Source organism: Piliocolobus tephrosceles, chromosome 5 (genome assembly GCF_002776525.5).
Source record: "Piliocolobus tephrosceles isolate RC106 chromosome 5, ASM277652v3, whole genome shotgun sequence".
Classification (NCBI taxonomy): Eukaryota; Metazoa; Chordata; class Mammalia; order Primates; family Cercopithecidae; genus Piliocolobus; species Piliocolobus tephrosceles.
The window spans coordinates 964,785-1,024,021 of record NC_045438.1 but is presented as its reverse complement, the minus strand read 5'-3'; the positions used below and the strand labels follow the sequence as shown (position 1 = coordinate 1,024,021).

The 59,237-nt window shown below is 39.3% G+C and overlaps 1 non-coding gene and 1 pseudogene across 2 annotated transcripts; both read right to left on the bottom strand.

Moving 5' to 3' along the window:
• Positions 1–37,448: 37,448 nt before the first annotated feature.
• LOC111530099 lies at positions 37,449–37,587 on the bottom strand. Its single transcript, XR_002727711.2, has one exon. It is a non-coding gene; the product is annotated as a U4 spliceosomal RNA (small nuclear RNA).
• Positions 37,588–48,091: 10,504 nt separating this feature from the next.
• LOC111530094 lies at positions 48,092–49,792 on the bottom strand (annotated as a pseudogene). The gene has a single exon (XR_002727708.3). The product of XR_002727708.3 is annotated as a monocarboxylate transporter 1 pseudogene (transcript).
• Between the last annotated feature and the right edge of the window lie 9,445 nt (positions 49,793–59,237).

Here is a 59,237-nt window from a genome sequence, read left to right as displayed (position 1 = left end):
TCTTTCTTTCTTTCTTTCTTTCTTTCTTTCTTTCTTTCTTTCTTTCTCTCTCTCTTTCTTTCTTTCTCTCTTTCTTTTCCTCTTTCTTTCTCTCTCTCTTTCTTTTCCTCTTTCTTTCTCTCTCTCTATCTTTCTCTCTCTGTCTTTCTTTGATGGAGTCTTCCTCTGTCACCCAGGCTGGAGTGCAGTGGCGCAATCTCGGCTCACTGCAACCTCTGCCTCTCGGATTCAGGCGATTCTCCTGCTTCAGCCTCCTGAGTAGCTGGGATTACAGGCAACCACGCCGGCTAATTTTGTATTTTTAGTAGAGACAGGGTTTCACCATGTTGGTCAGGCTGGTCTCAAACTCCTATCCACCTATCTTGGCCTCCCAAAGTGCTGGGATTATAGGCATGAGCCATCGCGCCTGCCCTTGTGTGGAATTTCTTATAGAAGCTGTGCTTACACTAGATAATGAGGAAATGAGCAAAGGATATTTTATCTCCTGGTGAATCTTTTCTAATCAGATTTGTTCTATTCTGCTAAGTCTGAATAGCAGATATACAAAAGTCTTCACAGAGCTGAGTGGCACTGAAACAAAGAATGTCATCTGTAGCTGGCAATCAGTGGGAACCATAAGTACAGTTGAGTTGCTCTAGAAAGCGATGCAGCAAGGAATTGAATCCCAAGACCAACTGTCTCTACATAGTGCGTTCTCTACATACTGTGCTATCCCAGGACTCCAGGAGGTCGAGAAGTTTGAGATTTCCTGTGCTCCATTTCTTGTTTATTCCTACAGCAAACACTCATAGCCTATGTCAATTTGTGAGAGTATCTCTTCTTCCTTAACAACCTGAAAAGACCCAACACACTATTAAATGTCTAACTGCTTAAAGTGCTGAATGCAGATATGCTCAGACTTTCCCCTGAGCTATGGCAGGACAAGGTATTTTTTAACTTCACATGACAAGGGCTAATGATAGTGTTCTTTCTTGACTCATCTTTTGAACATTGCCAGAGCTGTAACCCAAGATTACAACCGTATTTTACCACAAGTTCAAGCACTGTGAATAAGAATTGCAGAGGCAAGGACAGAAAAAGCCACAGATATGGTTCTGACTTGTGATGTCCTAGATTTCCCTTAAGTATATTAACTATTGCAAGGTAAAGGTCAGCAGAATTGGAGAGATAAACCACAAAATTATTGGATTTCAACTCTTACCATAGCAAGATTGAAGCCATGGGAACAAATAAGAAGTAGATATCTATTAGCCGTTTTTTGTTGTTGTTGTTGTTGTTGTTGTTGTTTTTTCCTTTGAGTCGGAGTTTTATGCTGTCACCTAGGCTGGAGTGCAGTGGCGCAATCTTGGCTCACTGCAACCGCCACCTCCTGGGTTTAAGCAATTCTCCTGCCTCAGCCTCCTGAGTAGATGGGATTACAGGCACATACCACCATGCCTGGCTAAGTTTTGTGTGTGTGTGTGTACATATATATATATGTGTGTGTGTGTGTGTGTGTTTTAAAGTAGAGATGGGATTTCACCATGTTGGCCAGGCTGGTTTCAAACTCCTGACCTCAGGTGAGCCGCCCACCTTGGCTTCCCAAAATGTTGGGATTACAGACGTGATCCACTATGCCCAGCCTCTATTATCATTTTAATAGTAGATTTTATTTTATTTATTTTCTGAACAGCATAAAAGATCTCCTGAGTGCTTTCAGTCTTCACCATATTCAGTCTATATTTCCTTATCACACAACTAATAAAATTTTATTAGTTGCATATAATGCTTTTATTCTCTCTATAAATGATCTGAAGGAGGGAACTATCTCTTTGTTTTTCCCTGCTATATCCTCAATAGCTGGCACTTAATTTGTGGGGTCCAGTGCAAAATTAAAATATGCCCCCAGCTAAAAAAATATTAGAATTTTAAGACAACAACAGCAGAACTTCAAAACAAGTGGAGATCCCTTCTGAACACAGACCCTGTGCAACTGTACAGGCTTTATGCCTATGAAGTTGGTGTTGCTGGCACATAATCGGTGTTCATTATTTATGTGTTGACTGAATGAGTTAGTGACTAAATATTCTGAATGAATACACCTTTTGTTCTGAAGACTAGGAGTGAAATGCCTAAGCTTAGGTCTATAATACCAGATACTTTTTCAATAATCAATCTCAAACTTTCCTACTTTTAATTCTGCTTTTTTCCCCAATGGTCTAGGATACTGAAATATGGTCAGTTTTAAGAAAATTGATTAACTTGACTGCTATCTTTCATTTCATTCTTGTTCATGCACAATCTCAATAATTTTGGTAGCACTATCTTCCAATTACTTTGGATGCGTGAAGTTTAAACTCAGAAAGACCCAAATTAACACACAAAGAAATATAAGTTGATGTATTTTTAAAATTATGATTGTGCATATACTGCCTCAGTATCAATAATTTTCAAATAACAGGATAGAAGAAAGTGCAATTACTTGCAAAACTAGTGTGCTTTGTATCTGGGAAGTCTCATATCACTGATAAAGACCAGACTACTTTTAGAAAGAATAATAGCTTGAAGCTAAAATTTACTGAATACTTCACAAAACAGTGACAAATAAGTTTCTCCATTAACTGCCCTACAAAGTATTTTTCTTCCATTGAAGGTACACACTTGACTTTTTCCAGAAATGATCTTATTCTCGAGCTGTCAGAGGAAGTTTCTTATAAAATCTATATACCCACTTGTAGTAGTATGCTAAATCAGTTCATGCAGGATGATGAGATTTTAAAAATAACCTTCATTTCTGTTCCCTTATAGTTTTTAACAAAATAATCTAACAGTAAATCATGATGGTTTGCCTAAAGTAAGTTGTAGAAGACTTCTTTTTCTCCAGAGTCCAGTTTCTTATTGCATGTTGGTCTCATGAGACTTTGGATCTATTGCAAATGTTGTATCCATGTGACCTTTTTTTATCCTCAAAGTGACTGAGTTTTATTTTTCTTCTTCAGTATTTCTTCAAAATGTATTGCAGGAGCAGAAACTACATGAATCATTCCAAATCTCTGCTTGCCTTCAATAGCATAATGGAAAGAGAATAATCTTTGAAGACAGGCAAACTTGTATTTGAATCTTTGTTTTGTCAGTTTCTTCCTGTGTTGCTTTGGAAAAGTTATAGAATCTCCCTGAACCTCAGTTTTACCTTCTGAAAAATAAAGATGCTTCACTTGCAATGTTTGTGGTAAAGATTCGTGGTGATGCAGGTAAATTGCATGACACATGATAAGCGTTTAATCCTTGGCAGGTGTGATCATGATTATGATGATAAATTCTCTTTGTAGACCGTTTTCCTTTCACAGTGTTTTTCTCCTTCATTTTCTTTTCTTTCTTTTTTTTTTTTTTGAGATGGAGTCTCGCTCTGTCGCCCAGGCTGGAGTGCAGTGGCCGGATCTCAGCTCACTGCAAGCTCCGCCCCCCGGGTTTACGCCATTCTCCTGCCTCAGCCTCCCGAGTAGCTGGGACTACAGGCGCCGCCACCTCGCCCGGCTAGTTTTTTGTATTTTTAGTAGAGACGGGGTTTCACCGTGTTAGCCAGGATGGTCTCCATCTCCTGACCTCGTGATCCGCCCGTCTCGGCCTCCCAAAGTGCTGGGATTACAGGCTTGAGCCACCGCGCCCGGCTTTTTCCTTCATTTTCAAAGGAAGACATGCTCATCATAGGAGGCTGGTTACATATATATATGTATATATAGGCATATATATGTGCATATATGTGGTACATACGTATATATATAAATCTTAAGCAGAAAAAAGATTATTCACCATATTAAGATAACAACTTGACAGATTTGTATCTTATCTTTTTTTGCATGAATCTTTTTTTCTCTACCCAGTTAAGATCATACTTAACATATATATGTATTTTTTAAATTTAGAGACAGGTTCTTGCTGTGTTCCCAGGCTGAAATGCAGTGGTTGCTCACAGGTGTGATCATAGCACACTGTAGCTTTGAACTCCTGGGCTCAAGCAATCTTTCTGCTTCAACCTTCCAACTAGTTGGGACTTCAGGCCCATGCCACTGTGCCTGGCTATCTCTTTTATTTTTTGCTTAATATTATATTATAAACACGTTCCCATATCATTAAAAATTCTGAATAAGTACTAGTTCAACTTCTGCTGAATAGTCCATTGAATGGATGTTTCATTTCAGTGACAAACACACAAGAAAGACCTAAATAATTATGTATATATATGTGTGTGTGTGTATATATATAGATATATATATACACATTTTTTTTTTTTTTGAGACAGAGTCTCACTCTGTCTCCTGGCTATATATATCATATCTTTTGACAAGGAGGATATAGTCTGTTTTCTTTCTTTTTTTCTTTTTCTCTGTCGCCCAGGCCAGAGTGCAGTTGCATGATCTTGGCTCAATGCAACCTCCGCCTCCCGGGTTCAAGCGATTCTCCTACCTCAGCCTCCTAAGTAGCTGGGATTACAGGCACGCGCCACCAGGCCCGGCCAAATTTTATATTTTTAGTAGAGATGGGGTTTCACCATGTTGGTCAGGCTGTTCTTGAACTCCTGACCTCATGATTCACCCGCCTCAGCCTCCCAAAGTGTTGGGATTACAGGCACGAGCCACCGTGACCGGCCTAAATAATTATCTTTTAAATGTTGTGGTAGTTTGAAAGAATACGGAGCTTTTGACCTTAGCCTATCAGATACGTCTTCCTCATTCCAGGGCACCTTTTCTTCAGTGACCTCACCCTGAAGCAGCCACTTAGAACCTGTGAACAGTTGACTCTACTGACTATGCACATTCCCACACTAGAAAAAAACGACAACCGTTTAAACAAGGCCACGAGTGCTTCTGAAATGGCAAGTTTCAGAAATAAAGGTGAAGGAGGCTTATAAAGATATAAGCTCAAACATTCAGCCGTTTGACTTTCTGGGGCACAAGACTTTTAGAATCCAAAATAACGAACAACGGAGAGAGAAAGGGATGTGTGGAGGAGCTTCGTGGCTGCTCTGCGATGGTAGGTGGAGAGGGGCAGCTGCTATTTGTTCAAGTCCATACAGGCGGCTTTTGGTGACAGAAACATAAATAAGACATTGGATTAGGCCAGAATTATAAAATTACTAACCCTTCAGTTGTTTGAAAATTGAGAGCTGAATACAATGAAAAGTGATACACTCATACATGTTGTTTGATATTAGAAGTCAAAGCCCTCATGGTTTAATAAGTGCCAGTGAATAACAAGAATGAGAAGTTTGCTTGCTGGGTCCACTGCCCGTGCTAACTGCCCTTTAAGATAAACCTGTATTGGTAGCAAAATCATAGATATCGTAAGAAAGAATAATTGTCAGATTTATAATATTATTTTTAAATGAATTATTTACAAACAATGTTAAATAGTCTTGCTTTCTCCTTTGTGATGTGAGACTTTTTACAGGTGGGTGACAAAAACAAGGGGAAATTGAGGCATCAGTTGCTAAATGAGAAAGCTGATCTTACTAACAAATCTGAAAAGACAAATAATAGCAATTGATTTTATATGTAAAAGTGATTCTATTTGAATGTATCTCAGTAGTGACTTTGCTTGGTTTTGTTTGAGGCAGGGTTTTGCTCTGTAGCTCAGGCTGGAGTGCAGTGGCACAGTCACAGCTACTGCATGCTCTGTAGCTCAGGCTGGAGTGCAGTGGCACAGTCACAGCTACTGCATCCTCTGCCTCTCAGGCTCAAGTGATCATCCTACCTCAGCCTCCTGAGTAGCTGGGACTACAGGTGCAGACCACCAGGCCCAGCTAATTTTTCATATTGTTTTGTAGAGATAGGATTTCAATCTGTTGCCCCGGCTGGTCTTGAACTCCTGGACTCAAGCGATCGACCTGCCTTGGACTCCCAAAGCGCTGGGATTATAGGCCTAAATCACTGTGCCCAGCAGGTAGTGGTTCTAATTTCACTGTAGCTTCACGTTTTCCAGGAAGGATAGTGTACCTCAGCAGCTAACTCTAGAGAGCGGGTCAATTTTCCTGAAGAGATTTGGAAAGCTTTGAATCACATAAATTAATCAGAGCCTCAGTACTGATGCAAGCATTGATTGATACATTGGTGACCTGCTATGTAGATTTTTATGGAGAGTGACATCAACAAAATAAAAGTTCTTAGTGATCTATTACTAACTTTAACGTGAGGCAGGATTTAAAATATGAAAACTATATCTGGGTTGGAAAGGAATTAATAGATAATTTAGTGATAATCTAATAGCTAACTTATTGATGTAACTGGTAATAAAGCTCTGGCCTAGGAACTATGACTATGTAACCAAAAGAAAAATAGTGCAATCAATAAAAAAAACCAACTTGGATAATTTAAGCTACTGAATAATTTTTTTTTCCAAAGCCAAAATTTGGATCAAAAATATTGTGACTGCTATAACCCTGTGTTTGAATGGAAACAAAATCTGATCTGGCAAAGCAGGAGCTTTTATTCACATACAGCCTTAAATCAAAGAGTGGAATCAAATCACCATTAAATCAAAGAACTATAAAACATAGGACATTGTTGATCATCTACGCAACCCTCTATTTTTATAGTTGACAAAATTGAGAATTAATTTTTAAAAAAAATTTTTATTATCTTTTTTGAGACAGAGCCTTGCTCTGTTGCCCAGGCTGGAGTGCAGCGGTTGATCTCGGCTCACTGCAAGCTCCACCTCCCGGGTTCAAGCAATTCTCCTGCTTTAGCCTCCGGAGTAGCTGGGACTACAGGCGTGTGCCACCACACCCTACTAATTTTTTGTATTTTAGTCGAGACAGGGATTCACCGTGTCAGCCAGACTGGTCTCGAACTCCTGACCTTGTGATCCACCGGCCTTGGCTTCCCAAAGTGCTGGGATGACAGGTGTGGACCACTATGCCTGGCCAAGAACTCTTTTATACTTTGAAAATGACCTCTGATGTGGTTTGGCTGTGTCCCCACCCGAATCTCATCTTGAATTGTAGTTCCCATAATCCACACATGCTGTGGGACAGACTAGGTGGGAGGTTATGAATCGTGGGGGTCATGGTTTTATAAGGGGCTTTTCTCCCTTTGCTCGGCTCTCATTCACTCTCCTGCCACCCTGTGAAGAGGGGACTTCACCATGATTGTTAAGTTTCCTGGGGCCTCCCCAGCCATGCGAAACTGTGAGTCGATTAAACCTGTTTTCTTTATAAATTACCCAGTCTCAGGTATTTCTTCATTAGCAGCGTGAGAACGGACAAATACAACCTCCTAAAACTATTGTGTCACATATTATTTAACTTTAACTTTTAAGGAATTTATTTGACAGTTTTACATTGCTATATACTGTACTATACTTTTCTACACTCTCTTTGGCATTCTTTTATTATATTCTAGAGGATTTTGAAACTTGATAAAGATGATGGGCAACAGTGTAATTAAATGAGCAATGTGGGAAACCTCTAAGGGCTAAACCACGGAAAGGAACTATAGTGATTTAGCACTCCATAGAGTTTGTTCTCATAGATTCACTGAGTGTCTTACCATGAAGTGGCCGAAAATCACTACCAGTAAAAGTCAGGATGTAATCTGTGGTTAACCTTTTATAAAGATAATGATAGATAAAACTGTGTAGTCTTGAATTTCTTGCTAGTTAATAGTTATAATTTGTAAACATAAACCAAGTAAACTTTGACTTTGTTTTTGTAGGCAAAAAAAAGTTTATATATTTTATTTTGAAGCGTTCTTTGTATGTTTTCCCAGTTTGTGTTAAAGAGTGGTTTTCTAGATGGGCGTGGTGGCTCATGCTTGTAATCCCAGCACTTTGGGCGGCTGAGGTGGGTGGATCACCTGAGGTTAGAAGTTCGAGACCAGCCTGACAATATGGTGAATCCCTGTCTGTACTAAAAATACAAAAATTACCCAGGAGTGGTGGCATGTGCCTGTAGTCCCAGCTACTCGGGAGGCTGAGGCAGGAGAATCACTTGAACTGGGGAGGCAGAGGTTGCAGTGAGCCGAGATTGTGCCACTGCACTCCAGCCTAGGGGACAGAGCAAGACTCCGTCACATACACACACACACACACACACACACACACACACACACACACAAAGTGGTTTTCCAAGAGAGAACTGGAGATCATTGTAAATGGATAAAAAAAATTATTTGCTTTTCTGCATGCAAGAAGTGTTTGCTGCCTGTTGAGTAGAAGTGAACTTACTTTCTATAGTTTGCTGTTGAACTTTTCTCTGCTTTATGGAATTGTGAGGAAATGCCCATAGAGGCCGATTGCTGGGCAGGGTATGGGCTTTTCAAATATAATTCAGTTGTAGTTTCTTAAAGATATAAATGGTCTACCTGGAACTAGAATCAGTTGCCAACTGACTTGCCCTAATGACATTTTCAGTTCTAATTTGTTCTTTCATTCCACAGGAAAAACATTGGCAGGGCATTCTTAATCACAGGAAGTGATAAAGGAGATCCATCTTAAAAAATAAAACCAATTTCCATCTCATGTGAAGTCTATGTTTACAAACTTTCAAGCTCATCAGCATTCAAGACTTGCTTCAGTTTTTCCATAATGTATCATAAAAGGGCAGCCATCCCTACCCAGACCTGAAGGGAAATCACCAGTATGGTTCCCCTCCACAGCCATGATCAGAGACAGAGGAGCCTGGCAGGGCAGTGCAGGGGGCGAGGGAAGCAGAGTAAGGGAGTGAGGGCCACTCCAGGCTGCTGCCTGAACTTTGGGGAGTGATACTGGGACTCAGGAGTTTCTCTGTGAAATTCCCTGATTTCCACAGATATTCTTTTTTATTTGTGTTCTATGATTTTGATCCTCTCCCTGTTCTAGATAAGTTAATACTCTTTTTTTTTTTTTGACAGAGTCTCCCTCTGTCACCCGGACTGGAGTACTATCTCGGTTCACTGCAGCCTCCACCTCCTGGGTTCAAGCGATTCTCATGCCTCAGCCTCCTGAGTAGCTTAGACTACAAGCATGCGCCACCATGCCTAGCTAACTTCTGTATTTTTAATACAGATGGGGTTTCACCATGTTGACCAGGCTCGTCTCGAACTCCTGACCTCAAATGATCCACCCATCTTGGCCTCCGAAAGTGCTGAGATTACAGGTGTGAGCCACCATGCCTGGTCAGTCAATAATACTAAATTAATTGAAGCATTAATCTCCTGAGGGAGAGCAGAAAGAGTATGGAGGAGGGATGTAATGAGATCTGAGTTAAAATATGTTCATATCATTCATTGGATAAGGTATTTTGCTTTTCTGATCATCAGCTTCCTTTTCTTAATGTAAGTTTTTTTATTTATTTATTTTTATTTTACTGTTCTCTGTTGGGGCAAAGAGAAAAGATCTGCTTGGTACCTGGCACCTACTACGGGATCAATAAACCATTTATTCAGAGTTAACAATTACTTAAAATTGCTCAATAACAATTGACAGCTGTAAAACTTAAGGAAGAAAAGTGGTGAAATTGTTTTAGAGGTTTGCTTTAAAAGGTCTGACCTTTCTGAGAAGGGAAGTATTAGGGAACAAAAGACATCTCCGTCATTGAGGAGGAGGCTGGGAAATTGGAGGTGTGCATGATTGTGGGAGGAGTTGTGGAAAACCTGGGAAAGGTTTTCCACAAGAGTCTATTCATGAATTACATTATTGCAACCGTATAGTGCAACTCTGTGATAGGCACCTAGTTTCAATATTTTTACAAGTTTTTTTTTTTTAAGTTATCGTGGTACAGAGGAAATAAATATGTAAATTAACAAGAAATGTAGGAAAGTACTTTGTGGGCTCATGCATCTAAGAATATACCATACCCATACTCTAGACTTGGTAGGGATGAAGGCTGTTCCATTGTTCTCTTCTCGGTGATTTCCTTAGCTGTTCAGTTTGGAGAAAATAAAGACATGAGCTACTAAAACTTCCGGTTCATTTCTCACCATGTGATTCAGTTTGTTTTGTCTAGTCAAGATTTTAATGACTTAAGACGTTTTATCACTTTCCTTGGGAAAAAAATTCAACAGGATGGCATGAAAGCTTACAACATAGAGGAATTATATTTATCTTTGGTGGTATCATAGATAAAAGCGCCTATTGTTCTTAACTTTGCATATTTTGATAAAAAAAGATTTTTGTGGCTTAGGCAGCATATGAAATGACTACTAGAGTGACACACTGAGTAGAACTGTAGCAGGATCTCTAGGGAAAGGATTGTAGACAGCAAGTGTGGTTTTAGGCATCTTCTGCTACATATGCATAAATATAGGGTGACTGCTGGAAATGGGCAAGTCTGTAGAATGGAGTCTCTGAACCTCTCACTACATTCTTTGTTTGTTTGTTTTCAGACGGAGTCTCACTGCGTCGTCCAGGCTGGAGTGCAGTGGCGTGACCTTGGCTCACTGCAACCTCCATCTCCTGGGTTCAAGCGATTCTCCTGCCTCAGTCTTCTGAGTAGCTGGGATTACAGGTCTCCACTACCATGCCTAGATAATTTTTGTATTATTATTATTATTATTTTTAAGTAGAGACAGGTTTTTGCTATGTTGGCCAGGCTGGTCTGGAACTCCTGACCTCAGGTGATTCACCCCCCTTGGCCTCCCAAAGTGCTGGAATTGCAGGTGTGAGCCACCGCTCAGCCTATCTCACTACATCTTGATTCATGAGCATGCATGCAGGGTTGGCTGTGTTCTGACTCCTTTAGGTAATAGAAGTCAAGCAATAACTGAAATCCCTAAGAACTCAAACACAAACAAAAACTGATTAATTCAAATACTCAGTTTTCCAAACAGTGATGGGCACTTAGATGTTTTTTGAGGCTTAAGTACTTTGCTGTAATAATGACCCTTGGCTGGGCACTGCGGCTCATGCCTTAATCTCAGCACTTTGCGAGGCCAAGGCGGGAGGATCACTTGAGCTCAGGATTTTGAGACTAGCCTGGGCAACATGGTGAAACCCCCTCTCTACACAAAATAAAAAAATTATCTGGGTGTGGTGGCATGTGCCTGTGGTACCAGCTACTCAAGAGGCTGAGGCAGGAGAATCACTTGAACCCAGGAGGTGGACGTTGCAGTGGGTCAAGATTGTTCCACTGCTCTCCAGCCTGGGCGACGGATTGAGACTGTCTCAAAAAAAAAAAAAAAAAAAAAAAAGGTGATGAGAATTGGATAATTGATTTATTTTTACGATATCCTGAGTAGCTAAAAGCACTTGTATATGTAATCTCATTTCCCTTCAAAATCTATCTGGGTGGGAGAAAGCAGATATGTATTCATATAATTTCTTTCATGTTTACAAATACAAATGAAGAAAATGCTTTTGAATTTTAAGTTGAAAACTGAGTGGCCACAAGCTCAAGGTAAGAATCCAGGACTCTCTCAATCAGCTCCCTCTCTCAATCAGCTTTCACAAGTTCTCTCCTAATTTTAAAATCACAGCAGCCAGAATTAATCACCAAATTTAGGAAAATTTCTTTACACAAGGTTCTTTCCCTTTGGTTTGTATTTTAAAAATATAATGACGCTACCTGCTTCCCGGTAATATCTATCAGAACAGCTCCTAACTAGGCCAAGGCCATTGTACTTCTCTTTAAGAGCATAATAATGGCACTAGTAGAATTTTGAGTTTAATATTTAAGCTCTATCAAGTCCTTTAAAAAACATTTTAAATGTGTGAGCTAGAAATATTTTACTAGATAATAAATACACGATGGGTCACTTGAGAAAGGCACCATTGAACTCAGAGATTGGTTTTGGTTTCTGCGTAGTACCATAATTACTTTATTTTTATTTTTTTGAGACGAGGTTTCCCTCTTTTTGCCCAGGCTGGAGTGAAATGGCACGATCTTGGCTCACTGCAGCCTCCGCTTCCCTGGTTCAAGTGATTCTCCTGCTTCAGCCTTCCGAGTAGCTGGGACTACAGGCATGAGCCACCACATGTGGCTAATTTTTGTATTTTTAGTAGAGACGGGGTTTCAGCATGTTGGCCAGGCTGGTCTTGAACTCCTGACCTCAGGTGATCCGCTCACCTCAGCCTCCCAAAATGTTGGAGTTACAGGCGTTGAGTCATCGTGGCCAGCCCATAACTACTAATTATAAAACTTTGGGCGAATCACTTAGTCTTTCTGAGTTTTAGTCTCCTCATTTGTGAAATGAGGTAATAACGCCAGTGTTATATAGATCACATGATATTTTTATGAGGATATATATGATAATGTACCTGATAATATATGTTCAGGTACCTGAAAATATACATTATCATGTATATCATAAACATTTTTGAGTGATAAAATATATTAAATATATTAGTCTTAGGCTGGAAGCAGTGGCTGACACCTATAATCCCAGCACTTTGGAAGGTTTTACTTAAGCCCAGAAGTTTGAGACCAGCTGGGGCAAACATGGCAAGACCTTACCACTATAAAAAATTTTAAAAAAGAGCTGGAAGTGGTGGCATGTGCCTGTCGTTCCAGCTCTTACAGGCTGAAGTGGGAGGCAGCCCAGAAGTTCAAGCTCTCAGTGAGCAGTGATAGCGTCACTGCACTCCAACCTGGGTGACAGAGAAAAAAAAAAAAGTCTTAAAGTCTATGAGAAAAAAAAATGAATTTTAGTTTACCACATTTAATGAAATCTAAATTGCCATACATTGTAAGTCATACCATTATTTTAGTTACCTCTATAAAGGAAAACAAAACATTGTCAGTTCGATTAGACCACAAAGCTGAGATGGACCCCGACTTCAGAGATGTTAACGTCTGAAAAAAAGGGCTTTATTATAATCGCTGGAATATGGTAAAGTATATTGTCAACCTCATTCGACATGAGTACGTATTATATTCAGACTTCACTGTTATAAAAATAGCATAGTTCTTAAATATGCAATTTGACAGCATATTCAATTTTAAAAGGATGTATTTGAAAGTAGATTACTGGCAGTCAATAGCCCAAGTTCTGGTATGGCAAACCTGAGTTAGAATTTACATTTTTTCTTTTCTTATTTTCTTTTAGACAGGGTCTCACTCTGTCACCCAGGCTGGTGTGCAGTGGCGCTATCACGGTTCACTGTATCCCAACTTCCCGGGCCCAAGCAATCCTCCCATCTCGGCTTCCTGAGGAGCTGAGACTACAGGTGTGTGCCACCGTGCCTGGGTCATCTTTCTGTTGTTTGTAGAGACAGGGTCTTGCTATGCTGCCCAGGTTGCTCTCAAACTCCTGGTCTCAAGCAATCCTCCCACCTAGGCCTAAAAAATGCTAAGAGTATAGGCGTGAGCCACTGTGCCCAGCCAGAAATTATTTTCTACCATTTAACCAGCTGCATGGTCCTTGCTAAGTAGGATTATCATCATCATTATTATTAATATTGTATATGATAGGAGACATAGGCAATCCCTATAGTGACTCTTTAGTCTTGGTTAGAGAAAATTAATCCTATCAGGTATATTTGAAATATTTGATCAAATATTGATCATATATTTTGATCACAATAAGAATGAAGTGAAAGTTTAATTGATTCAAGGTGACCACATCTTTATTTCTGGAGAAACAGCTCAGAGCTCTCATGTTGCTGACAGTGAATTAGAATCTGACAGACAGAATGTTCGTACATACATACGACTAGAGTGTGCTAATAAATCATTTCCTCCAAATGGCACTCCTGTCATCATGTGCACCAGTGAACAGCACGACAGTTCTCAGAAAACATTTGGAACAAATGTGTGCTCTTTAAAAAATATGTTATATTTTATCCAAACCAAAAACTGTCATGTTTATTTAAATTTTATTCACGACATGTGAGAATATATTCTATTTTTGCTGGAAAAAATATTCAGTTGAAGTCAACATCTTTTGCCTATTGTGAGACAGAATGTGATACACAAATGACATATAAATCATTTATCAATAAGTCGAGGATGAAAGAAATAATTACTTCATCTTCTTTTTCTTTTTGGATTTATTAAAGAAAAAAAAAAAAAGGAGCAGCATTTTGACTATGCCAGCCTGCATATTATGTGGAGTAGGCAAATTACTAAAAACTCCTGGGCCTTCAAGTTGGTCACCCATAAAATGTAGATAACACCAATTTAACAAAAAGTTGTAAGAATAAAGAGAGATTATAAACATACCTGGTACATAATAGATGCTCAAAAATAGTAATTACTATCTTTTCCTGTCCTCTTAGAGGGATGAGAAACAGGAAGTGTGAGTTAAACACGCTTTTCCGTGTGTTCACAAATGTTTTCAAAATGAACTTTGAGAATAGTTGGGATAAGTATAATTGACCCTTTCTCTAGCAATCAACTTCAAGCCTAGGTTAAATACTAGACTCCTTTTATGCCAAAGCAGAGCTGGCTTTATCATTAGTTTACACAAATATGTATATGAATACAAAAGTGTTAACTTAGGGAAACTTCACTACTCAATAGAATGGCGTTGGCTGCCCCTTATTTGACCTGCTGTACAAGGTTCAAATCAACTGGGTAATGGAGGGAAATTTTGCAATGGACGGACACAATGCTCATTCAGTACTCTCTGGGCTACTCTGGAGATTTTAAGAACTGCACATTTTTAGGTCTTTGACCCTCAGCTTCCAGTTCAGTTCTGGTCCTCTGTGGCTTTCTGTGAAATTAAGTCTCAGCATCATTGTCCAGAGCAACCATGAAAGAATGTTTATGCAGCAGGTACTGTTTCCCTGGACAGCAGTGAGCTTCTGGCCTCTTGATACTTCTGGGCTTCTTAGTATGACACTTTTTAAATCAATTAGCCAGAGAGAAGAGTTGTCATACAAGAGGAATTGGCCTATGTTAAGCTGATAGAGCTACATTGCCAAGGAGGGAGACTACTGGTATATCAGCCTCCTTGCAGGGAGGGATAAAGTTGATTTGGCATTGGCTGATCAGTAAATAAATGATGTTTGTGATTCAAGATCACATTGTAACTTTGAGAAAGTCTGTGACTAACAACAACAAAACCCAAATGCATTTCAATGAGTTTCAAAACCCATGAGTTTCAATGAGTTTCAAAACCCATGAGTTTCAATGGTTTCTTCTCAGCATTCAACTCAACTTTGTTCTTAATTGCACAGACCTCACCGCCTGAGTATGTCAAATTCACTTTTTCCTTTCCTTTTTGGATGGCAATGCATGGAATGCCCTTGTATAAACATAGCCAGGGCATGAGTACAATTCTATTTCATTTCCTCAACTCTTTGTTTTGCTATTCGCTCTCATTCTCTTGTGTCTGCATTCCTTGACCACTGATGGATTCAGTCAGCGATAGCCAGGAAGGTGTGTAGAGGGATCTATGAAGTAAAGGCCAAGGAAGAAACTCAAGTTAAAATTAAAAGAGAAAAAGGCAGGTGAATTAATGTTCTCCAGAAAAACAAAATTAATAAGATGTATATAGACAGAAAGAGAGGGCTTTCTTTTAAAAAATGGGTTCATGCCACTGTGTGTGCTGGCACGTTCTAAAATCTGCAGGGCAGACTAGCTGACCAAAAACCCACAGAAGAGGTGATGTGACAGCTGTGAGTCTATAGACTGCCTGGAGGCAGAATTCCTTCTTTTCCAGGGGACATCAGTTTTTTCTCTTTGGTCTTTGACTGATTTAAATGTTAATTATATCTAAAAAATACCTTCACAGCAACATCTAGTCTAGTGTTTGACTAAATGTCTGAGTATAATAGCCTAGCCAAGTTGACAGATAAAAATCATAAAATTACCAAGCAATCAAATAGCTCGCTTTGCTATTTGATTCTCAGATTTTCAAATTGAATGAGGTTATTTTTGGTGTTGTTTTTTTGAGACAGGGTGTTGTTCTGTTACCCAGGCTGGAGTGCCATTGCAGTCATGGCTCATTGCAGCCTCTGTCTCCTGGGCTCAAATGATCCTCCCACCTCAGCCTCCTCAGCTAGAGCTACAAGTATGGGCCACCATGCCCAGCTGAATCGATTTCTGATAATTGGATGGAATTATAAGACATGCAATCAGCTTTCCTGGATGATTGAAATAACAATCTGCCTAGAGGCAGATGACTAGAACAAACTTCTCAAAGTCTATCTCGCTTTTTCAATAATAAAATTTTTGAGTTTAAATACCGAAAGTAAAGTCAACTGAAGATAGCTATCAATGAGAAGGGATGAATTTGAATGTGTGAACAGTAAGATAAGCAAAGCAAGAAAAAGTAGCCACCAAACACAGGATGTGTCATATTCATATTTCTGACCCCATTAATTTAAACTGCTAAGCAAAATAAATACAATTGCTCATCTTCAAAACACTTCATAAAAGAAAACGAAATTAACTATTATAATACTGGGGTGATTCTCATTCTGGTCCTGGAGAAACTGGTGAGAAAGTTTAATGGTCTTTGTAAGGCAGCAGTTGAACTTTGACAAAGTTGGGATTTAAAGAAGAGCTCCCTGCTCTGTCTTCACCAGATACTTCTCTCCCTGGATCCTTCCAACGGGTACAGATGAATCACCAAGAGGGCTGGTAATCTGGCTGCCACCTGAAAACAAGTGAGCCTGGGATGTTCTTGGAGTCGGAGGTTGTTGGTTCAGTCTGAGTAATGCACAGTCGAGCTGAAATTCAGCTGCCTTGTATCTGGATAAGGCAGAAGGAAATGAGTAAAACCCTGATGGGAACCAAAAGATGCTGAAAACGTTTGCAGTGCCACCCAGAACAATTCAAAACAAAGTAATAAAAGGAAAGTTTATCTCTTTGGAGCACTGCTCAGGAATTACAAGCTTTCTGTGCTGAACTCTCCTTCCTGAGGAAAGCTTTCACTTCTGAAAAATATACCCAGTTTTACGAAGACTACTTTCTGAGGCAACTTTCTGACTTGAGGTATTTCAGCATTTGGTTTTTCCTTTGTTTTTGCTGCTAATTTGCAACATGGTAATATGGTGGCCTTGGGAGCTCCATACACATTTTAAGTTTAAGAAAAACTTTGTTTTCAAAAGCCATGGATTCTTCTCAAACAGACTAGACACTTTGTAGCTGTTTAGCCCCAGAGACATTTTGTGGCTGTGAAAATTTCTGCCACGGTGGACACATAAAGGCATTGGGCCATGTGGTCTGAGCCAAGTGTAGCCGCTCTGCCTCACAGCCGCTGTCAGCCCCTCAGTCCATAGGTGGATACGAAGTGAATTACATTTCATTCAGAGACAGAGGGAAGATTTTCTCCAGAGTCTGAAAAAGTTGATCATTTAGCTTGGCTTCCTTTTGAATACGGTATTTCCAAAGCAACATAGACCAGATCTCACATAAATGTCATTTACCCTGACTGCAGAGAGTAAAATTATTCATTAAGTAAATCACTGACACTGTTAACATTTCCCGTGCTACAATATCTAACAATGATTTTTTTATAAATTGCTGGTTGCAGAAAGAAAGATGGCTGAGGTTACTGTAGAAGGAGAAAGGAGTGTTCCCTTATAATCTGTAATATTTTTCGAAATGAATAACCAGAAAGATGTCAGAAGCAAGCAGGTCCAAGCCAATATGGTTCTGCCACAAGCTTACGGAATATAATGGACTCGTGGCATCGTGATTTTCCTTCCTGAGGTTCATACCCAGGGTTGGAGCACCTTCTCCCAAAGAGTGGTTAAGCTCCCCTTTCAGTTATTACTCAGCGAAGTAGATAAAAGAAAGAGGGAAAATACATACAAAACAACTGAGAAATATTCCAGCTTATAAGAAGAGTTGTTTCTCTTTTTCTTTGCTAGCCAGCATTTTGCTGTGAGGCTGTGTTCCTGTCTTTCTGTTTAGAGACACTGACTAGAGTCAGAGGAGGGTCTCCCCGAGAGGAAGACCTTGCTGGAGAAGCCTAATTTGCACAAGGGTGCAAACGGTGAATGCACTGGAGACCCTAGAACAAGCTGCTATTGCCTCTGTTGCAGGCCCTGCCCCTCTGTAGGATGCAAAACACACTGCGTTTATATCCTATGTGCTGGTGAATAGTGAAGTTGTAAGAAAGAAAGAGAGGGAAATAGAAACCCATAGGAATGGGAACTCGTGCTTCCACTGATGACCAGTCTCATGAAATATCAACCTGTGCTAACTGAAGGATGTCAGAAAACACGCGCCGACCAATATTTTCCATATGAATTCCAAATCAGAGATTCCAGTGTTTCTTGACAACGTTTTGGCCTGTCATGGTCAGAAACTAAAATACAAATAGCTGTGGGCTTCAAGAGAAAGCGCCTCTTGGGGGAATTTGTATGACAATAAAAAATGGGGCCCTGCAAGAAGGAAACAAAAACACATCCAGAATGACAGAGAGGTGGTAGAAGAACATCTAAGACAAACATTTTCTGGCCTCTTCTCGGGATTAGTTATGTCCAGATGTAGTAGAGGTGGCACGCTTTCAACAGTTCACAAGGGATTGAGCTACCCATTTTCTAGACCAGGTTTTTACTCACTTCAATGAAAGCCTACACAATTTGTATAAGAAACATTGCACCGCCTGGCACGGTGCCTCACGCCTGTAATCCCAGCACTTTGAAAGGCCAAGGCAGGTGGATCACTTGAGGTCAGGAGTTCAAGACCAGCCTGGCCATCATGGTGAAACCCCATCTCTACTAAAAGTGCAAAAATTAGCCAGGAGTGGTGGCAGGTGCCTGTAATCTCAGTTACTCGGGAGGCTGAGGCAGGATCATCACTTGAACACGGGAGGTGGAACTTATAGTGAGCCGAGATTGGGCCATAGCACTTCAGCCTGAGTGACAAGAGCAAAATTTTGCCTCAAAAAATAAAAGTTAAAATAACAACAACAACATTGCATTGAAAGAAAGTATAATTTTTCATGTTTTCATTAAGTTGGAAACATGCAGGCTAATATGTTAAGACATAGTCCAGAAAAAGAAGCATGCTAAACAAAAATTTTAATGTGCATTTCTGTCAAAATGATCCACATGAGAGATCTAAATACCAACCTGAGAGAACCGAGCTTATTAATACCTGTTGGTAGAAGGAAATGTGCTGATCTGCTCTAAAACCAAGTACAAACATACACGTTTAATTCTATATCAGGCACTTGATCTTTTCCTGTTTGGGCCAAATTAAGTGGAAGGAAAGATGGTCCAATAGAACATTCATTAATAGTTTTTATTTTCCTATTTTTTAAAAATTTTGTTTTCTGAAAAGCTTCTATTGGCTTTTACAAAGCCAATTTTGATTTTTACAAAACAGATGGAAAAAGATAATATAAAATGCAACATACTGAGCAAGACTATTACAATAGTATTAAATATTGTTAATGTCAATGCAAAGCAGGTTTTTTTTTTTTTTTTTTTTTTTTTAAAGAAAAACAATAAATAGCTGTAGAAGATTGGAGTGGATATCTCTTGTCTTTGTGGTTCCAGCTCCATTCCCCATTTTTTTCCTGCTATCATATATTACTGTTTTGTTCCATGGATTAGGGCTCCATTGACTTTATTTAATTATTTAACAAACATTTATACAGTGCTTCATGTGAGTGGTACACATTTTTCTAAGCACATCACAAAATTAACTTATTTACTATCTATAACAACCATACAAAATAGTATTATGACCTTGATTTTAGAAAAAAATTAAGGCATAGAGAAAATACATAATTTACCCAAGGTTATCTATCTATTAATAGTAAGAGATGGAGCTGAAAAATGAGATCTCATCAGCTATCATAGTAACTGTGTGTTGTCCTATGAAGACTCATCTCCAAATAAATATGCTTAACAGAAGCCAATGTTTTCTCTAACTCATCATTCCTGGTCAGCATGAATTCTTTTCATTTAAACACCTGGCCTTTTCTCTAGCTCACAAAAGTACGTTTGTCATTAATATTTAACTTCTAGGCCGGATGCGGTGGCTCATGCCTGTAATCCCAGCACTTTGGGAGACTGAGGCGGGTGGATCGCTTGAGCCCAGAGATTCTAGACCAACCTGGACAGCAAGGTGAAACCCAGTCTCTACAAAAAATATAAAAATTAGCTGAGCATGATGGTGTGCACCTGTGGTCCTACTACTCGAGAGGCTGAGGTGAGAGGATTGCCTGAAGCTGGGAGGTGGAGGTTGCAGTGAACCGAGATGGTGTCAGGTTGGGTGACAAAGCCAGGCTCTGTCTACAAACAAACAAGCAAGCAAACAAACAAACAAAACCCTTAACTTTTATTCCAATTGCTTTCTTCTTTGTCCTTTGTTGATGATACTTCAACTGCATCAGATTGACACCTCCCAGGCAAAAGGGCTGTTTTTGTGTAATTTTCACTATGCAGTGTCCATTCTACTCATAGAACAAGGAACTTCTTAAAACATTCATCTGGAGATTAAAAAGTAATTCAATTCAACAAACATTTATCCAGCACCTTTCAGATGTGATGCACTGTGCTACACATGGTAGTGATAAGAGAATCTTTACCCATACTGCTAGCACATGTTAATAGATGATCTATTACCATGAGAAAACAAGATAGGTCGATATCCCCTTGCAGTGAAAGGCTTTGCAGGGCTCCTTCCTCCTTGGTAGCCCAGAGTGAACCTTAACTTTTGCGAGGAGCCAGATCATTCCATGAATGATGGTGCTTCAGTCTTCCTAGGCCTGGAACATGTTTCTTAGTGGGAGGTAGGCTTCTTGTCTTCTTTTACTCCCATTTGGCAAGGACACTTCATTATGTAAGACTGCCACTGTTTATCTGCACCACATTCATGATTTTTACAAGGGATATTCTAAGCTTTGGCAGATAGGAAGGAACATTTTATAAGGCAAGGCTTGTAGTGGGCAAGTCTTCAAATGAAATTTCTGTAGTGTATCTAAATTACCTTTAAATTATTCATTTTAAGGTGATTTAATGCTTTTTTTCCCCCGATAGATCATATTCATTAGGTTTAGATGAGAAGTACACTCTTTGGGCCAGGGTACTATTACTACATTGTAATTCCTAAGTTTAAAAAGAAAATAATGAACATTTAGTTGACTCTGGAAACCTAACCAACCTAAATTATATTTAAGCCTATCCCATCTTTGGCAAGTATTTCTAAAACCTCAGAGTCAAAGCAGAAGCTAATCTTTGGAAAGTCCTCTCTTCACTGGCCAACCTGAAACCTATAATATTGTTTTTAATGGCTTGTAGTTAACACCCTGATGGTTATGAATGGGAAATTTCATAAAGGTATGTTTGGGGAGATGCAGTGAAGTGCCAAGTGTCTACTAAGAATTAGTCATTTATTCAAACATTATGTTATTGTTAGCTTCATTGGACATTTATACCTAACAGTTGCTACATAAATCTGGAAATTAATAAAACAGAACCCCAACACAAAAGAGCAATCACTTTACATGTATTTCATCTAAAAATGATTGAATGTCTCTGGGTATATAAGAACTATTTTATGAGCAGACAATGTGAATGGTCTATTTCCAAGGCCACCTAGTGTGTTTTGCACTTTAATGTACATCTGATTTAAGTTGTCTCCACCTGACTAACATCGTTTAAAAAATGAGTAGTTTTGAATTGCTTCTCAGTTACGATCTGGAAAGTAAATATTTTCACCTAAGGGAATGATAGCATGTGAAAATAAACAAGTTTCAGAAGTGCAATCAATTTTGGTGCTTTCTGCAAGCCTGCCACACAATAAAGGTCAGTCTCTCAGAATTTATTAGAAAAAGCACAAAGCCCTGTCATTTGTGATGAAATACAGAAAAATGTCAACGTCCTACACATATATATGTTCCTGAAAACTCTGCAATAAATCTTCCCTTTTATAAATAAAAATCACAATTTACGTATTTCCAAAGAACTTTGTATTTGAAGGAATAATGTGGTCAATCCTCTTGTAAAGAATCACCTTTCAAGATACCTGTTACATATGACTATTTTAGCAAAGCAGGATAAAGTTTTAGTATAAGATTTTACTAATTTGCAATCACATAAAACAAACCAATAAGCAATAAGTGCTACATTTGTAATACAACTTATCAGGATAAATTAATTGTTTTTCATGATGAAGGGTATAAAAAAAACATATTCGTGAGGATTTGCAATTAACTTTTTCAAGACACAGTTATCAAGAAGCTGGGAAAGCTACAGGAATATGTAAAGTGGTAAAGTATAAGCAAAATCTTGCTTGAACAAGGCTTTAGCCTACTCAAAGTTTTTGTGTGCATAGCCTTCTCTCCATATAAAATTAGAAACATATTTGTCTTTTTGTAGCATCTCATGAAACACTTTCCAACTTTGTAGAATTGTAAACTTCATTATTACCATGATTTCCGTCTTTTCTCATTGCCTCTATCTCAATTTTTCTTCATAATACATTTGTGTTTTTCTTCTTGTAGATCAATAAATATTAATGTAAGGCATACGTAGTATGTAAGGATAAAGACAATTCTCAGAAACTAATGAACTAGACTAATAATGGTAGATTGAATAAAATCTAGTTGTCAGTTAATTATTTTTTGGGCTTATAAAATTTACATTATTTACACTATGTATATAAGTGTATATGCATATAAATACACATACATAACTGTTATTTCAAAAAGTCAGTTTATTGGTGAGTATTTTTAGCAAAAATATTTTTAAACCTGATGTAATTTTTGTTAAATTCTAAAGTCTTAGCCCAAGAAGATGCAGTTTGCCATTTACCCAATTGATAGGCATCTATGTTACATTTTTCTGTTGCCAAGTTTTATACTGGTGATTGGAGATACCAAATCAATGTGATATAAACTTTACAATTGTAGAGATTGATCTAATGGAAGGTGGAAGTAGGGGTGATGACAAAAACTAAAAATATAAATAACTAAATTGCAACTTTGAAGATATATATACACATACATTGATAAAAGTTGTTGGAGACATAAGGCAAATTGACAATCATAAATGCACAACTAGTTGATACATAATAATCAATATTACATTGTCGAGATCGAGGAAGAGGATGCGTATATTATGTGAATTCAAAATCCATAGTCACAAATCAAACATGAGCTACCAATAGAGTATCATGGTAAAAAAAAATTGTGATTCAGGAATATAAATGGAGCAATTAGAAACCATGAGGTAATCCTTCAATGAGATAAACTTGGTAAGGTCTTTATTATTATTCATTATAATGCTTTGTCCAGTTTTGGTTCTCACAACTTAAGTGAGATTTAGAGAACTTGAATGGGAGATAAAGAGAAAACAAATATAGATATTTTTAAATATGGAAAAGTCTGCCATTAAAAATATATGAAAGTGGCCGGGCGCAGTGGCTCACGCCTGTAACCCTAGCACTTTGAGAGGCCGAGGCAGGTTGATCATAAGGTCAGAAGTTCAAGACCAGCCTCCCGAAGATGGTGAAACCCCGTCTCTACTAAAAATACAAAAAAATTAACTGGGTGTGGTGGTGGGCGCCTGTAATCCCAGCTAATTGGGAGGTGGAGGCAGACAATTGCTTGAACCCAGGAAGTGGAGGTGCAGTGAGCTGAGATCTCACCACTGCACTCCAACCTGGGTGACAGAGCAAGACTCCATCTCAAATATATATATATATGTGTGTGTATATGAAAGCACGTATTGTAGAAAATACCAATGTATTTTAATGTAATTGGAACACAGAAAAGAAAACTTGGAGAGTTTAGATGGATGCAGAAGTTTATGCTAGTCATTAGAAAAAGTATTCTGAGAGTAAGAGTTGGGAGTGACTGGAGAAGCACACTAAGAATAATTAGAGTTGAGAAATAATCCTGGGAGAATAGGCTAAAAGGACAATGCTATTTCAGCTGGCAGAGAGAAAGCTATACTTCGGTTCACACGACTAGAAAGACCAGAGAGCAACTCATCTGTTGCCATGTCTTCTCCTCCCTGCTAATTACGACATTATAGTGATGTATATGATAATGAAGCAATTTTACACTGAATCCAGATATATCCCACTTGGACAAACATGTATTAAGGGTTCCAAGTTCCATATTTTCCTTAATGGTAGAAATGTGGGAGTTAGGAGTGAAGTGAGCAGTTTCGTTTGTGCTTTAGTGAGAGATTCAGCGTGTCTCAGTGATGGCGAAGCTAGTCTGTCCATACTGTTTCTCTGTTTACACTGGACCTGGGAGGGAGGGGACAAGAACCAGGGGGTCTTGTCATGGCTGGTCAGGAGGGTGCGTTGGCCTTTTTACTTAGTGCTTTCTATTCCTCACTGCTCTTTTTCCCAAGAACAAGAGATAAGCCTGACTTATGCTGGGAAAACAGGAGGTTTTGAAAGAGGAAGATTCTTACTTAAAATGGACTCAATAAATGTTAATAAAAAATGATTAACAAAAAATGAGATATTTTGGGAATGAGTAGTCATTTTTCACACACTGAGAGACAGTCTATACCAAGTCTATAGAAGAAAGTATATTAACCTCAAGTGAGAACTTTCTATAACTAAGGATTTTGAGAAAAATGGGAATAAATTTATAAAAGGTATTGTAAAATCTGTTTTTCAAGAAACAATAATTAGAATAAAAGAAAAATCTACTTAAATGATTTAAATGGGTCCTTATACATTCAATCCTTTGTAAATTACTGGAGCTTGCTGAGTAAATCCAATGCTCTAAATAGGGCTGGATCTAAGACATCAATCTACTACAGAGATCCTGCCTTGTTTTACAGGGATGGGTGGACATCACTCAGCACCTGGACTTAGGACCCTGAAGGAACACTGGTTCAGGGTTGCCTGATCTTTGCAAACTGGAACCTGAAACTTGGAAATCAGAATTTTTATTTAAAGTGCGACTTAAAAAATTCAGATTAAAACAAAAGCATAATATGGGTCAAACTAAAGATGTTTACTGGGGTCAAGTAAGGCTTGTAAGGTTACCCATTTGTGATTTCTAGTTTTAGACTCATTTCTATTTCGAAGGAGGAGGCTTGAGTACGTGGCCCCTCATAGGACCTTGCAGCCAGATATATTTCCAGGATCAATGACTCTTTTAAGGTTTTCTATATCTTGACACATCATCAGCACCACTCTTTTTTTTCTTTTTTCTCACATATTTAACTGCTGGGCAAGAAAGAAAAGAGAAGTTTGGTGCCAGGTTTCATGGGCCAGAGCTGGGTTTCCTTCACACTTGCACCATGATCTGGCATAAGAGCAGAAATCTTGTGAGGAGGGTGAGCAACTGGAATCATAATTTCAGGGAGTAAGTTGGGTCCTACCTTAGAAAAATGCCCAGATAAGGCTGGGCACAGTGGTTCATGCCTGTAATCCCAGCACTTTGGGAGGTTGAGGTGGGTGGATTGTTTGAGCCCAGGAGTTTGAGACCAGCCTGTGTAACAGAGCAAAACCCTGTCTCTACAAAAACACAGAAATTAACTGGGGGTGGTGGCGCATGTCTGTAATCTCAGCTGCTTGGGGAGGCTGAGGCACGGGAATTACTCAAACGGGGGAGGCGCAGGTTGCAGTGAGCAGAGATTGTGCCACTGCACTCTAGTCTGGGTGACAAAATGAGACTCTACCTCAGAAAAAAAAAAAAAAAAAAAAAAAGAAGAGAAAAGAAAAGCAAAACAAACAAACAGACAAACAAAAAAAACAGCTCAAAAAGTTTTGCTTGCATTCAGGAGGTCGGATTAAATGGTTCCTGGAGTTTCATTCTAGGCTGATTGCATGGTTCTCAGCCATTTTTGGTGATGTATTTTATTCTCCCCCTGTATGAATATTATCCCCTACCCTCAATAGAGCTTTGAAAAGCTTCTCTATTGAAGGTGGGGGATAATACTCATACTGGGGGAAGAATAAAAGCTATTTATAAAAGCTTCTCTTCTGCCTTCAGAAAAAGAGTTACTCTTTTTACTTCCCAGAGCCTTGAAAAATGAATACAAAGAAACTTTGCAACTTCTCCTAAGTGAACAGTAAACCTTGAGTTTTTGTTCATGGATTTTTAAAATCATTGGATTGACTAACATTCTCAAATGATGCAAGTCTCTACCACTAAAGTTTTAATTCAAACCTAAAATGCTGCCATTATTTTGGGTAATGATATATAATTAAGTCTGGCGACTGTGTTCTCATGATTTTCTATCAGTGATGCATGGCTGCTGTCAAAAAGCAGCAGCATATCGGATCTTATTTTGTCAAAGCCTTTGTTTGAAATACTCAACAAACAGGGTTTTCTTGATTTATCAGATCATCAAGGTGGTTCATGTGCTTTTGTGAAAACCTGAGCCTCTGCCAGGTCCATTTCTATTCACTGCAAACTTTTTTTTTTTCTTCTAGACATGTTTAAGATGTTACCATAAAATAGAATGAAAAGCTAAGTCTAGTTTTCTTTTCTTTTTTTTTTTTTTTTGAGACGGAGTCTCGCTCTGTCGCCCAGGCTGGGGTGCAGTGGCCGGATCTCAGCTCACTGCAAGCTCCGCCCCCCGGGTTCCCGCCATTCTCCTGCCTCAGCCTCCCGAGTAGCTGGGACTACAGGTGCCGCCACCTCACCCGGCTGGTTTTTTGTATTTTTGGTAGAGACGGGGTTTCACCGGGTTAGCCAGGATGGTCTCGATCTCCTGACCTCGTGATCCGCCCGTCTCGGCCTCCCAAAGTGCTGGGATTCCAGGCTTGAGCCACCGCGCCCGGCCTAAGTCTAATTTTCAACTAAGCATGTTGACTACTGTATATTCCATAAAAGCAACATTGAAAAAGAAAACGGGTTATGGGATCGAACATCTTATCTTTTCCAAAGATTATCTGTTAGTATCCTGTTACTGTCTCACAAGAGGATAAATACCCGGAGTGACTCGCTTCTGAGGAGTTGCTCTTCCCCACAGTTTTGCACCTGAAGATTTTAATAACATGGACCAGTTTCTCTTCACATAAACTGCTGGTAGGAAGCTAATGCAGCAGACTAGCGGAAGTCAAGAACAAAACTTGACTCCAGTGTTTTCCATGGCAGCAACTGGACTTCTGGAGGTGACTGCAAACCAGAGGACTTGTTCTATAAAGAATGGATTTACTATCTTAGATCCTTAGAGCTGGGTAAAAAGAAACCTAGGTGTAATTCCAGCACTTTGGGAGGCCAAGGGGGCAGATCACCTGAGGTCAGGAGTTCAAGACCAACTAGGCCAACATGGCAGAACCACGTCTCTACTAAAACTACAAAAATTAGCCAGGAGTGGGGGTGGGTGCCTGTAATCCCAGCTACTCAGGAGACTGAGGCAGGGAGAATTGCTTGAACCCAGGAGGTGGAGGTTGAAGTGAGCCAAGATTGTGCCACTGCATTCCAGTCTGGGCGACAGAGTGAGATTCTGTCTCAAAAAAAACAAAACAAAACAAAACAAAACAAAAAAAATGAAAAGCAAAACAAAACAAAACAAAAAAACTGAAAAATCTAGGTAAATTTCAGATAACACAAATAGTTTAAAGGGTAATTTGACCCCTCACAATTTAATGTAGTGGCATACAGGGCGGAAAAAAAAAAAAAAAAAAAAAAAAAACCCACACCAGGAAAATAACTTTGCTTTTTTCAAAAAAAGCTTTTCACCTTCAAAAAGTTCTTTCTGGCCATTCGATACATATCTTACAAAACACAGCTGCTTTTCAAAGTATTGTTAGGGGCTAGAAAGAGGTGTTTGTTTTCATAGATCTAAGAGTAGAAAATAAAAAGGGAAGGAGTAGGAATTCGAGTGGTTTTTCACTTGAGAAAAAAAAATTTCATCATGAAAGAGGGATCTGTTTTCTCTAGACCCTGGATAATTTCTGTCAGCTTTGGCTTGACTTTTATAATGAATAGTTTAAACCCAAATTACAAGTTTAAATGAAGAGCTCTTAATCTAAAATTCTTAGTCCCAGCTAGAAATAATTTCAGGGATTCATGTGATGTTGAAATTACTAGTCATATGTTTTATTATGGTTAATCACAGCCACTATTAAAAGAAAGGTAATAATACATGTTTTCGTCTGCAAAGATCAGCTGGTGAAAATGCAGTTGTTACACCATTCTCACACAGTTGCAATGTTCTCACTAATTATCTAACCATCGGGACAAAGACTTACTAGAGCCAGGCAGGTCAAGGCAGCTTCTGTTGTAGGCTTCCCACTCGAAGTAAGAGTTTTATAGACAATGTGACCTATTTATCATTAAATATGCTGACTTATTATAATTGCTGCCAGTTTTGAGAGTCAGTGTTATTATTCCTCTGTTTGAATAACTGCTCTTAATTGAAATACAGGTAACAAATTCTCAGGGATGGGAAATAATATTATGAGTTTTCTCCTCTAATTCTTTCTTTTCTTACCTTTTAGTTGCATATATTAACACATTTATTACTGTCACTGAGTTAATCCTTGCATTTTGAGAACACTCAAGAATTACTTGCATTTTATAGATGAATAAAACAAGATACCACAAAATCAAATGATACCATGTGAATAGAACTAATTCAGTGGCATAAATTACTTTGTTTTTCTTCTTTTTTTGAGATGGAGTCTTGCTCTGTTGCCAGGCTGGAGGGCAGTGGCACGATCTCCGCTCCCCAGGTTCAAGCGATTCGCCTGCCTCAGCCCCCCAAGTAGCTGGGACTAGGGGTGTGCACCACCACACTTGGGTAATTTTTTGTATTTTAGTAGATACGAGGTTTCACCATGTTGGCCAGGAAGGTCTCGATCTCCTGACCTCGTGATCCACTCACCTCAGCCTCCCACAGTGCTGGGATTACAGCGTGAGCCACTGAGCCTGGCCCAATTACTTTGTTTTTCTAGCTGACCTATTTTGGCTGTGTATAGTTCACCTTTCATCCTAATACTGCATTTTCATAAGTCCAAAGATAGTGGTTTTTGAAGAAGCATTGTGGGGATGAAAAGCAAACTCATTACCAGCGTGTGTTCACACCAGTGCCCCTTCTATGATAAAAGGGGTTCTATGTAATCAATCTGCCACCAGATGGCTGGCCAATCCCCTCCAGGAAATGGTGCCATATTGGAGAGTCAGTGTTAGCCTTTGCTGCTGTCAAATTGAGCATTCATCAGTGATTTTAGCTGGATCAGCCTTAGTGAGTGGCATTCCATATTGCTGAGCCCATGCGTAATATCCATCCCTATTGCAATAAATACTTTTGGGTGATCCCATTGGTTAAGTATTTGCATTTTGAGCTCTGTTGGTCTACAGGTCTTAGTTACCAAGGGGTCTCCTCTGATTGGAGCTGCAGTTGTTCACTTTCAGGTAAAGCCAGTTGGTCATGCAGAACCATCTGTAACTTAGGTCCCCATCTTTTCTTCCCCAATTAGCTGGTGATAGAAAATTCCCCTTAAGGACATAGGTGCAGTTTGAGAGAAAGAAAGCTATGCTTCAGAAATGTGGGTTATGAGTATTTGTGCTACTTGCTCATGCAGCTTCGTTGTGTCTTCAGGACTTCATCAAGGCAGATCTTGTGCATACCACTTTTATTTGACTCTGTAGTACTGCTATGCATATCCAACCTTATGGCTTAGTAGGCCATAAAGGACATGATGTGCACGCAGGTCATATAGTAAGTTAGTGGCCTATTTTTAAGGGTTCAGCCTCTACTAAGGGTTAGTAGCAAGTGAGAATTTAGTTTTGTAAAAGAAGAGTAGTGGTAGTAGTAGTGTTCTACTAAAGATGGCATAGCTTTGCTACCAAATCCTAGCAGTTTGTGCTGTATTCCATTTATGAGAGACTGTCAAAGTCTCCATCCATACAATATCCTTGTCCATTACTGATGCTTTAAGTACCTTTAGATCTGTAAGGTCATAGAGTCTAAGTGCATTGCAGCTTGCATGGCAGCCTGGGCCTGTTGCAAAGACTTCTTCTGTTCTGGGCCTCCCTAAACACTGACAAATTTGCAGGTTGCTCTGTAAATGGGGTGTAGTTGTAATTCCAAATGAGGTATACGTTGCCTTCAAAATCTAAAGTGGTCCAGTGGCATTGTGACACTTTTTTAATGGTAGAAGGACCCAGACACAGCAACTTGTAATTCATTTTGGAAGAGATATGTCCCAGACAACTCACCCCTGGTAATCTTACTGAATTTTTGTAGGATGCGTTTCTCACGTGCTGGCATACAATTGTCCCACCATTATGTCTGGCATCGTTGCTACTTCCTGCTGACTAGATCCAATTGGCATGATAGCATCAAATGTAATATACTAGAGTGAAATGGGGAGTGATCAAAATTCCTTACACAAAGCTGAAAAAGTGATAAAGCCCTGAGGTAGGAAAGTGATGGTGTGTAGTTGATCCTATCACTACCTCTGAACTTCCAGCTTCCATTAATGAGGCATCCTGCAGGAGAAGCTGGATCCCTTCAATATGCACCTGGCTCAGGATTTAAAGAAGCTGAAGCAGGAGGCCCAGCAGGAGCTGGAGATGCCGTTGGCATAGCTCCTGCCCCCCCTCAATCCATAAGCCAGCAGAAAAGCACAAATGTGCATAAGATGTATCAGGCCCTGTGCTGGCCTGAGTGTAGAGTAATATGGTCAGTCTTTCACTTCAGTCTTCCTTTGCAAGATGCTTCCTATGGATCATGCTAAATAAGAATATGCAGGGAAGAAGATTCTGGGAAATGTAGTTCCAGTTTAGCTACGTTGATACAAATTGGACTTATCACATCAGGATAGCTTTGATCCCAGATGTAGACAGGACAAAAGCCTTTCAGAGCAAAAAACCTCCCCTGAATTCCTGAAACAATGAATATGCCTGTAAAGAGTAGAAAGCTTAAACAAGAGTTTCTTCCTATCTGCTTCATCAATAAAAAAAGAAATAATGACTATGATGGGCTGATGAAGTCTGCAAAATACTGCATTTGTGGGGTGAGTGCCAAGAAGAGCAGGAGAAACAGTTGAAGATATACAGATGAACAAATAAATAAACAAATCATAAAAAAATAAAGAAAGCAGAGAAGCTATGTGACGGAGACAACAAGCAGAGGTCAGTGTCCCGCAGAAGCAAGCAATGGTGATGAATGAGCAATACCTGTCTACAGAGAAGGGTGGCAGTGACCAAAAAGGGAAAAAGATCAGTTTCTCTCTGACTAGGAATATGCCTATCGGGCCTCAACTGAAAGCTTCTAAAAAAACTGGCATATGGAACCTCCATTCTTACACATTAAAACAGGCGGAGACCAGACATGCATTGTCTCTTGACTGCATTCTTTTTTTTTTTTTTGAGAGGGAGTCTGGCTCTGTCGCCCAGGCTGGAGTGCAGTGGCCGGATCTCAGCTCACTGCAAGCTCCGCCTCCCGGGTTTACACCATTCTCCTGCCTCAGCCTCCCAAGTAGCTGGGACTACAGGTGCCCGCCACCTCGCCCAGCTAGCTTTTTGTATTTTTTAGTAGAGACGGGGTTTCACCGTGTTAGCCAGGATGGTCTCGATCTCCTGACCTCGTGATCCGCCCGTCTCGGCCTCCCAAGTGCTGGGATTACAGGCTTGAGCCACCGCGCCCGGCCTTGACTGCATTCTTAGCACTTTGGGAGGCCAAGGTAGGTGGATCGCTTGAGTCCAGGAGTTCAAGAGCAGCCTGGACAACATGGTGAAACCCTGTCTCTACAAACAAACAAACAAACAAACAAACAAAAAACCAAAAACAAAGCAACCAAAAACCAACAAAACAAAACAAAACAAAACAAAAAAAACAGGGAGAGGGTGGGGTGAGGTGGTGCATGCCTGTGATTCTCACTTTGAGAGGTTGAGGCAGGAGGATGGCTTGAGCTGAGGGGTTCAAGGCCAGCCTGGGCAGAACAGCAAGACTCTACAAAAGAGACTCTGAAAATGTTTCTATGAAAAAAAAAAAAAAAAAAAGGCATGATAGCACATACCTGTAGTCCCACCTATTCAGAGGCTGAGGTAGGACCACTTGAGCTGAAATTCGAGGCTGCAGTGAGTACGATCTCTGCACTCCAGCCTGGGCAACAGGGTTAAGACCCTGTCTCATAAAAATAATTAAAAAAATAGTCAGAAGTCAGGCAGCAAATGGCTCCCAAGGAACAGTATTCAGGATCTTTGTCCAACTTAAGAGGGATTAAATAAAATAGCTAATCTAAACTTTTTATAAAACTTATAAGGCCAGGCTCGGTGGCTCACACCTGTAATTTCAGCACTTGCCAGACTGAGGCAAGAGGATCACTTGAGCCTAGGAGTTCGAGACCAGCCTGGGCAACATAGTGAGACTTCAGTTTTACAAAAATTTAAAAATTAGCTGGGTGTGGTGACTCACACCTGCAGTCCCAGCTACTTAGGAGACTGAGGCAGGAAGATCTCTTGAGCCCAGAAGATCAAGGGTACAGTCAGCTGTGATCTTACCACTGCACTCCAGTCTGGGTAGCAGAGTGAGACTTTGTCTCAGAAAAAAAATTAAAAAATAAAAGTACTTAAAAACTATTTATTCCTTAATAATTCCAGTTAAAATAGTTTAATTAAATTTGGTCTAATTTTAATATTTATTTTTATATTACAATAATAGCCACCATTAATTTAACCTATTATTGTCAAAAATTAGGATGTAATTATATATATAACATTATAAATGTTATTTAAAGTGCTGGATAGAATGGCATTTACTGAATCTTTTGGTCTCATTTTAAGCCAAACTACCAGAAACTTACGTGGGGAATTTGTACACTACACAGCAAACTTAGTGTATCTCTTTCAAAAAGTCCAAGGAACTCACAAAGCATTTTAAAGATTTATGTGATATACAGGTAATAATTCTTACTAACTGTTAGATATAGGATACTTTAAAGATGATTATGAAGTCTGAATCTTTTAATTCAAAGAAAAATCCTGCAAACACCACCAGTAACAAGCCAGGCGTGGTGGCTCACACCTGTAATCTTAGCACTTTGGGAGGCCGAGGCGGGTGGATTACTTGAGCTCAGGAGTTCGAGATCAGCCTCGAGATCAGGCAACATGGTGAAACTCCCTGTTTACTAAAATACAAAAAATTAGCCAGACTTGATGGTACATGCCTGTAATCTCAGCTACTAGCGAGGCTGAGACAGGAGAATCACTTGAACCTCGGAGGTGGAGGTTGCATTGAGCCGAGATCGTGCCATTACACTCCAGCCTGGGTGACAGAGCAAGACTCTGTCTCAAAAAACCGAAAACCAAAAACCACCAGTAACATTGTAAACCCTTTTATAGAAAATTATCTTTTTTTTTTTTTTTTTCAGATTTTATATTTGGCCAATGCTCATGAGACAGTGATTGTTGACTGGAGAAGAATGGGTGGACTAGACCAGCGTTCTGATCTTAGTCACCCATGAGTTATGGAACTTTTGGCAAGCTTCTTAGCTTCTCTGAATCCTATTTTCTTTATCTATTACATAAAGAATCCTAATAGTTAACTCATAAGTTTGTTAGGAAGATTAAATTAAGTATATATATTGACTTACAGATATGCAATAAATTTTAGATGCCATTACTAACAGCAGATAATAAGAATCTTGGCCGGGTACAGTTGCTCACACTTGTAATCTAAGCACTTTGGGAGGCCGAGGCAGTCAACTTGAGGTCAGGAGTTCGAGACCTGGTCAACATGGTCAATATGGCGAAACCCTGTCTCTACTAAAAAAATACAAAAATTAGCTGGGTGTGGTGGTGCATGGCTGTAGTCCCAGCTAATTGGGAGGTTGAGGCATGAGAATCACTTGAACTCAGGAGGCAGAGGTTGCACGGTGAACTGAGATCGTACCACTGCACTCCAGCCTGGGTGACAGAGTGAGACTCCATCTCAAAAAAAAAAAAAAAAAAGGTCCTGATTATTTAAAGTAACTGAGATATTTAATATCAGTGGACATTACTGAGTGTTCTCCCTAAACCTGGAACATTCTTTGAAACTAAAGAGTAAAAAGAGGTGGGAATGCGATGGAACCTAAATATAAATAATCTTATTTATTTTTTATGTCATTGATTACTAATTTTATTACTGCTATCTTCGATATTAATCTTTATCATAGGTCTCTGTGTTCATATAAATTATTCTGAAAATTATTAAACATCATAGAAACTAATTTAGGTATATTCTATTAAAAATGTGTGCCATTTTCAAAAGCCAGTAGTTACTCTAAATTTTAAAATGTGTTTTAAAAATATTTTTTCTACAGTAGTCTCTTAAATCATTTCTTGTAATTTCTAAGTAGGCTCTAACAGGTGTGTAGTGTTTTTTACAAAACAAAAAATTAAAAAAAAGAAAAATAATTTCTTATTAGGTAAATACTGGTGTTCAAAAGTGTGGTTCTAGCAGTTAACAAATTCATGAAATTGACCGACTGTTTTTTGAAAAATGTTTATGCTTATTGACCCTGAACCAGATACGCGTGTACATTTCTGATTCAGCAGAGCTTATCATGATCTTGTTTATAATATTTGTTTATAACACTTACTGTGAACAGTTTCATAAAGAATGGTAATTTTCTTTGCCCTTCTTTCTATATTAATATAGTCACTGCCACAGATATGTGGAATTTGTGAAAAAATTACCTAACTGCTGTGTTCATAGGGTTCCTGTCAGAATCACTCATATTTATTCTTCTTTCAAGGCTATCTGGGAGAGTTGGTGCAGACGAATCCAAGGCCTGAGCTTGTCACTGATTCCCTCCCGGCATTTTTTCTGGTAGTGCAAGTGAGGGAAAGAAAAAAACTTTCAATAAATTCTTGTTACTGATGACAGCATAGGCTTTCTGTATTTATTTGTTCATTTTTAAAATTTAATAACTTTATGTTGAGAAAATCAAATATCCATGTAAAATCAGTATCAAGGGAATGATGCAATACATTTCAGTGACATTAGATTTATGGTATAGATTACAAATGAGGGTGTGGCTCCCAGGCAAGCCTCTAGGTCAAATAACTGACTGACTCAAAGTTAATTTGATATACAAGTCCACAAACAGCATAATTTTCCAGTTGAACTTTCTCATGTGTACAATAAACCTGCAGTCATCTGGTAAAATGGAATGTTCTATTATCCTAGATAACAAATTCTTCTGAATATTTCCAAGTTAGCCATTAGAAAGTTTTTGTTGCAAATGGTCGTAGTTCTAAAATATATTTTATTTCCATCTGTTTGGTAAACGGAGTATGCATGTATATATATTTAATTTTAGTTTCAGGATCAAAAACAGTACATTGAAGGTAATTTAGCTTTTTATTTAAGTTATGGGATTATTACTGTATTCACAGTGGAAATTATCTTAATTTTTTTATATATGGGAACCCCATTGTATTGCTATAAGTGAGGTTAAAAAAATGTCAGTAAGAAAAGGAAAGACTCAGATTATTGCAGGGATAATAAAATGACAGGTGAGCCTGTGCAGTTGGCTGGCTGGGAGGTTCGGAGGCCTAGGAGATGATTCCTAATTGCATTTTACGTGGAATTTTGCATTACTGTGAGGTCGTGCAGTTTTACTCTACCTGCTTGACTGCTGTTGTTGCATTGTTTATTTTTCTTTTTAAAAAGAGCCATGAGGCTGGGCATGATGGGTCCGGTCTGTAATCCCAACAGTTTGCGAGGCCAAGGAGGGAGGATTACTTGAGCCAGGAGTCTGAGACCAGCCTGGGCAACATAGTGAGACCTTGTGTTTACCAAAAAAAAAAAAAAAAAAAATAGCTGGGTGTGGTGGTATGTGTCTGTAGTCCCAGCTACTTGAGAGGCTAAGCTGGGAGGATTTCTTGAGCCCAGGAGGTCAAGGCTGTAGTAAGCCAAGACCACGCCATTGCCTGGGCAGCAGAGCGAGACACTGTTTCTAAAAACAAACAAACGAAAAGGGGGCTATGAAAGATGTTTAAGTCTATGATCTTCAAAGCAGTGAAAAATAGAATTTTATATGCCAAATCTTATACAAACACCCTCTCCTCAAGACTACATTATGATCTGTTACCTGTTATTACACTTTTGAAGTTGAAAATGAAACAGAGAACTAGTTATTTTGCCCAAGGCCACGTAGCTAATAAGGGGCTATCACAGAATTTAAATCTAGATCTATCTGATGACAAAGTCAGTATGATTTCCACCCCACCACACTGCAGAGGCAAAGGAGTTTTCTCCCAAGGCTTTTGTTTGGCCTGCATAACATCACCATTGCTGTCTTTATCTTTTTATTTTCTGTTATGACTGCATCATTAATTACCAAGTTTTTCATGTTACCTTTTACCTACGTCTTTACTTACATTTGTGTGCGTGTGTTTGTTGTTTTATTTTGTTGCTTTAGGAGGAGAATGTTGCATTTTCGACACCACACTCTTTACTTTTCGAATTATACATCTCCATAGCGTTTATGTGTGTATCTACTTTTAAATACGTAGATTACTTTTAAAAGAATATAAAATATGGTCAAAGTGATTGTATTTTGGAAGAGGAGTTGAGTGGTAGTATGAGTAAAAAACCTGTTTTTCTTTGTATAATTTTTAGTTCCTTTGGAATATCATAGAAAGTTGTACTATGTGCATATTTCATTGATTGAAAATTTAAAATGTTTCAGTTTTGTGGACATTTGGGATACTAAAGACTGTTAAAAACTGGTTGTAGTTCATAAATTTGAAACAGAAACAAAGGTTTGGCATGTTGGCTCATGCCTGTAATTTCATTACTCTGGGGGGCTGAGGCAGGCTGACTGCTTGAGTTCAGGAGTTCGAGACCAGCCTGGGCAACATGGCAAAACTTCATCTCTGCAAAAAATTTACTAAAATTAGCTGGGCGTGGTGACATGTGCTTGTAGGCCCGGCTACTCTGGAGGCTGAAGTGCAAGGATCACTTGAGCCCTGGAGGTCGAGGCTGCGGTGAGTTGTGATTATGCCTTTGCACTCCAGCATGTACAAAAGACATTGTCTCCAAAAAAAAAAAAAAAAAAAAAAAATCTTAAATCATGGCTATGTTGCTAATTCATGGATTCACTGTTATACCAGATTTTATTAGGTGCCATATAATCCAAATTCTTTTGATATTTAGAGCTTAAAAAACAGAATACACATGCAACAATAGCTGCAACGTAGAATTTTAGAATCAGGAGATAACTTATAGATTATTTAGTAGTTGTGAGTAATCAAGAAAAAAGCATGTCTTTGGCCTTTTTTGCGGGGGGAGGGGGGACAGGGTTCTCATTTTGTCCCCCAGTCTGGAGTGCAGTGGCTCAGTTTCGGCTCACTGCTGCCTTGACTTCCCAGGCTCAAGTGAGCCTCCCGCCTCAGCCTCTGGAGTAGCTGGGTCTACAGACACATACCACCATGCCTGGCCAGTTTTTTTTGTATCTTTTCTAAAGACGGGGTTTCGTCATGTTGCCCAGGCCGGTCTTGCACTGCTGGGTTCAAGTAATTCACCTGCCTCTACCTCTCGAAGTGCTGGGATTACAGGTGTGAGCCAGCATGCCCAGTCCATATGGTAAGGGTTGGCATGGTGAAATTAATTCATAGGGAAAAGGTACCCAGAAAAATGACTCTCATAATATGCTCTGAATATAATGTATTTTCTCTCGGCCATATCTTATTATCATTATTTATTTATTTTCTTTTGTTCAGTCTCCATAAAGACACTAAAAAATTGCCCATGCTGAGTACATTTCAAGTCATCATGGTGAGATATTGGGAAGGTTTCAATGAGCAGTAATCACACATTAGATACACCTCACTGACTATGATACTGCCACGGGGCAGAGGTCGGGAGGCCACATCTTTAGGAAAGACATTTACATGGAGGATTTGCATCAAGAAAATAATTTGCTTTATTTTCTGAGGGTTCTGACTCTGGGAATGCTTTATGTAACTGTTGTGACACTTTGGAAGAAAATATGATTCAGTAGCAACAGATTTTTTTTAAATGTGACTATTATTGCTGTCTAGCTAAATGTGTGTATGAGTGTGTGCATGTGTATTTTAAGTTTACCATGCTACGTTATCATGGCCATAGTAAGCAGTGTGATGATCATAAGAAATTGACAATGGACAGTGATGCTCATGATAGCTGAAGGTATAAAACAGCAATGCCAGTGGGATATTTATTACTTTTTAAAAGGTGTTTAGAGTAAAAGAATCAGTAGTGGAAATAACTTATCCACCTAAAAATTCACTCTATTCATTTTACTTAGGTTAGATATTTTCTGATCACTTAAAAAACATCTTAAATAAATTACTTTCACTTGGCATGAAATTTTCTTTCAGTCAGTGGTTTACATTTATTCTATTTTTGCTGTTGATTCCTTCTTATATCTCATAGTTTCTGTCTGAGAATACTTCTCTCTGAAATACATCCTTTAGATTTTTTTTAAGGTGGTGAGCTCTTTTTAGTTTTTGTCTGATATTCTGTCCTAATTCTGGTATGATATTTTATTTTTACTATTTTTAAAATTTTAACATTTCTTTTAAAATTTCAATAGGTTTTCTTACCACCTGGAGGAACAGGTCATGTTTGGTTACATGAATAAGTTCTTTAGTGTCATTTCTGAGATTTTGGTGCATCCGTCACCCGGGCAGTGTACACTGCATCTGATGTGTAGTCTTTTATGCCTTGCCTCATCCCACCCTTTCCTCTGAGTCCCCAAAGTCCATTATATCATTCTTAGGACTTGATAAGAAATTTAAAGACATTGAGTGAATGAATTTAAAATGTATGCAACCTCGTCTTCACACGTTGGCAGTATTTCCTGTTTTGGTAGCTTCTCTGGTCATTTTCCCCTGTGGCCATCTTTAATAATGAGTCATACTCACTGTAATAGAAATAATATCCATAAGCAAGAAAATCATTTATGGATTCTGCCAAATACATGAATTCACTGACACAGAAAAGGAAAATGGAACTATGACATGATTTTCACATTGGTAGACTCACACATAGAACACTAGGCAACCTTTTTTTCCCCTAATAGCTCCTTGCTTTTAAAATTACTTTATCTCCTTTCTATGTTGAGGAAAATGCGTCTTTGCTCATGACTTTCCACTACTATGTAATGTCACATCCTGAGTTTACTCACACCCTAGCTAAACTTTCAGTCTGATTTTTTTTTCTTTTTCCTCTCTCACTAGGGTATACTCTGATAGTTTTAATAAGAATATCTTTGAGACAAATCTCAACTTCTTTTTTTTTTTTGAGACAGAGTCTCCCTCTGTCACCTAGGCTGGAGTGCAGTGGTACGATCTCTGCTCACTGCAGCCTCTGCCTCCTGGGCTCAAGTGATTCTCCTGCCTCAGCCTCCTGAGTAGCTGGGATTACAGGCACACGCCACCAAGCCCGGGTCATTTTTGTATTTTTAGTAGAGACAGGATTTCACCATGTTAACCAGGCTGGTCTCAAACTCCTGACCTCAAGTCATCCACCCGCCTCGGCCTCCCAAAGTGCTGGGATTACAGGCATAAGCCACTGAGCCTGGCCAAATCTCAACTTTTCTGAATATTATTTTCTGTGCAAGTCTAGTCAATTGACTTTGAAAACTTAAAAAGATATTTCAGGAGAAATGAACAGCTTTGTATTTTGCACATCATTTCTGAGGAAGTTTTGATTCAGTACACCTTACATCTGATTCTTTGACTTTTGTTTTAGGTCAGGTCAGATATAGCATATTTAGAAAAGATTGTTATATAACTTTACCTACTAAATTAACCATGTGAAAATTCCCTTTCTAAGAACAAGATAATGAGGCCCTAAATCAAGTTCTGTGCAGAATTTAGGTATAGAAAATTAAATCATTTTTAGCACCCAGAGTTTTCTTTTAACACACTGGCACTTCAACTGACTTCACCAATTAAAAAAAATTGTCAGTGTTTAGAAAATTGCCATTTGACACATCTGTGGTCTATTAAATAATGATTAATGTACAAAAAAACACAAACAAAATTTGTGGTTAAGTCATGACGGCACTAGTTATTTTTATCAGCATAAGTTTTCATACTTGTGAGAGCATAATGAGAATCTTCTCATTAGCCTGGTATGTTATTACGCTATTCTCAGAGGTACCTAGGGGTGGGTGGCCAGCAGATGATGTAACCTTTCAGTTAGGGAAAAGCAGTGCTCCTGGATATATATGGCAACCTCATTTTAGAAAGTGTTCTTTTTCTAAGAAGTTTAAAGAAAGGATAACTGCAGTTTCTTTCTCTGGATCATAGCATGCCACGTTAATACTCTTAAACCATAAATGTGTTTGAAGAATTAACTAAGCCACAAATATTTTATGGATTAAAGCTTTATTGGCAACATTTTCTCTATAACTTAAATTTGCTTTTGATGGTACTTATGATAAGTTTAGCAATTAAAGAATCTTAATTGGTGTTTGGCTTAATTTTTTTTTTTTTGCAACAGGGTTTCACTCTGTTGCCCAAGCTGGAGTGCAATGGCTTGATCTTGGCTCACTGTAACGTCTGCCTCCCAGGCTCAAGACATCCTCTTGCCTCAGTCTCCCGAATAGCTGGGACTACAAGCATGAGCCACCGTGTCTGGCCAATTTTAAAATTTCATGTAGAGACGGGGTTTTGCTATGTAGCCCAGACTGGTCTCCAACTCCTGGGCTCAAGCAGTCCTCCCACCTAGGCCTTCCAAAGTTCTGGGATTACAGTTGTGAGCCGCCGCCTCTGGCCTGCTTGAATTTTTAAAAACACCAAAAGTCACTTATGGTCTAATAGTTCTATCCATTTCAGACTGAATTCACACCATCAAATCTGCCCATATATATTTGTCTGTGTTCTTAGCCATGATTCAATAAGCACCTCCCGAGTTTTCAGGCACTATACTTCCTGTCGGTGGTCCAAAGATAAAGAAAAGCTGGGCCTGCTCGCAGGGACCCTCCCAGTCTAGATGAGGGAGAGGCCTGTGTCAGCTCTGTGGTAACAGCCTGTGTTAAATTCTATAGGAGGATAAGGGAACACGTAGGTAAAGTGGAGAGACACCATCGCTCTCAGGGATTGACGAAGGGAGCAAAACTGCCGTGAGACTTCAATGGCTGAACAAAAGTATCAAAAAGAGCCACTTCTGACTGGATTTTTTTTTTTTTTTTTGAGGCGGAGTCTCGCTCTGCTGCCCGGGCTGGAGTGCAGTGGCCGGATCTCAGCTCACTGCAAGCTCCGCCTCCCGGGTTCCCGCCATTCTCCTGCCTCAGCCTCCCGAGTAGCTGGGACCACAGGCGCCGCCACCTCGCCCGGCTAGTTTTTGTATTTTTTAGTAGAGACGGGGTTTCACCCTGTTAGCCAGGATGGTGTCGATCTCCTGACCTCGTGATCCGCCCGTCTCGGCCTCCCAAAGTGCTGGGATGACAGGCTTGAGCCACCGCGCCCGGCCGGAATTTTTTGTTTTTTAATTTTGAAATATCAATTTGAAAATTGCTTCTAGATTCAGAAGAAGACCAATCCCACAAGTTGGGACTTAAGATTAAATAAATGTAAGGAATGCTGCATTCTCCACTTCCTTCTTAGAGATTCACTGGGCGCATTAACAGATTAAAGGCTCAGAAAAACTGCATTAAATAAACCTGTTAATATTAACACGCTGTTTTTTTTTTAAAATATACATGACTATGGAATATCCCTATTACAATCTCTTCTGCAGCATGTTTTAGGAAAAGAATCAGAGTTTTCTTTAAGATAAGACAGTTATGAGGCATAGGGATAAGATAGGGAGAAATGTGAGGCTGGGGCCCATATAGAGAGATATAAATGAGACAAGATTTCATCAATAACAAATGTCTATTTTGAAATTAATATTTATTTTAAAATTATGGAATTTTTTGATGCCCTTGTGAAACGGGACAGGCTCCCTTGCCGGAAGGGCGTGCGAAGTGGGTGTGGCTTGTTTCTTCGGAAGGGCGTGCGAAGTGGGTGTGGCTTGTTTCTTCGGAAGGGCGTGCGAAGTGGGTGTGGCTTGTTCAGTGGCGGCTGCTCAGACCTCTAGGGGAGCGCACAGATGGGCAGGCTGCAGGGCTGACCCCTCGGCAGTGTCTGCGGGTGAGTGTTTACAGCTGAAGCCCCAGTGGGCGTGTGTTGCATTGTGCTCTTTTAGTTTTGCTCTTTTAGTTTAGCCGTCTGTAGGTGGCTTATGTTACTCAGCTCAATCAGACCCCCTCCTTATCCCGAGGACAGAGGGCTTTCTGTATCCTGAAGTTCTTGCCTTGGTATACCATAAGAATTGGATTACACGTGGGCTTGGAGAATGAGTGCAAGGTTTGATTGAGTGGAAGTCGCTGTCAGCAGATGGGGGAACCAGAAGAGAAATGGTTTTCCCCTGGAGTCAGGCCGCTTGGTGGCCGGGGTCTCCCTCAGCGGCCCCAGCCAAATTCCACGTTGTTCTGCTGGTCAGTGGCCTGCCTGCAGGTACCTGTCGGTGCTTTCCTCTCTAAGTCCAGCCACCTGTGTGCTCCTCTCAACATCCAGCCGCTTCTGTGTCTGCCTTGCTAGGGTCTTGGCTTTTTATAGGCACAGGATGGGGGGTGTGGCAGGCCAGGGTGGTCTTGGGAAATGAAACGTTTGGACTGGAGATCCCTGTCCTCACCTAGGTGTGTGGAGGTGGAGCCCTAGCTGGGGACCACACCCTCTTCTACCCAGTATTTCCCCTGTCCCTATTATTTAAAGGGACCTTCCCTTCCCTTCCCAGCGTCTCCCTTCCATATCACTTGCTTTAAACACTTACACAGAAATGAAATTTTCGTTTAATTTGAACCAGCAGAATACAGTTCATAACAATGTATTCTTGAAAGCTGCTAAGAGAATAGATTTAAAATGTTCTCACCATAAAAAAGATAAGTATGTGAAGTAATGTTTATGTTAATAAGCTCAAATTAGCCATTCCACAATGTATATGTATTTAAAGACAACATGCCATACATCATAAATATATACCATTTTAATTTGTTAATTTAAAATACTGCTTGCAAAAAAAATTGAACCAGGAAATTCAACTTTTGTGAAAGTTTTTCATAATGTATAAGACCATCATGGGCCGGGCGCGGTGGCTCAAGCCTGTAATCCCAGCACTTTGGGAGGCCGAGGCGGGCGGATCATGAGGTCAGGAGATCGAGACCATCCTGGCTAACACGGTGAAACCCCGTTTCTACTAAAAATACAAAAACTAGCTGGGCGAGGTGGCGGCACCTGTAGTCCCAGCTACTCGGGAGGCTGAGGCAGGAGAATGGCGTAAACCCGGGAGGTGGAGCTTGCAGTGAGCTGAGATCTGGCCACTGCACTCCAGTCCGGGCAACAAAGCAAAACTACACCTCAAAAAAAAAAAACACACAAAAAAAAAAAAAAATAAAAATACAGACCATCATGAAGCCAGGTGCAGTGGCTCACACCTGTACTCCCAGCACTTTGGGAGGCTGAGGTGGGAGGATTGCTTGATCCCAGAAGTTCAAGACCAGCCTGGGCAACATGCTGAGACCCTGTCTATAAGAAAAAAAAAAATTTAAATAAAGACCGTCCTAAGAGATTCTTTAAAAGGTATGTGCTGATTCTCTTCACTAATGTGCAGTCTGAAAGAACTATGCAATCTCTTTTTTTAAGATCCTGGCAAAATACAGCCATTTTAGTTATATTTATTGCTGTCAGTTTTTTTAGACAGTTATAGCTGTGAATAACATCAGTGGACAAAATCCATTTGCTGTCTGTGGCTGGAAATGCTACAGTTTTTGAAAGCTAGAATTACTTGGGAGTGGCCATTCAAATGTGTCATGAAGGAGATAATAACCTCACTCTTCCCCCTTAAAATCTGGCCCATACAAAATGCCAAAACGCTTATATTATGTTCAAATGAAGTCTGATTTTGTACCAGTTTCTGAAATTGGAAAAGGGATGGTATATTGCAAAATTTACATAAACCATCTCATTCTCGGTGAGATGAAACATTTGTAGTAAACATTAAGAACTCTGTCACTCTCATGCTTTCATTTTCCAAGAATTCAACACAAATTTTGGAGTAACATATCCTAGATACTCACAGAGATCTCTTTTCCTTTAGCTTACAGAAATATTTTTTTGTGTTTCTCAAAACTTTGAATTGCAGGTGACTGCAATATCAAGTCCACATTCCTCTCCAAAACACAGAAAATGTTTTTATATGGAACACTAACACTAAAAATAGGAAAGCTGTTTTGGCTTATAACTACAGAAAATTGTAACATTTAAGGAGAGGAGATCAAGTTTAATTGCTATGTTGTTAGCTAAAGTCTTACTTTGCTTCTATAAATATGTTATATTTAACCTATAAGGATCTGTTTTTATATGTCTTTAAATGAATTAAAAATATGGTTTAAATGAATTAAAAAAATGGAATGAATTTTTTCTCATTTTGCATCATTTGATGTTAAACATTTCTTTTTTACATTATTCATCGTCTGTTTCAGTTCTTAGCTTTCTCAAGAAGGAGTCTCTTTGCTCTTTTTTTTTGAGATAGGGTTTTACTCTGTCACCGAGGCTGGAGTACAGTGGCGTGATTAAGGCTCACTTCAGCCTTGACCTCCTGGCTCAAGTGATCTTCCCACTTCGGCCTCCCAAGTAGCTTGGACCACAGGCGTACACCACCATACCTGGCTAATTTTTCTGTTTTTTGTAGAGACAAGGTTTCACCATGTTGCCCAGACTGGGAGTTTCTCTATTCTTTACATGTCCTTTAGTTATTTATATATAGTTAATTTCTTACCAAGTTTTCTTTTTGTATACTTTTTAAATTTATTATATTTTAATTATACAAGGTTGTGATGAGAAATTTGTTTTGTCATAGCTTTGGGCATATTTATCCCCCTTTTTCATTTCCTAACCAATTAGAATGGATTCCTCTTTCTCTGTAGAATAACTACTTACAGATTGTTAATAAAGATTTCCAATAGTCTCTGGAATATTGCATGCCCATAATTTCCGTCTTTAATGAATACCACTTTTCACACTCCATAAGAATTATTGGAGGTAATAGACTAAAAATCATCTCTACATGTAATTTTTTAAATCCTTCAACAAGAAGTGGCCAGGTGAAGGACACATTCTTTATAGGGGGCCTTCCCCTTATGCAGGGAGCAGAGATCTAAAATGGATTAGTATTGGAGAAATACACGTTTGTCCCTTGAGGCCGTTTGAAAAATAGTGGTAGATGGATGTCAAATTTGGATGTGAGGAAATAAAAATTTAGCTAAAATAATTGATTTTGGAAGTCAGAGCAGCCTACATATTTGGGTCAATAAAATGCTGCACTGAGCAAAGCTCTACCTCCTACCTGTTTAATATCTGTGTGGGAGGGAAAATTTGGACTCCGCAGAAAACAAGCCCAACAAGAATTAAAGAGCCAAATATTTAAATATTGTGTGATTCATTTTCTCGGAGTAACCCCACTAGGCTGTGAACGTGTCTTAATGCACACATATCAACCAAAGTCCTCACGGGTCAGCTTGCCTCAGACAAAGCTGACTCAGGGAAGCATAAGCAGCAGTGTTGAGATAGATTCTAACTCATTTGTCTCTTCATACACTAGGGGCTATTATAACATGTTAGTAAAAAAATTAACAGCCATAAGAAAACAAAGAAATAAATGGTCAGTATGCCAACAATTTAAGCATCTGTCAATATTGCAAACAAAATCAAAGTGCTGTTTCATAAAAAAGTTTTTCAGAAATATTACCGATACTGTTTTGATATAAAACAATCTTTCATGCTTACTAAAACTTAATTTAAGCCATTTTAGAAGCCAACATTTTAATGAAAAATATTCTTTTGAATAATTTCATGTCAAATCAATGATTCCATAATTTTTAACGCAGACTTCTTTTTATGTTAGATTGCTTAGGAACCAAATAAGATGTTTTGGGGAATTTCATGTCTAGGAGAATAGTGGCATTTGGGTCAAGTGTGGTGGCTCACACCTCTAATCCCAAAACTTTGGGAGGCCAAGGCAGGTAGATCGCTTTAGCCCAGGAGTTTGAGACCAGACTGGGCAACATGACTAAACACCACCTCTACAAAAAATAAAATAAAATAAAAATTAGCTAGTGGCGTGTGCCTATACTCCCAGCTACTTTGGAAGCTAAGGTGGAAGGATCACTTGAGCTTGGGAGGTCTAGGCTGCAGTGAGCCATGATCATACCAATGCACTCCAGCCTGGGTGACAGAGTGAGACTCTGTCTCAAGGAAAATGAAAAAAGAATAGTGACATTCCACATGTCTGATAAACTATAACTCTGTTTATTTTCACAAAAAATTAAAAATACTTTTGGCCAGGCACTGAGGCTCATGCCTGTAACTTCAACTTTTTGGAGGCTAGCGGAGGAGGATTGTTTGAGCCCAGGAGTTCAAGACAAGCGTAGGCAACAGAGCAAGACCCTGTCTCTACAAAAAATTAAAAAATTAGCCAGACGGGGTGGTGTGTGCCTGTAGTCCTAGCTACTTGGGAGTTGGAGGTGGGAGGATCACTTGAGCCTGGGAGGCTGAGGCTGCAGTGAGTCATGGTCACACCACTGTACTTCAGCCTGGGCGACAGCCAGAGCAAGACCCTGTCTCAAAAAAAAAAAAAAAAAAAAAAAAAAAAAAAAAAAAAAAAAAAAAAAATCTATATTTTTGGCATGCTAAATGATATGGTTTTGTTTGTCTCTGTGTTCCTACCCAAATCTCATCTCAAATTGTAATCCTCATAATCCCCAAGTCTTTTTTTTTTTTTTCTTAAAAAATGTTTATTTGGAAAAGTCAGCCTCTTACACAAGGTTTTGTATCTATGCTTTTAACTCTGTCAATTACAGTGGTATTTTAAATGCATTGAATATAATTCATTGAATATCTATATCTTTCTGCCTCGATTTAAGTGATATTAGGTTAAAAAAATATTTACAGTTTTCATTCTGGTCCACCTTCCCTCCTTATCCTTATACTGAATCAATTTCTCTAATTTTCAGGTAAGTGAAAGGGGTCACGAAATTTCTAGGTTTGTGTGGAGAGTAAGAATGCATCCAACAGTTCAACAACGATTTTCTGTAAGGCCTTCTCTGAAAAAAGAGAAAGAATTACTTATTAAAACTAAGCACATTTAGCAACTTCTTTCCCAATCCTATCTTTATTCGTTTGTCTAGTGCCAAATTTTTCTGGCCCTTTTTAATTTGCCAACATTAAAAAATAAAATTAAAAACAAACAAACAAACACCAAACACACACATATCTTATGCATAGTACTAAGCCAGAAGCAGATATAAATGGGACCACTGTGAATCAAAGGAGAAAAATTCCAGGAAAAAAAATTCCAATAGCTTCACAGTTTAACTGAGGTTTTGGAGAAACTTAAATGAATTCAGCTGATGTCTGAAATATCTGTGTACATTTAATTAGATGTGTTGTATTTACCAAGGAGGCACAAATACATAGTTTTGTAGATTTTAATACTAACTTTTCCAGTGAGAAAAATAATACCAGGTGATTTCAAAAAGGGCAGTGATCGATAAACACTCAAAATGCATCTTTGAACAGGGGAGCAAAAATAGCTAATTTAATGAAAACAAACCTTAAGCACTGCACTTGGCTTCTAATAAGCATCCCAAGAAAAGGTACCTGAGAGGGGTTGACAAGTACACTGTGTCTAGAACAGCCAAGATGTTCCCAAAGTTTTATGTTTTGAATTTCCTAAATATGTAGCTAGCAGAAATATATGCCAGAAATCTACTGATGCCAGGAAAATATTTTTGTCAGCATTTTATAAAATCTCTAATTTTCAACCAATATTTCTGTCCATAAATCTTCCAGTGAAAATGTCTGAAATATATTACATGTAACAATGAAGCAAGCAAGATTAATTTTAAATTTTGGATTTGCCTCAAACAAGTTAGTTGTTATTTTTCCTTTTAACACAACACTCGAAATAGATGAATTCAGCAAAAATGGTTTAAGAAGTTAAGGCTCTCTAGAGTTCTAATGACTAAAACTTAAGGCACATATTATAATCTTTATGACACTATTAAAAGCGAAGATTAAAACAAAACAAAACAAAACCTACTTCTTTCCCGCATCCTTTGCTACCAATCACTCCCTCCTCAAAGCATATGTCATTTTAAATTCAGGCTAATGGTAAGGAGTCAAACAAAAATCCCACCAATGAACAACTGGTATGATTTCCACACAAATGTCTACTATTTGCATTGAGCACCACTAGTAGATTACAGGCCAGTAGAATATTTTCAGATATCCTGGGTCATCAACTGCTCAATTTACCCTTCAGCCCCATGGATTCAGACTGGACTGTCCTCCTCCTTGGACCCTTCTTCTGTGTCTTTCTGGTCCAGAGATTCTGCTGCTTTGGTAACTTCCTTTGGCTTTCCAGCAACACCTATACTGGTCTCTTCCTCTTTACTTTCCTTTCTCTGCTCGTTTGCTTTCTGTTCTTTTGCCAAAAGTCGATAATTGATGCCCATGCCAATGAAGAGATAGATACCGGAAATAATCAGGACGACGCCACATGTCCAGTATGTGTATTTGTAGTCTCCATATATGTCATTGAGCCGACCTAAAAGTGGTGGCCCCAGGAGGACAGGACAGCATTCCACAGTGGTCACCAATCCCACAGCGCTGGAGAACCTCTGGGGTCCAACAAGGTCCATCAGCGTTTCAAACAATACGGCGCTGAGCCACCCAAAGGCAAATCCAAAGAATCCCGCATAGACACAGAATCCAACATAGGTAGTGGATAAAGGTGCTAGCATATGACACACTCCATTTGCAACAATAGAAGCCGCAAAGAAATACTGAATTCGAGGTCTTATTGGCTTTGTGTTGGCTACAAGTCCCATAGATGGTCTGGCTACCATGTCAACAAAAGCCAGAATGGAAAGAAGGAAGGCAGACTTCTCACTAGAATAATGCTGACTCTTCCCGTAACCACTAAGAAACCCTAAAGGTGCAAAGAGTCCAAAAAACATGATCACATTTCCAGAGAGGTATGGCAAAAAGCCTCTGTGGGTGAACAGGGTTAAGTACAGGAACTGATTGTTTGGAAGACTGATCGTTTCTCCCGTTTAGGGTGTCTTCCAATAAGATCCGTATTTGCATCATGCAGATCTTTTTTTACACCAGATTTTCCAGCTTTCTGAAGGGATGCTTTAGACTTATCTTTCCCTGCCTTGGTTGGTTTGGGCCCGATTGGTCGCATGAGGGCTCCAGCGACACAGCAGTTTAGTAGCAAGCCTCCAAGAATTAGAAAGCTTCCTCTCCATCCAAAGATACCAAAGAAAACCTGATTGAGGGGGGCCAGAGTACAGAGGAACACAGGGCTGCCTGCCATGGCCAGTCCGTTGGCCAATGGTCTCCTTTTGTAGAAATACTTGCCAATCATGGTCAGAGCTGGATTCAAGTTGAAGGCAAGCCCAAGACCTCCAACGAATCCAATACAGAAGTATAGTTCCTGTAGAGTGTTACAGGAAGAAGCTGCAATCAAGCCACAGCCTGACAAGCAGCCACCAATAATCATGACTATACGACTTCCATATTTATTCACCAGGATACTGCTGATAGGACCTCCACCATACATGACAGCCAACATTATGGAGGATATCCACGACACTTCACTGGTGGTGGCATGGAATATACTTTCAATCTCTTTGAAGAAGACAGTAATAGATTTGGGAAATGCATAAGAGAAGCCGATGGAAATGAAAGCTCCAATGACCACTGCCCAGCCCCCGCCTCCATCTGGGGGGGTGTATCCAACTGGACCTCCAACTGCTGGTGGCATTTTAAGTGTAGATAAATTCTAAAACACAGGTCACACACAAATATCGTTATAAGCGCGGATCGCACCGCCGAGCGTGTGCGTGACGTGGTGGCGTGGGCTGGAGTTCCACGGGGCCCAGGGTCCGACTCCCGTCCTTCGCTCGCTGCCTCGTTTACTTGTTCCAGCCCCTACGCAGCCAGCCAGTCACGTAGCAGCTCACCACTTTTCAATCCCCAAGTCTCGAGGGAGACACCAAGTGGGAGGTGATTGGATCATAGGTGTTCTCGTGCCAGTGAGTTCTCACGAGATCTGATGGTTTTTTTTTTTTTTTTCTTTGAGACGGAGTCTCGCTATCACCCAGGCTGCAGTGCAGTGGCCGGATCTCAGCTCACTGCAAGCTCCGCCTCCCGGGTTCCCGCCATTCTCCTGCCTCAGCCTCCCGAGTAGCTGGGACTACAGGCGCCGCCACCTCGCCCGGCTAGTTTTTTGTAGCTTTTAGTAGAGACGGGGTTTCACCGTGTTAGCCAGGATGGTCTCGATCTGCTGACCTCGTGATCCGCCCCTCTCAGCCTCCCAAAGTGCTGGGATTACAGGCTTGAGCCACCGCGCCCGGCCTGATGGTTTTATAAGGCAGTTTTTCCTGCTCTTGCTCATTTTTCTCTTTTTTTTTTTTTTTTTTTTTTTTTTTTTTTTTTTTTTTTTTTTTTGAGACGGAGTCTTGCTCTGTCGCCCAGGCTGGAGTGCAGTGGCTGGATCTCAGCTCACTGCAACCTCCGCCTCCTGGGTTCACGCCATTCTCCTGCCTCAGCCTCCCGAGTAGCTGGGACCACAGGCGCCGGCCACCTCGCCCGGCTAATTTTTTGTATTTTTAGTAGAGACGGGGTTTCACCGTGTTAGCCAGGATGGTCTCGATCTCCTGACCTCGTGATCCGCCCGTCTCGGCCTCCCAAAGTGCTGGGATTACAGGCTTGAGCCACCGCGCCCGGCCTGCTCATTTTTCTCTTTCCTGCCACCTTGTGAAGAAGGTACTTGCTTCTCCTTCAGCCGGGATTGAAAGTTTCCTGAGGCCTCCCCAACCATGTGGAACTGTGAGTCAATTAAACCTTTTTCCTTTATAAATTACCCAGTTTCAGGTAGTATTTTTACAGCAGTGTGAGGATAGACTAATACACTAATCAAAAAGCGATCAAGGGAAGTCCAAATCAAAGAATTGTTTTAATCCCTATTACCTCAATGATTATTGACATAATTCAATTATTATTGCGTTTTCTTCTTCATTCACCTACCCACACCGTGTTTTAAAAAATATATGTGTAAAAATATTTTTAAAAATATATCTACATTATTAGGACATATAAGCCATTATTAATTGTATTTTCTTCTTTTTATTCATTAGAGTATTGATGTCCTTTTAGTCATGCTTAAAACTCATTTGCTAATAAATTCTTCAAAAACAACCCATGGGAACACCATTCTCTTACTTCTTGCATGCTGGTAACAGCTTGTAGGTATCTTTCACACATAGAAGTCAGTTTTGTAGGGTATAACATTTTTGACTCATATTTGCTTTCTCTGAATATATTTTGTTTTTACGTTATTTTATTTTATATTTATATTTTTATTTTTTTGAGATGGAGTCTGGTTCTGTCACCCAGGCTGGAGTGCAATGGCGTGATCTTGGCTCACTGCAACCTCTGCTTCCTAGGTTCAAGTGTGTTTTAACATTTTTTGAAAAAAGTGTGGTGGTGCATGTATGTAATCCCAGCTACTTGGGAGGCTGAGGCAGGAGGATTGTTTGAGGCCAGGAATTCAAAATGATTCTCCTGCCTCAGCCTCCTGAGTAGCTGGGACTGCAGGTGCATGCCACCACACCCAGCTAATTTTTGTATTCTTAGTAGAGATGGGGTTTCACCATTTTGGCCAGGATGGTTTTGATCTCTTGACCTCGTGATCAAAGTGCTGGGATTACAGGCATGAGCCACTGCGCTCGGCCTATTTTTATTTTTAAGAGATGGGGTTGCTATGCTTCCCAGGCTGGTCTCAAACTCCAGGCCTCAAGTGACCTTCTTTCCTTGGCTTCTCAAAGTGCTGGAATTGCAGATGTGAGCCACCACACCTGGTTCTGTGAATATCTTAAATACTTATTCTACTTTCTTCCAGCATTAAAATCTGCTGAGAAGTCTGTTGAGTCTAATTGTTGTTCCCTTGTAAGTTACTTGTTACTTTCGTCCAGATACCCAAAGGTTTTACAAGTCCAGTAATTTTATTAAAATATGTCTTAGTATTGATTATTCTAATCTAGATAGATATTCTTGGATATAAAATACGCTCTTTAAATTCAACTTTTTCCTCCACTGGACAGTTTTTTTTTTATAATTACCATTTTTTTCCTTCTCTCGCTTTGGTTTTCTTATCTAGAGACTCCTGTTGACTGATATGTCAGATTTTTCCCCTCTATCTTCAGTGTTTGTCCCCTTTTCTTAAGTCTATTTTCCTTCATTTATTTTTAATTTTTGATATTTCACTCCTTTTTAAATTTCTGTTTATTTTAAGGTATTATTTGTTATAGTCTCTTGTTTTTGTGCTGTTTTAGTTTTAGTTTAGCCTTCATTTCCAAAAATATTTTTTAAGGGTTTACAACCAGCAACAATTATTTCTGAAAATATTTTTAAATTTCTAATTTTTAAAAAATTCTGTCAAGTCATTTCTGATTTTTCTAATTTAAGTAAGAATTTTGTTATTTCAAGTCACATTATTTTCTTAGCGTCTTTAGGTTGTTTTTAAATAGGAAGTTATAGTTTTGATATATTTCGTGGGCATATTTTTTTGGGTGCTTTCATTTTCTGTAGACATATTCTTCTGCTGCTGCTTCTCCTTATTCTTTTGGTTAGTTTTTCAGGGAATTTCACCTTGATTGCTGTAGTGGGTTGAATGGTGTCTCCCCCAAATTCATATCTATCCAGAACCTTGGAAATAAGATTCTAAATAAGTTTCTAAATTTGGAGATTTAACTAGGTTGTAATTAGTTAAAGACCTCAATATGAAATTATCCTGGGTTTAGGGTAGGTCCTAAATCCAGTGATTGGTATCCTTATAAGAAGAGGAGAAGACAAAGAGAAAAACATAAAGAGCAGAAAGCAATGCAAAGATGGAGGCAGAGATTGGAGTGATGTGTCTACTACTAAGGAAGGAACAATAAGGATTGCCCACAACCACCCAAAGCTAGGAGAAAGGCATTAGATGGTTTTTCTGTCTCAGAGCCTATAAGAAGGAACTAGCCCTGCTGACATTTTGATTTTGGATTTCTGGTCTTCTGAACTGTCAGCCATCAAGTTTGTGGTCCCATCTCACAGAAGCCCTAGGAAGTTCATACAGTCCTTTCCTGTTGTCCCTTTTTACGCAAAATTCATTTTCCTGGAATTTCAGGAGACTTGATTCAGATGGCTTTTCTTTTTCTTGTAGAGACGGAATCTCATTGTGTCACCCAAGCTGGAATGCAGTGGTGCAATCGCAGCAGTCCTCTGCCTTGACCTTCCAATGTGTTGAGATTACAGGCGTGAGTCACTGCCCCCAGCTCTGAGGTGGCTTTTGCAATTTCACAGAGCTCTTGCTTCTGTTGTGTGTATGTGTTCAAAAGTATGGCAGCTTGATTTCTGAGATTTCCCAACTCAACTCTCTGACCCTACTTTTATTTCGATCTTCCCTTTCCTTCATATTCTGTTTAGTTTTGATTTTTCTGTCCCTGTCCTAGAATGAAGCCCTGGCTGCCCAGTGTTGAGAGTTCATGGAGGTCGCCTGCTTCAGCCTCTTCAGGACTCTATATGGACCTCTTGCACCCACTTGCTATCGGATTGGGCAAAATTCCAAGTTTTAGCTGCTGGTCACTTATGGGCACATTACATTTTCAGATGAATACGTATTGACTATTTTGGTTATTTTCTTTCTCCCTCACAGAGGCTATTATTTTTTTGTACCTACCCTCTTATTCTAGAGTTTATGGGAAACTTTGTCACAATGTTTTGTATTAAATTCTGTCTGTGGGTTTTTGGTTTTGCTATATAATTGCCCTGTCTGTTTTTGAGAGAGGGGATTCAGGAACATTAAAAAATTGTATCATCAATCACTACCATCAACGTCCAAGAATTCCTTATGTCTAAGTTTAACTGTAAATTGTTCCAGTTTGCACTATGATGCTTTCCATTTAGCTAACATATATCTCTATGTATCATTTAATTATTGAATAATATCACTCCCTACCCTGGGTACTTTCCTGAATTGAAGCAAGTGTGTTTTAATATTTTTTGAAAAAGTGTGGTGGTGCATGTATGTAGTCCCAGCTACTTGGGAGACTGAGGCAGGAGAACTGTTTGAGGCGAGAATTCAAGGTTGCAGTGTACTACTGTTGCACTTGTGAGTAGCCACCAGTATAGTGAGACCTTGTCTCTAAAAAACCAAACCAAAAAAAAAAAAACACAAAAAAGAACTAAAACAAACAATAAAAGAGTAGTTGGTAACTTGAAATATTTAAAATATACTTAAAAATTGGGTTTAGGATTTTAAATGGCTCATATAATCCCTGCCTATTATTGTACTTGATAGGAACGTCTGCTATTTCTTTCTTCCCTCCCTTATTATTTTTAAATACAATTTTTCCTTTTTACCTGAATAGACATTTCTATAAAGAAAACATAAAATGGACAAAAGATATGTGAAAAGGTGCTAAATATCATTAATTATCTGAGAACAGCAAATCAAAATGACTGTGAGATACCATCACATACCTGTTAGTATGGCTGTTATCAAAATTCAGAAGATAAATGTTGATGAGGCCATGGAGAAAAGGAAGCCCTTGGACAATGCTGGTGGAAATGTAGACTGGTACAGCCATTATGGAAAGCAGTGTGGAGGTTTCTAAAGAAATTAAAAATAAAACTACTATATGACCCAGCAATCCTTCTGGGCATATACCTAAAGGAAAAGAAATCACCACCTTGTAAAGATACCTGTACTCCTACATTCATTGCAGCATTATTCATAACAGCCAAGATACAGAAACAACTGAAATGTCTGTTGATGAATGAATAGATAAAGAAACTATGGTATATTTATGGAATATTATTCATCTTTAAAAAAGGAGACTCTTGCTGGGCATAGTGGCTCATGCCTGTAATCCCAGCACATTGGGAGACCAAGGTGGGCAGATGGCTTGAGCTCAGGAGCTGGATACCAGGTTGGGCAATATGGCAAAACCGTCTCTACAAAACACAGACACAGACACACACACACAAATTAGTTGGGCATGGAGTTGCGTGCCTATATAGTCCCAGGCTGAGGTGGGAGGATTGCTTGAACCTGGGGGGCTGAGGTTGCAGTGAGCTGAAATCAGGCCACTACATTCCAACCTGGGTTACAGAGTGAGACTCTGTCAAAAAAATAAAATAAAGTAACAAAATAAAGTAAATAAGGATACTCTGCTATTTTCACAACATGGATCATGCTGGAGGACATTATGCTAAGTGAAATAAGCCAGAAACAAAAAGAAAAAATATTACATAATCTCATATGTGCAATCTAAAAAGAAAGTCATTTATACAGAGATAAAAAATTAAACAATTGTTACAAGGTTGGTACAGGAGGCAGAGGAGGAGAAGAAATGGGTAGATGTAGGTCAGAAGATACAAACTACTAGCAGGTATGTATAATGAGAAAACCTAGAGATCTCATGTACAACATGGGGTCTATGGCTAATAAAATTGTACTGCATTGGGATTCTTTTTTTTTTTTTTTTGAGATGGAGTCTCGTTCTTGTTACCCAGGCTGGAGTGCAGTGGTGCGATCTCAGCTCAGTGCAACCTCTGCCTCCCAGGTTCAAGCAATTCTCCTGCCTCAGCCTCCTGAGTAGCTGGGATTACAGGTGCCTGCCACCACTCCCGGCCAATTTTTGTAGTTTTAGTAGAGACGAGGTTTCACCATGTCGGCCAGGATGGTCTCAAACTCCTGACCTCAGGTGATCCCCCATCTCAGTCTCCCCAGGTGTTGGAATTCTTGTTAAATGAATAGATTTTAGATGCTCTTGCCCCAAAAGCAAGAACAAAGGTAAGTATGTAAGATGAGGTATACGTTAATTTGCTCTACTATAGCAGCCATTTTACTATCTCTATGCATCCTATAACATTATGTTGTATACCTTAAATATAAACAATATTTATTTTTTAAAAAGCATTTTTTCCTTTGTTCATAAAGGGCAGATAAAAATATATTTTTCCTTTTGTACATGCAAATTGTTTGAAAATTTATCCTTATACAAAGCTATTTAAACACTAGTCTACTTCTCTCCCTGATCTCCATTTTCTTGATTCCAGAACAAATAATTTTCAGTTCTTATAATAGCTGATTCTTTGTCTATTGACCTCATATCTCTAAATTACATTTTTATATTTTTATATTGCTCCTTCCTATTATTTTGTTTTTAGGCATTATTTCCTGACTTTCAGACAAGAATTTAGCTGTTTTTTTAATCACCTGGTGGCCTTCCTCATCCCAAGCCTCATATTTGCACTCTTCCTGTTTCCTCACCTCCCTATTTAGTTATATGATATTTTGCTTCAATAAAAATATCTTGTTAGATCACTATCTGCATTGTTAAGACAATTTAAATGTTACTCATAACTTCCTCCACTGAGTTAATAATAGTCTTGTCATTTGTTTGTTTACTTGGTTTTGTATGTCCTTATCCATTTACACTGATTCTTTTTTATTTTATTTTTATTTTTATTTGTTTATTAGATAGATAGATAGATAGATAGATAGAAAGAAAGAAACAGGATCTCACTATGTTGCCCGGGCTGGTTTTGAACTCCTGGGCTAAAGCAATCCTCCTGCTGCAACCTCTCAAAGTGCTAGGATTACAGATTGAGCCACTGCACTTGGCCAAATTTAAGCCAAGAGTCTGTCGGTTGTCAACTGTGTTCAGATCCATGAGATCATACATTGCCCTCATCTTGGAGACCTCTAGCCTGAAGCCCTTTTGGCTCCTCTGATTGTCATTGGCTGTCCTATATATCTGGTACACAGCTATAGATCTGGGATATCCCATCACCATTCATTTGGAAATTCCCTTCTCACTTCTGAATCAGACCTCTTGTTTTTTGCATCCAGCCTTTCTTATTTATTTATTTATTTATATTTTTTTGAGACTAGGTCTCACTCTATTGCCCAGACTGGAGTGAAATATTCTATTTCCTCATTTGTCTCTCTTCCAAGTTGTTTCTCTTGCTTTCTCTCTTCTCTCGGCATTTCTCAGATGTCTCGCAAGCCCTGGTGGACTGCTTTTGATTGAGAATGGAGATTAAAAAGCTGTATGGTGGCTCTGAGTTCATAGGTGGGTCTTAACTTTGAGATTCATAGATAGTATTACTTAACTGAGTAATTTTTCAGAGTCTTTAAGTCTTTTTCGCTTCCAAAATCTGTTGGAACATCTGGTGGTGATGGTGGTGGTGGTATGTCAACATTTAGCAGGTTTATGAATACTTATCCTTCCTTTTTTTTTTGAAACAGAGTCTTGTTCTGTCACCCAGCTGGAGTGCAGTGGCACGATCTCGGCTCACTGCTAGCTCCGCTTCCAAGGTTCAAGCAATCCTTGTGCCTTAGCCTCCCGAGTAACTGGGACGACAGACCCACGCCACTGTGCCTGGCTGTTTTTTGTATTTTAGTAGAGATGGGGTTTCACTGTGTTGCCCAGGCTGGTCTTGAACTCCTGAGCTCGGGCAATCCGCCAGCCTTGGCCTCCCAAAGTGCTAGGATTTCAGGCGTGAGCCACTGTGCCCGGCCTCATCCTCCCGTTTTTGTTTGAACAGTACCCTTGTCCTCAGCTGGGCTTTCTGTACTGCAGTTAAGGTAGCTTCTGTTTTAACCTTTCTTGAGAATAAACCTTCAATCTCCTGTTAGAGAGTGAGAGGACTAGCTCTCAAGGAACAGGAGATAGAGAAAGAGATCTAGAGATCTAGCTGCTTTCCAAACTCCTTTCACATATCTTGCCTTGTAGTTCTGTCCCCTCTACTCCCCCTTTCCAGAGATAAAGTCTAATTCCTGAGCTAAACGGAAATTCTCATGTTTTTCTCCTCCATTGTGAGGTTATGTCTTTAAAAAAAATCCTTTCATCATAGTTTTTGTTTGTTTGATTGATTGTTTGTTTTTGAGACAGGGTCTTGCCCTGTCGCCCAGACTAGAGTAGAGTGGCGTGATCTCGGCTCACTGCAACCTCCACCTCCTGGGTTCAAGCAATTCTCTTGCCTCAGCCTCCTAAGTAGCTGGGACTACGGGCATGTGCCACCACACCCAGCTAATTTTTGTATTTTTAGTAGAGATGGAGTTTCACCATATTGTCCAACCTGGTCTTGAACTCCTGGCTTCAAGTGATTCACCCTCCTTGGCCTCCCAAAGTGCTGAGATTACAGGCATGAGTCACCGTGCCCAGCCCTTTCATCATAGTTTTAATGGGGAGTCAGGAGTGAGAAAAATTAGACATAGCTCCACTAAACTCCCAGCCAAATGGTGGCTCTGAAGTTTTAAGATGTATTTTGAATCCATTAATTCATAATACTTGCTGTTGCCGTTGTAAGATCTCACTTTCTTGAAGTAAAGTGATTTCTGTCTCTTCTATGAAAATCCTACTAAAGAAAATTCTAGGTCTTGTTAGAAATTTGTATTTTTCTGTTCTCAGCAAATTATATTGCATATTGCACTTAATACTAAAAGAGGATAAAATACAAATTTTTATTATATAAATGTTCAGTTTTTTCTCTTTACTCTTGGTGATTTGCACATTCATTCACCTTTCTTTCCATCTACATTAGTGGTTCTACCCAAGGGTGATTGTATCCTCTCGGGTACATCTGGTAATATCTGGGGACATTTCTGGTACAGTTTTTGTTGTCAAAACTGGGAGCTGCTACTGGCAGCTATTGGATAGGGACCAGGCATTCTGTAAAATCTGCCAAATTTCACAAGATAGCACTCTCTGGCTAAAAATTGTCTGACCCAAAATGTGAATAGTGCTGAGGTTAAGAAACTGCTTTCAAATGCATTCTTAACAAAGGTGATAATCTCCCCAAGGAGGCAAAAAGTGTTTATTCAGTTTGGATGGTGGTGGGGGTGGGGGGAGCATTTTAACTACAACCGTTTAATAGTTTGTGACCCTTCAAGGGGTCACAATGTAAAAACAGATACACAGCATTAACTGGTATTAAAATTTCATGGCAGAGACAATTACGGGAAAAAAACAACTAAAAATTTTTTAAGGGGAGAAATAGTGAAATAAGGCCAAGAAACACTGCTTCAAACTGAAGGTGTTGTTATTATTACCAGTCAGGTTGGGCAGAACTGCGTTTGAGGAAGCTGGGAAGAAGAGAAGAACAATGAAATAGAGATTTAATACTAATGGAAGAGATTTTCTATATTATTTTGGAAAAGACAGATACTGAAGTAAATACAGGGAGGTAAATGGGGCAAAAAAAGAATATAATGTGAATTATTCTAAAGAAAATTATGTGCCCTTTTCATGGTTTTGGGAAACTAAAATAAATACCTTGAATTATCTCCCTCCCTTCCTTCCTTCCTTCCTTCCTTCCTTCCTTCCTTCCTTCCTTCCTTCCTTCCTTCCTTCCTTC